Source organism: Lolium rigidum, chromosome 2, assembly GCF_022539505.1.
Source record: "Lolium rigidum isolate FL_2022 chromosome 2, APGP_CSIRO_Lrig_0.1, whole genome shotgun sequence".
NCBI classification, from domain to species: Eukaryota; Viridiplantae; Streptophyta; class Magnoliopsida; order Poales; family Poaceae; genus Lolium; species Lolium rigidum.
The window spans coordinates 173,995,075-174,066,478 of NC_061509.1; the positions used below are offsets into that span (position 1 = coordinate 173,995,075).

General features: G+C 45.6%; 4 protein-coding genes across 5 annotated transcripts; 2 read left to right on the plus strand and 2 right to left on the minus strand.

Moving 5' to 3' along the window:
- Positions 1 to 24,728: 24,728 nt before the first annotated feature.
- On the plus strand, positions 24,729 to 26,951 carry LOC124687716. The gene is made up of 2 exons (XM_047221468.1): positions 24,729 to 25,995; positions 26,088 to 26,951. The coding sequence occupies exons 1-2, from the start codon at positions 24,996 to 24,998 to the stop codon at positions 26,561 to 26,563; spliced, it is 1,476 nt and encodes a 491-aa protein (XP_047077424.1). The 5' UTR covers positions 24,729 to 24,995; the 3' UTR covers positions 26,564 to 26,951.
- Positions 26,952 to 31,751: 4,800 nt separating this feature from the next.
- On the minus strand, positions 31,752 to 38,912 carry LOC124692612 (filament-like plant protein 7). Of its 2 annotated transcripts, none has more exons than XM_047226021.1 (4): positions 38,667 to 38,912; positions 32,819 to 34,674; positions 32,657 to 32,711; positions 31,752 to 32,477 (listed from the first exon to the last, which is right to left on the minus strand). In XM_047226021.1, the coding sequence occupies exons 2-4, from the start codon at positions 34,591 to 34,593 to the stop codon at positions 32,013 to 32,015; spliced, it is 2,295 nt and encodes a 764-aa protein (XP_047081977.1). In that variant the 5' UTR covers positions 34,594 to 34,674; positions 38,667 to 38,912; the 3' UTR covers positions 31,752 to 32,012. The 2 variants fall into 2 exon arrangements, with proteins under 2 accessions (XP_047081977.1, XP_047081976.1); XM_047226020.1 differs by having other exon boundaries at positions 32,657 to 32,714.
- Positions 38,913 to 44,669: 5,757 nt separating this feature from the next.
- LOC124692613 (UDP-rhamnose/UDP-galactose transporter 6-like) lies at positions 44,670 to 50,746 on the plus strand. Its single transcript, XM_047226022.1, has 6 exons — positions 44,670 to 44,734; positions 48,461 to 48,649; positions 48,780 to 48,964; positions 49,045 to 49,245; positions 49,335 to 49,496; positions 50,203 to 50,746. The coding sequence occupies exons 2-6, from the start codon at positions 48,514 to 48,516 to the stop codon at positions 50,530 to 50,532; spliced, it is 1,014 nt and encodes a 337-aa protein (XP_047081978.1). The 5' UTR covers positions 44,670 to 44,734; positions 48,461 to 48,513; the 3' UTR covers positions 50,533 to 50,746.
- A 1,201-nt stretch (positions 50,747 to 51,947) lies between these two features.
- LOC124692614 (protein TIC 20-I, chloroplastic-like) lies at positions 51,948 to 54,590 on the minus strand. Its single transcript, XM_047226023.1, has 3 exons — positions 54,357 to 54,590; positions 53,873 to 54,069; positions 51,948 to 52,712 (listed from the first exon to the last, which is right to left on the minus strand). Exons 2-3 carry the CDS (start codon positions 54,039 to 54,041, stop codon positions 52,066 to 52,068), a joined length of 816 nt encoding a protein of 271 aa, XP_047081979.1. The 5' UTR covers positions 54,042 to 54,069; positions 54,357 to 54,590; the 3' UTR covers positions 51,948 to 52,065.
- Positions 54,591 to 71,404: the final 16,814 nt, after the last annotated feature.

A 71,404-nucleotide genomic window follows, 5' to 3' on the forward strand; every position in this document is an offset into this window, starting at 1 on the left:
CGTCTATCGTCGTCTTGGGGCCGGTCGCGTGGAACGGCCTCCTCTTTGTCTCTGCCACGAGAGTGGCTGCTCTCTGGTTTATCTTTGCCACGGGAGTGGCTGCTCTCCGCTTTATCTTTGTCATGGCGGCCCACGTGCCCAGCCATGTTGACATCGAAAGAGAACCCTGGCTCCCTTATGGAGTGGCTCAGATCCACCATGTTGACGTCCGGAAACGAACGCATGTCTACCTTCATGGCAAACTGTCCGAAAGTTAATCGGCCTGATTCTATCGCCATCTGAATTTGTGCGCGTAATACTTTGCAGTCGTTGGTGGCGTGTGTAAACGTATGATGCCATTTGCAGTATGGCCTCTTGTTCATCTCTTGTGCCGTAGGGATCTTGTGGCCTTCGGGTAGCTTCAACTGTTTCTCTTTCAGTAGCAGATCGAAGATCTGTTCAGTTTTGGTCACGTCAAAGTCCAACCCTCTTGGAGGCCCTGGCGGGTTCACCCATTTGCAGGACACGAGTGCGGCGTCCGAGTCCACTCGGCTACCGCAACTTCCTGATCTTCCGCAGAATCTTCATCCTCATCAGCATTGACCAGGGTTATTGCGCGCTTGAACTTGTCTTGGTACAGCTCTGGATGGCGCTGCTCATATAAGGTCAGCCTACTGACCAGGTGCGTCAACGAGTTGTACTCCACTTGGAACGTCAGATCCTTGAACGACGCTGCAAGGCCTGCCACGGCCAGCTCGACTGCCTCTTTCTCAGTTAAATGAGCCGAATAGCATCGGTTCTTGACAGTTCTGAAACGTTGGATGTACTCAGAGACTGTCTCTCCTCGCTTCTGCCGAACCTGTGCTAGTTCGGCAATACCAGCTTCAGTAGCTTCTGAATGGTATTGGGTGTGGAACAGTTCCTCCAGCTGCTTCCATGATTGCACTGAATTTGGCTGCAACGAGGTGTACCATCCAAACGCTGGACCGGTGAGGGACTGCGAGAAGAACCTCACCCGTAGCTGATCCGATGCTTGAAACCATGCCCAAGCTGGGCCAAGTATCGGCTCACGTGCTCGATGGAGCTTGACCCTTCGACCCATCGAATTTGTTGAAGTCCGGAAGCCGGTACTTAGGCGGTAGTGGGATCAGGTCGAACTCATTGGGATACGGCTTGGAATAGCCGATTATCTTCTTCTTCGGCAAGATGCCGAACTGATCTCTCAGGACTGCGCTGATTTGATCTGCGGTGGAGGTGGTGGCAGCTGAGCTTTCCTGGACTGGTGCAGTGGCATATTTGGCTAGCCACGCCTGTTTCTCAGCTTCTGCTCCTAAACTCCCCGCTGCTGCAGTCGTTCTTCCTGCCGGAACAATTGCTCCTGCTCCGGCAATCCCTCTGGCGGAGCCTGGATCGCTCGCGTCCGGTTGTTGCGGTCCGGCACAAACGTGCACACGTATCCGTGCGGGATTTCCTTGGGCGGGTCATGTAAGAACTGATAGTCGCCCGGATCACCTCCAACTTTGTGGACAACGTATGCCGGTGAACCTTGTTGCTGTGGAGCTGCCATTGCGTACGGCAGCGGTGGCCTGGTGTGGAGTTGCATCTCTCCCTGGTGAGTCCCTAGAACAGGTCCTGAAGGGGAGTACCGACGCTCCATGATCTCTCGCACCACACGGAGCGCAACGCGCTCCAAAGTATTCACCAGGCTCTCCGAGTGCCGATGCAGTGAATGGGCCACCACGTAGTTGATTTCCTGTCGCAGGGCTCTGGTACGTTCATCTGAAGGGAGAGACAGATCTACCCCTTCGAGGACGCCTTGTGGCGTGAATCCTTTGAACCTGATACCGGTGCGAACGGGTCTTCTCAAAGGAGCCGATGAGTTCGGCTTCAACGATGGCCTTCGGCTCATCGTACTTCTTCTTATGATCGGGAGGAAGATCCTCGTATGTGATCTGTTCCTCCGCCATCTCGGATGCCGATGTTGACGTGGATGTTGCAGAAGGTGGTCCCACCGGGCGTGCCAGAATGTGTTACCCTCCAAAACCCACCGACGGGCAATGGCTGAGCAACACGAAGAGCCGGGAAGCTCCCAGGGCCGCTTAGTGGATCCCTGGCACCTCGCGTCGTCCCGCAAATCTTCGGCCAACGTCCCGGCGGTTGCTAGGGCGTGCCACCCGACCTAGACCCGGTCGGGAAGGTGTTAGTGCTTCGATTGTTCCTGCATGGTAGACACGTAAACATTAAATACGAGCCCTATCGGCTCTCGGGTTTCCTCGTGGATTGGCTCAAGGAGCCGATCGCCCCATGTTTCACGTTGGATTTACAATGGCATGGGGATCCTGCTTGATCGGGACAAAGCTAAAACGATCCACGACAGTTTAGGGTTTTCACCGCATAACCGGAACGTCCTACGTGTGATCGGGCCTAGCAGCTACGGAAGACGATGCAAACCACCCCTACGAGAGGCCTAAAAACCAACATAACGTCGATTCCCGGAACATCCCTCGCAGGGACGGTGAACAACATCTAGCGCACTACCGGATCCTCCGACCCCAGCGTAAGCCCTTACGTCTGGATAGACGTAAGGGCAGCTAGGTGTCGAGGGACGGCATCTCCACGCAGATATGCACGTAAAAGCATCGATGCAAGCCCCTAAACACCTAAGGATAAATAGTACTGCTCGCCATCAACAAGGCTTCAGCACGAGCAGTACAAGGTTGACGAATAAACGTATACTGCCTAGATCACTAGATGCGATCTAGGCAGCATGGTGCTTACCCGGGAGAAACCCTCGAAGAAAGGGGTGGCGATGCGCCTGATTTGTGTTGGTTGAACGATGATTGTCTTCTTTTTCCGATAACCCTAGATACATATTTATAGTCCAAGGGACTTTCTAATTGGGGCGTGCACCTAACCGTGCACGGGCCAGACTCTATTTCTTTAATCTAAATTACAATGCGATCTAATATGTTATAGATACATAGGCAGTTAAGCCCAAACTCTTAGCGCAAGGCCGCTTCGATGAAGCTCCACGTGTACGTCCTTCAAGCCCATCTTTACTTACGGCCCATCTCCTGATTTGGCCAAAATCGGGTGGTAACAGGCCACTTCTTTGGTGATACTCTAATCCTTTAAATCTCTCTTTACGGGCTCCTCCTATGTCAAGTGTGGTCTACCCCGTCCTCTCTTGACCTTATTAGCACGCTTTAGCCGTCCACTATGCACTGGAGCTTCTGGAGACCTACGCTAAATATGCCCAAACCATCTTAGACGATGTTGGACAAACTTCTCTGCAACCGGTGCTACCTCGTATATCATCATTCCGGACTCGGTCCTTCCTCGTGTGGCTACACATCCATCTCAACATGCGCATCTCCACCACACCTAATTGTTGAACATGCCGCCTTTTAGTCGGCCAACACTCAGCGCCATACAACATTGCGGGTCGAACCGCCGTCCTATAGAACTTGCCTTTTAGCTTTTATGGCACTCTCTTATCACAAAGAATGCCATAAGCTTGGCGCCACTTCATCCATCCGGCTTTGATCCGGTGGTTCACATCTTCATCAATATCCCCATCCTTGTGCAGGATTGACCCCAAGTATCGAAAGGTGACCTTCTGAGGCACCACCTGCCCATCCAGGCTAACCTCCTCCTCGTGCCTAGTAGTACTAAAACCACACATCATGTACTCAGTTTTAGTTCTACTAAGTCTAAAACCTTTCGATTCCAAGGTTTGTCTCCATAGTTCTAACTTCCTATTGACCCCCGTTCGACTATCATCGATTAGGACCACATCATCCGCAAAGAGCATATACCATGGGATATCTCCTTGTATATCCCTTGTGACCTCATCCATCACCAAATCAAATAGATAAGGGCTCAAAGCTAACCCCTGGTGTAGTCCTATTTTAATGGGGAAGTCACCGGTATCGCCATCTCTTGTTCGAACACTTGTCATAGCATTATCATACATGTCCTTGATGAGGGTAATGTACTTTGCTGGAACTTTGTGTTTCTCTAAGGCACACCACATGACGTGTCGCGGTATCTTATCGTAGGCCTTCTCCAAGTCAATGAACACCATATGCAGGTTCTTCTTTTACTCCTTGTATCTCTCCATGAGTTGTCGTACCAAGAAGATGGCTTCCATGGTCGACCTCCCAGGCATGAAACCAAACTGATTTTTGGTCACGCTTATCATTCGTCTTAAACGGTGCTCAATGACTCTCTTCCATAGCTTCATTGTATGGCTCATAAGCTTAATTCCACGGTAGTTAGTACACCTATGAACATCCCCTTCGTTCTATGTGATAGTTTTATGAAAATAAAAATATGACAACAAATATAAACCAAAATTTGATAGTATGAAACAAAATACAGTACAACAATAATCCTTACTACGAAAATTGTTTAAATACGAATAATTAAAGAAATGGTTTAGAATACAAATAATGGTTCAAATCATACCTCAATGAATATGAAACAAAATGAATTAAATAGAACCGGATCACTACCGTCTGTCGTGCCCCAGCCAATGGTGATGAACCAGATCGAGCTGAAGCTGCTTGTGCGACCCCGTGTTCTCAATGGTGCGGCATGTCTCAAGAAATGCTTGGACTTTGTCCGGATTCCTTGATGGCTTCACCCGGGTACCGACGTTATCAAAGAAGAACTCCAAGTTCAAATCCCTCTCATCATCGATGGTCATGTTGTGAAGAATGACACAAGTGGTCATGATGTCATTGAGGGTTTCTTTATCCCAAAACCGACTAGGGTCTCGAACTATTGCAAACCTAGCTTGTAAAACCCTGAAGGCTCGCTCGATGTCCTTCCGGGATGCCTCTTGTGCCTTTGTAAATTCAGCTTCAGCTCTGCTATCCGGATTCCTGATGGTCTTTAGAAATGTTGCCCACTCCAGGTATATGCCATCAACAAGGTAGTACCCATAATGTAGGCATGGCCATTGACGGTGTAGTTGCAGGCCGAAGCATCACCACTAGCTAGCTGTGCAAGAAGATGAGACCTATGTAGCACATTGGTATCACTGAGAAAACCCGGCAACCCAAAGAAACAATGCCAAATCCATAGATCCTGGGAAGCAACTGCCTCAAGAAAGATCGTTGGGTCGTGGCTTTTGACGCAATACATGCCTTGCCAAGCCTTGCTTTCGATGGTTAACTCTCACCTCTCACCATATGCTTTCTTTTTTGTGAAGATGATCTTGGATTTACTTGAAAACCACCTCCATGAATTATTTCTCAAATATCACTTTCCTTGGACAATTGGTAATCTATCATGAGGTAGATATTTATTGATCATCTTTACATTGGCCTTTGTTCTTATTTGACATTTCTTGCCAAGAAATTGTATTTTTTGACCCTCATGCGTCTTCCTTGCCTTATATGGACCCCTTTGTTTTACTAGAACCTTCTTGTGTTTTAGTAGGTATAAGTGGAGTGATGATCCTACTTTTGTGCATTTTATATTAAAATGTAAAATCCTAAATAATAATGTGATGTCTACGGGTGCTTCTATTCTTGTAGACAGTACGTGTTGGGCCTCCAAGAGCAGAGGTTTATAGAACAGCAGCAAGTTTTCCCTTAAGTGGATCACCCAAGGTTTATCGAACTCAGGGAGGAAGAGGTCAAAGATATCCCTCTCGAGCAACCCTGCAATCACGATACAAGAAGTCTCTTGTGTCCCCAACACACCTAATACACTTGTCATATGTATAGGTGCACTAGTTCGGCGAAGAGATAGTGAAATACAAGTAGTATGGATGTATATGAGTGGTAATAGTAATCTGAATAAAATATGGCAGCGAGTAAACATGCGATAGAACGATAAGTAAGCGGTGTTTGCGTATTGGAAACAAGGCCTAGGGATCATACTTTCACTAGTGGACACTCTCAACATTGATCACATAATAAATAATAACTTCTCTCATTTGTGCTACATACACTCTTTTGTTGGATGACAAACACCATTCGTTGTGTAGGGCTACAAGAGCTCCCTCAAGCCGGAGTTAACAAGCGCCACAACATTCGGCATTCATATTTAAGTAACCTTAGAGCATAATAGATCTTTGCAAAATAAACCGAGTACTAACATAGCATACACACTGTCACCATTACACTATGAAAGGGGGAATAGATCACATCAATACTATCATAGCAATAATCAACTCCATAACCTACAAGAGATTATGATCATAATCTACGACAAGAACCACACGATGCACACACTGTCACCATTACACCATGCAGGAGGAATAGACTACTTTAATAACATCACATGAGTAGCACATAGACTAATAGCGATACAAAGCTCATCATATGGATCTCAATTATGCAAGCAATTCATGAGATCATTGTATTGGAGTACAGAGAGAGAGATTAACCACATAGCTACGGTAGAGCCCTCAGCCCCAGGGGAGAATTACTCCCTCCTCATCATGGGAACAGCGATGGTGGTGAAGATGGCGGTGGAGATGGCTTCCGGGGGCAATTCCCCGTCCCGGCAGGGTGCCGGAATAGAGACTTCTGTCCCCCGAATTGGAGTTTCGCGATGGCGGCGGCGTCCCTGGAGCTTTTCTGGAGTTTCGTCAATCGTTGGCTTATTCGTATCGAAGTTTTAGGTCAGGGACTTTATATAGGCGGAAGGGCGGAGTCGGAGGGGCCAGAGGGCTCCCTCCCCATAGGGGGCGCGACCAGGGGGCCACCCGCGCCGCCTTATGGTGTGGGCCCCCTGCTGCCCGTCTCCGACTCTTCTTTGATGTTCTGGAAGCTCCCGGGGAAAATAAGGTCATGGGCGTTGATTTCGTCCAATTTCGAGAATATTTCCTTACTAGGATTTCTGAAACAAAAAATAGCAGAAAACAGGAACTGGCACTTCGGCATCTCGTCAATAGGTTAGTTCCCGAAAATGCATCAAAACGATATAAAGTGTGAACAAAACATGTAGGTATTGTCATAAAACAAGCATGGAACATCAGAAATTATAGATACGTTGGAGACGTATCAGCATCCCCAAGCTTAGTTCCTACTCGCCCTCGAGTAGGTAAACGATAACACAAATAATTTCTGACGTGACATGCTACAATCATAATCTTGATCAACATTATTGTAAAGCATATGACATGAATGAAGTGATCTGAAGCAAAAGATTGCTAACAAAAGATGATGACTAAACAAATGAATCATATAGCAAAACTTTTCATGAATAGTACTTTCAAGACAAGTATCAATAAGACTTGCATAAGAGTTAACTCATAAAGCAATAAATTCAGAGTAAAGGTATCGAAGCAATAAATAAGTTGCAAGTCTCATGCATAGAGTACTAATAGTGCTCGCACCTTGTCCTAATCAGCTCGGATAACACGGATTATCATCACATGACATATGTTTCAACCAAGTGTCACAAAGGGGTACCTCTATGCCGCCTGTACAAAGGTCTAAGGAGAAAGCACGCATTGGATTTCTCGCTTTTGATTATTCTCAACTTAGACATCCATACCGGGACAACATAGACAACAGATAATGGACTCCTCTTTTAATGCTTAAGCATTCAACAACAAATAATATTCTCATAAGAGATTGAGGTTGTATGTCCAAACTGAAACTTCCACCATGATACATGGCTTTAGTTAGCGGCCCAATGTTCTTCTCTAACATATGCATACTCAAACCATTTGATCATGAAATCTCACTTACTTCAGACAAGACGAACATGCATAGCATCTCACATGATATCCAACAAAGGTAAAAAATTGATGGCGTCCCCAGAAACATGGTTACCGCTCAACAAGCAACTTATAAGAACTAAGACACATAACTACATATTCATCACCACAATAGTTTTTAAGCTATTTGTCCCATGAGCTATATATTGCAAAGATAAAGGAATGAAATTTTAAAGGTAGCACTCAAGTAATTTACTTTGGAATGGCAGAAGAATACCACATGGTAGGTAGATATGGTGGACACAAATGGCATGGGTTTTGGCTCAAGGTGTTTGGATGCACGAGAAGCATTTCCTCTCAGTACAAGGCTTTGGGCTAGCAAGGTTGTTTGAAGCAAACACAAGTATGAATAGGTACATCAAAACTTACACAAGAACATATTGCAAGCATTATAAGGCTCTACATTGTCTTCCTTGTTGTTCAAACACTCTACCAGAAAATATCTAGACTTAGAGAGACCAATCATGCAAACCAAATTTTAACAAGCTCTATGTAGTTCTTCATTAATAGGTTAAACTACATGATGCAAGAGCTTAAACATGATCTAATGAGAGCTCAAAACAATTGCCAAATATCAAGTTATTCAAAACCATATGAAGCATTTTATGGTTCCAACAAAATAACAACAAGTGAAGCGATCAACTTTCGCCCTTGAACATTAAAAGTAAGAATGAAGAACACTAGTGTTCATATGAAAAAGCGGAGCGTGTCTCTCTCCCACATGAGCATGAATTTATTCAGAGAATAAAAATAACAAAACGAAAATAAAAGCACACAGACGCTCCAAGCAAAGTACATAAGATGTGATGGAATAAAAATATAGTTTCACTAGAAGTGACCTGATAAGTTGTCGATGAAGAAGGGGATGCCTTGGGCATCCCCAAGCTTAGATGCTTGAATCTTCTTAAAATATGCAGGGATGAACCACCGGGGCATCCCCAAGCTTAGACCTTTTCACTCTTCTTGATCATAGTATATCATCCTCTTCTCTTGACCCTTGAAAACTTCCTCCACACCAAACTTCAAGCAAACTCATTAGAGGGTTAGTGCATAATCAAAATTCACATTTTCAGAGGTGACACAATCATTCTTAACACTTCTGGACATTGCACAAAGCTTCTGAAAGTTAATGGAACAAAGAAGCTCATTCAACATAGCAAAAGCGGCAATGCGAAATAAAAGGCAGAATCTGTCAAAACAGAACAGTCCGTAAAGACAAATTTTGCAGGGGCACTTAGCTTGCTCAAACGGAAAAACTCAAAACTAATGAAAGTTGCGTACATATCTGAGTATCACACACGTAAATTTGCAGATTTTTCTGAGTTACCTACAGAGAGTTCTGCGCGAATTCGTGACAGACAGCAAATCTGTTTCTGCGCAGTAATCCAAATCTAGCATCAACTTTACCATAGAGACTTTACTTGGCACAAAAACATGATAAGGAGAGGTTGCTACAGTAGTAAGAACTTCCAAGACACAAAAAAACAGTAGCAAAATAAACACATGGTTTATCTCCCAAGAAGTTCTTTCTTTATAGCCATTAAGATGGGCTCGGTGATTTTAATGATGCTCTCGCGAGAAATAAGATTTGAAGCTAAAGAGAACATGAAGAAGCAAATTCAAAACACATTTAAGCCTAACCCACTTCCTATAAAAAGGAATCTTGTACACAAATAAATTCATGAAAACAAAGTGGCAAGCATAGAAAAGCAACACAAGTGCAATTTCAAGATTCTCAACATAAAGAGGGGAAACTTAATATTATTAAGATGCATATAACCATGTTTCCCTCTCTCATAATAACTTTCAGTAGCATCATGAACAAACTGAACAATATAACTATCACATAAAACATTCTTTTCATGAGCCACATGCATAAAATTATTACTCTCCACATAAGCATAATCAATTTTATTAGTTGTAGTGGGAGCAAATTCAACAAAGTAGCTATCATTATTATTCTCATCAAGTGTAGGAGGCATAGTATAATCATAATAAAATTTACTCTCCATAGTAGGCGGCACCAAAAGACAACTATCATTATAATCATCATAAATAGGAGGCAAAGTATCATCAAAGAAAATTTTCTCCTCAATGCTTGGGGGACTAAAAATGGCATGCTCATCAAAACCAGCTTCCCCAAGCTTAGAATTTTCCATATCATTAGCAACAATGGTGTTCAAAGCGTTCATACTAATATCATTGGTACTAGCATGCAAATAAGATTCCATAGGTTTTTTAATTTTCGCAGCAAACAATCCATGTCTTAACTCGGGAAATAGAATAAGAAGCTCACCTGTTGCTTTCCATTATGCCTAACTAGTGTAAACAAGAAACCAAAAGATGCAATTGCAGGATCTAAAGGAAATAGCTTCGAGCACTTACAACGGCAACGAGAAAATAACTTAGTTACACGGGACCGGAGTATGAGTGCCTTTTACCTTTCCTCCCGGCAACGGCGCCGGAAAATAGCTTGATGTCTACGGGTGCTTCTATTCTTGTAGACAATGTTGGGCCTCCAAGAGCGAGAGGTTTGTAGAACAGCAGCAAGTTTTCCCTTAAGTGGATCACCCAAGGTTTATCGAACTCGGGGAGGAAGAGGTCAAAGATATCCCTCTCGAGCAACCCCGCAATCACGATACAAGAAGTCTCTTGTGTCCCCAACACACCTAATACACTTGTCAGATGTATAGGTGCACTAGTTCGGCAAAGAGATAGTGAAATACAAGTAGTATGGATGTATATGAGTGGTAATAGTAATCTGAATAAAATATGACAGCGAGTAAACATGCAGTAGAACAGTAAGTAAGCGGTGTTTGCAGTATTGGAAACAAGGCCTAGGGATCATACTTTCACTAGTGGACACTCTCAACATTGATCGCATAATAAATAATAACTTCTCTCATTTGTGCTACATACACTCTTTTGTTGGATGACAAACACCATTCGTTGTGTAGGGCTACAAGAGCTCCCTCAAGCCGGAGTTAACAAGCGCCACAACATTCGGCATTCATATTTAAATAACCTTAGAGCATAATAGATCTTTGCAAAATAAACCAAGTACTAACATAGCATACACATTGTCACCATTACACTATGAAAGGGGGAATATATCACATCAATACTATCATAGCGATAATCAACTCCATAACCTACAAGAGATTATGATCATAATCTACGACAAGAACCACACGATGCACACACTGTCTCCATTACACCATGCAGGAGGAATAGACTACTTTAATAACATCACATGAGTAGCACATAGACTAATAGCGATACAAAGCTCATCATATGGATCTCAATTATGCAAGCAATTCATGAGATCATTGTATTGGAGTACATAGAGAGAGATTAACCACATAGCTACGGTAGAGCCCTCAGCCCCAGGGGAGAATTACTCCCTCCTCATCATGGGAACAGCGATGGCGGTGAAGATGGCGGTGGAGATGGCTTTCGGGGGCAATTCCCCGTCCCGGCAGGGTGCCGGAACAGAGACTTCTGTCCCCCGAATTGGAGTTTCGCGATGGCGGCGGCGCCCCTGGAGCTTTTCTGGAGTTTCATCAATCGGTGGCTTATTCGTATCGAAGTTTTAGGTCAGGGACTTTATATAGGCGGAAGGGCGGAGTCGGAGGGGCCAGAGGGCTCCCTCCCCATAGGGGGGCGCGGCCAGGGGGCCACCCACGCCGCCTTATGGTGTGGGCCCCCTGCTGCCCGTCTCCGACTCTTCTTTGATGTTCTGGAAGCTCCCGGGGAAAATAAGGTCATGGGCGTTGATTTCGTCCAATTCCGAGAATATTTCCTTACTAGGATTTCTGAAACCAAAAACAGCAAAAAACAGGAACTGGCACTTCGGCATCTCGTCAATAGGTTAGTTCCGGAAAATGCATCAAAACGATATAAAGTGTGAACAAAACATGTAGGTATTGTCATAAAACAAGCATGGAACATCAGAAATTATAGATACGTTGGAGACGTATCATAATGCACTATTTTTTTTTTGGGAGCTCTCCTATATTTGTTATAACACTCTCTTGTTTCAAGTATTCGTTTTGGAATACAAACCTTTTTGTTTCCAGAACTTTGTGCCATCATGAAAAGTATGGAGGGTTTGGTTTATTTGTTGGAACTTCGCTTTCTTTGGAAGTTAGTTATCTCATTACTTGAATTTTGTTTTACTTCTTAAAATGAGAGTGCCCCAGAGGGAGTGCACACGCGATCGCAGACCACCTCCCGTAGGGGAGATGCGTCAGCTAAACCACGCGCAGCCCAAGCGGAAGCGCCATCGAGCACAAGGGCAACATCAACCTACGGGAAGCAACCTGCAGCCGCGACCACCGGGATCGCCCCCAACAGGAGTGGAACAACATGAACACGCCGCCAACAACGCTACCACAGGAGCGCAAGCAAAAGAAACTGGTGATGGAGGACCAGCAGGAGCTCAAGCAGGCCCCAGTGCCACTCGTGGCACGCTGCATCTGGGGGGGCTCGTAGCGCTTTCCACGGGCGGAGGTGCTGCCTCAGATTGAGGATTTCCCCTTTGGTGAGAAGGTTCAAGGAGAATATGGTGCGCCATTGTGGCATTTGGAGTGCCTTGTGCCTCCACAATGCTCCAACAAAGAGTAACGCCCGCAAAGGTGTGAACTTCAGGATACATCGTCGTCTCCGTGTACCTCGATTACTCCTCAACTCTAGCTCCTTTACTTATGCATTTTAATTTGTGATAGCCTTCATGCTTGAAGTTATATCTCTTTCTATCACCTTGTTGCTTGCCTTGCTTAGCATAAGTCATTGGTTCACATAGGTAAACCCTAATATGTAGGCTTTGTGCTTATCAAGTTAAACATTAGTTTTATTCGCACTTTCTCAATCACCTAAAGTAATAAAAATTTGAAATGCCTATTCACCCCTCCTCTAGGCGACATCCTCGGTCTTTCAACTAGGTTTAACTTGACGCGCTAGCATGCTTGTCATGATCTTAGAAAACACAAAACAAGAGAACGAGAGTTGCACATCGTTGCAACTGGCAAGGCCGCCTACTAGTTAAGGTCTTGCCATCAATGATGTCACATCAATGGCAAAGGTATTTTCTCAGATCTTGAATCACTTAGCCTCATTCTTGGGGGTTAATAATCTAAAAGCAAAGGCACACAACGTAGAAATTAAGATTGTTTAATGCTAAGTAGTGGAATTTAATTCTTAACAATGTCCTAATGAAATTTTTTTACATGTTGTCAAAAGTATGACTCTCACATATAGCTTTAGCATGAACTTGTTGAAGCTTAGACATGAAAAGTTAGCATCTGATGACCACGACTTCGGAAATTGACACCAGGAGCTGAGAAATGTACCATGAGCTTGTAAGAAAGAGTAGGCAGTGTATGAACCACTCTCCTATACAACCATCATGGTTGTCGCTTATATTAAACAGTGAATAAAAGTAATGCACCATATGATGTGTCTGTGATATCTAGTGAGGGACGGTTCCATTTATATGGGCCGCAACCCATATAGCAAACAAATCATGACATCTCAAGGGTCATCTAGTATGGCAGATTGGGGATCTTGGGAGACAAAGTGGAAAATCCTATATGATACCCACTGTGGAGCGAAACGGGCACGCCGCATACCCCCTTGGATGGTTGGGCCTGGCCCAACTCGGTGGCACCACGGGTTTTTTTTCCGTCTATTTAGTTTGGTTTGGTTTTGGTGGGCAGTTTTCTACTGTTTTCCATTCGGTTTTCTTTTTTATGTTCAGATTTTGAAAAAACTTCAGATTTTAAATAATATTTGATAATGTTTAGATATTGGAAAATTTCAAATTTCGAAATTTGTTCTAATTTAAAAATTCTAGATTTCAAAAAGTTCAGATTTAAAATAATTCAAATTCAAAATTGTCCATATTTAATTTTTTTCTAATTTAAAAATGCTTAGAGTTCTCAAAAATGAAAAGCCAGAAAGAAAACCAGTCAACTTCTCTGAAAATTGAAAAAACAGTGTTGGTGCCGAAGATTATTCGGGATTTAGCGAGCGAAATAGGCTGGCCCACCATGCGCTCCCTTCAGGCGGCGCGCCTCCCTGCATTGCAATGAGTGGGGGTATAGGACCTCCCAGACAAAGTTTAGTCATATTTGCTAGTTGCAAGAGAGTTAGAGTTACTTATAAGAGCACCTATTCTACCTTCACTAAGTGAATGAGAACAGAATGAGTCCACGGGCACTCCTCCTCCTCCTCCTCCTACTCCCCTGCCACTCGCCTCGCATGCATGCACTCCGCGACGCATTTCATCAGTCGAATTAGAGTCAAAAACTCCGCGGGTCGGATCTCGACGGCAAGAGTTTGATCTGCACGTGCGCCTGGGAGTTCTCCCAATCCGGTGTATCTCCAGGAGTACATGGGTATGGTTCGTGATGGCTTCAGCGGCTAGGACTCCGGTGAAGGGGGCGGCTCATCCAGGACGCCGTCTCGTTCGCCGGTGAAATCTGGCGCGGATGAGTTTGCTGCTGGATTATCAGCAAAGTTGGGTGATCTGCTGGTGACAGACAAGGAGGCTACATGCCTGGTGATCAAGAGCGGAAGTGCGCCACAAGCTCCTTGCGCCAAGTGGGCGATTGATGGCGCGTGATGCACACGTTCGTTGGGAATCCCAAGAGGAAGGTGTGATGCGCACAACAGTAAGTTTTCCCTCAGAAAGAAACCAAGGTTATCGAACCAGTAGGAGATGAAGGCCACGTGAAGGTTGTTGGTGGAGGAGTGTAGTGCGGCGCAACACCAGAGATTCCGGCGCCAACGTGGAACCTGCACAACACAATCAAAATACTTTGCCCCAACTTAATAGTGAGGATGTCAATCTCACCGGCTTGCTGAAAACAAAGGATTAAACGTATGGTGTGGAGAATGATGTTTGTTTGCGAAGAACAACATAGAACAGAGATTGCAGTAGATTGTATTTCAAATGTAAAAGAATGGACCGTGTTCCACAGTTCACTAGTGGTTTCTCTCCAATAAGATAAATAGCATGTTGGGTGAACAAATTACAGTTGGGCAATTGACAGAATAGAGATGCACATACATATCATGATGACTACTATGAGATTTAATTAGGGCATTACGACAAAGAACATAGACCGCCATCCAAGCATGCATCTATGCCTAAAAGTCCACCTTCGAGTTAGCATCCGCACCCCTTCCAGTATTAAGTTGCAAACAACGGACAATTGCATTAAGTATGGTGCGTAATGTAATCAACACAAATATCCTTAGACAAAGCATCGATGTTTTATCCCTAGTGGCAACAAGCACATCCACAACCTTAGAACTTTTCATCACATCGTCCCGGATTCAATGGAGGCATGAACCCACTATCGAGCATAAATACTCCCTCTTGGAGTCACAAGTATCAACTTGGCCAGATCCTCTACTAGCAACGGAGAGCATGCAAGAACATAAACAACACATATATGATAGATCAATTAATCAACTTGACATAGTATTCCATATTCATCGGATCCCAACAAACGCAACATGTAGCATTACAAATAGGTGATCCTGATCATGATAGGCAGCTCACAAGATCTAAACATGATAGCACAAGAGGAGAAGACAACCATCTAGCTACTGCTATGGACCCATAGTCCAAGGATGAACTACTCACGCATCAGTCCGGAGGCGGGCATGGTGATGTAGAGCCCTCCGGTGACGATTCCCCTCTCCGGCAGGGTGCCAAAGGCGATCTCCTGAATCCTCCGAGATGAGATTGGCGGCGGCAGCGTCTCAGTAACTTTTCTCGTATCGTGGCTCTCGGTACTAGGGTTTTCGCGACGGAGGGATTAAGTAGGCGAAGGGGCAGCACATGGGGGTTCCCGAGGGCCCACACCATATGGCGGCGCGGCCAGAGGTGGGGCCGCGCCGCCCTATGGGGTGGCCGCCTCGTGGCCCCTCTCCGTCTCCTCTTCGGTGCTCTAGAACCTTCCATGGAAAATAAGACCGTGGGCTTTTGTTTCGTCCAATTCCGAGAATATTTCCTGTGTAGGATTTCTGAAACCAAAAACAGCAGAAAACAGGAACTGGCGCTTCGGCATCTTGTTAATAGGTTAGTGCCGGAAAATGCATAAAAACATTATAAAGTATGAACAAAACATGTAGCTATTGTCATAAAACTAGCATGGAACATAAGAAATTATAGATACGTTGGAGATGTATCAGCGATCGTTGGCAAGGTATGCTCTCCCCGGAACCTTGTGATAGGAGCGCTGGAACGGGCAATGCAGAAGGCATGGGGCTTGCACTGATCTGCGCAATTCCGTGATATTGGGGATAACCGGTTTGTGGTACGCTTCTCATCGGAGGGTGACTGGAAGCATGTCAAGAAAGGGGGCCCTGACAATTTGATTTCAACGTTGTTTTGGTAAAGGACTATGATGGATCCATCCGCCCGTCTGACATGGTGTTCGATTCTCTGGATATCTGGGTTTTTGCTAGATTTGCCGATGGATATGATGAATACGGCCTACGGTGAACTGATCGGCAACTAGGTTGGGAAATACATTGGCACCGATGTGGATGAAGATGGTATGGCATGGGTAAAAGACTTGAGGATCAGGGCTTCTGTCAAGGTAGACCAGCCGCTGATGCGCGGGGTAAACCTAAAGGAATTGGAGGAGGAAGAGGTTGGTAAATGGTTCGATTTGAAATACGAGGAAGTGCCACACTTCTGCTTCGACTGTGGCTGCTTGGTTCACACGGAGGAGAAGTGTCATGCGGTGGAGGAAGCTGGACAACAATGGGGCGAGTGGCTGCGTGCCTCCCCTGCCAGGAACTACAAGCCACCACCTCCAGCTAGACAGACGGTGTCATCAAGAAGCTACGGGAGCAGGTCTCTTGGATCAGACTCACATCATAGGGAGGGCATCTCTGTTCGTGACATTCCTCCTAGAAGGAGCTGGGTGTAGGATCAAGAGTATTCGAGTTCCCCTCGCACTGGCGAGAGGGAACATCGCTTTGACTCTGCTGAGGTCGTTAGCCCGGAGAAACGCCACATGGCAAGGGTTTATGATCAACAAGGCGGGAAATCTCCCGTTGAACAGCAGAGGAAGACCAGGATGGGCACGTTCACTCGAAGGCCTAGGTTCAGTCAGGTCCAGGAGGAAAGACATGACATATATGAGCCACAGGGCAACAAAAACCGCAAGAGGGGACCGAAACCGGTTTGGATGGTAGTGAATGTGCAGGTGATAGGAGAAGAGGACTCTGGCTCGGTAGGAAAGAGGCAACGAACAAACTCTGTATTTGATAGACTCGAAGACCCATCGGCGGCGCCTGCTGTGCAGGGCCGCCGGGACCAATGATTGCCCTGGGCCTCAACTGCCGCGGTTTGGGATTGGACGCGGCAGTAGGCGAACTAAGGGATCTGATCAAATCCTACAATCCAAGTGTGGTCTTCCTAAGTGAAACAAAAAAGAGATCAAAAGCTATGGATAGACTGAAATGGAGTATGGGGTTAAAACATGGTGTGGCAGTTGACTGTGATGGAAGGAGCCGTGGCCTTGCTCTATGGTGGCGTGATGGGGTTGAGGTTTGGTCAGGTCGTGGTGTAGTGATATATTGATGCTGAAATCAAATATGAAGGAAAGCACTGGCGTTTCACTGGCATCTATGGCGAGCCGAGGACAGAATTGAGGCAAAGGACTTGGGACGCAATCCAGTATCTCCGTGCACAGGATGACCTGCCATGGTTGTGCATGGGAGATTTTAATGAGGTTGTCTCACAGGAGGAACAACTAATAGGGAACCCAAGAAACCAATCTCAAATGACGACATTTAGAGAGTGTTTGCTGGACTGTGGATTGACTGATCTCGGCTACAAGGGCTATCTTTATACGTGGAATAATAGAAGAAGTGGACATGACAATGTTCAAGTGAGACTAGATAGGGGAACGGCGACGGCGTCGTTCCTAGATTTATTCCCCAATACACAGATTGAACACATTATGACGGAGGAGTCAGATCATCTGGCTTTGTTGGCCCCTATTTCTGACCAGGACGTTACCAGGACTAAAGGGGGATATAGAGGCTTTGTTTATGAGGAGATGTGGACCAAACATGAAAAATATGACAATATGGTGAAGGAAGCATGGAAGAATGCAGCAGGTGGAGACTCCAGCATTGCAAGTCTGAGGAGACAGCTCCTAGACGTGTCCAGTACCATGAAAGATGGAGTTTTGAGGACTTTGGGTCGGTAAATGCAGAGCTGAAACTGCTAATAAGCAATCTCGATGAAGCCCGGCTCAATGCCCTATCTTCGGGGTCATCGCAGGAGATCATGGTGATAGAGGACAGGGTGCATCAGGTGTATGAAAGGGACGAGATTATGTACCGTCAGCGTTCTCGGCAAGAATGGTTGAAAGCGGGGGATCGTAACACCAGATTTTTCCAGAACCGTACGTCTCATCGGAAAAGGAAAAATACGGTGCGTGGACTACGCAGAGAAGACGGCTCACTATGTAACACAAACGTTGTGATGAGACAAATGGCACTGGCCTTTTACGAGGAGCTCTATTCATCGGATGGTTCAGGCAACTCGGATAGGGTGCTGCAGCTGATCGAGGCCTCCATGAAAGATGATATGAATCGAGCATTCACGGGAGTGATTTCGGATATGGAGATTGAGGAAGCGCTATTTCAGATGGGGCCTACGAAGGCGTCGGGGCCGGACGGTCTACCGGCTCTCTTTTATCAAAGACACTGGTCTTTGTTGAAGCTCTCGGTATGCAGAGCTGTTCATGACTTTCTGGATGGCAAGGAGTGTCCTGCTGATTTTATTGATACTATTCTTGTGCTAATACCAAAGGTTAATCAACCTGAGTTTTTATCGCATTTCTGTCCTATAAGTTTGTGCAATGTCTTGTACAAGATTGCATCGAAGGTGGTGGCAAATAGGCTGAAAAGAATTCTTCCGATTTTAATCTCAGAGGAGCAGAGTGCCTTCGTTCCAGGCAGGCTCATAACAGACAATGTGCTCATCGTGTATGAGTGTGTCCATGCCATTAGGAAGAGGAAAAGGAATAACCCGCTCTGTGTTGTAAAGCTTGACATGATGAAAGCTTATGACAGGGTAGAGTGGAGTTTTCTGGAGTTGATGTTGTTGAAGTTGGGGTTCTGCACGAGATGGGTACAGATGATCATGTGTTGTGTGCGGTCTGCTCGGTTCTCGGTGAAGCTGAATGGAGGTATCTCGGATTTTTCACCCCATCCAGAGGTTTAAGGCAGGAGATCCTTTGTCTCCCTATCTCTTCATGTTCTGTGTGGAGGGTTTTTCCGCTTTACTTCGTCAAGCTCAGAGGGAGAAACAAGTCTCTGGGGTCGGCTTTGGAGGGGCAGGGCCGACGATTACTCACCTTCTCTTTGCCGATGACAGCATCGTGTTTCTGGAGGCAAGTGTGAGCAACCTTATAGCACTCCGTGGTATTCTGGAAGCGTATGAGGAGTGCTCAGGGCAAAGAGTAAATATGCAAAAGTTATCTATTTTCTTTGGGAAAGGATGCCAGGTTGATAGAAGAGAGGAGCTCAAAAATGTCATTCGTATTTCATGTGAGGCCCTTTTTGAACGATACTTGGGCCTACCAACAGTTGTAGCGCGATCGAAGGATGGGGCTTTCAAGCACATTCCTGATAGATCCTGGAGTAAAGTGCATGGATGGAAAGGGCAGGGACTATTGATGGAAGGGAAAGAAACTCTAATCAAATCTGTACTACAAGAGGTTCCTACTTACCCTATGGGCTGCTTTATGTTGTCCAAGAAGATGTGCAACAAACTTACATCAATATCATCGGGGTTCTGGTGGGGGTCCGCGGAGGGGAAAAGGAAGGTCCCATGGATCAGTTGGGACAGAATGTGCACAGCGAAGAGGAGGGGAGGGATGGGCTTCAGGAACTATTATGCTTTCAACCAGGCGCTCTTGGCGAAACAAGCATGGCGCATGCTCACCAACCCTGACTCCCTGTGTGCCTGGGTCCTCCGTGCTAGATATTTCAAAGAAGGGGGGCTTTTGTCTGCTAAGTGTCCAGGGGCTGCCTCCTATACTTGGAGAAGTATTATACATGGGAGCAGCCTTCTCCAGGAAGGCTTGATATGGAGAATTGGTAATGGTGTCTTAGTCGATGTTTGGAAGGACAAATGGATACCGAGGGAAGGGCTTCAACGTCCACTGGGACATAAACCCCAAACCTCTGTAAGCAAAGTTGCTGAGCTGCTGTTGCCTAATGGGCAAGGATGGGATGAACTGAAGCTGAATGAGCTGTTTTTTGAGTGTGATGTCGAAGACATTCTGAACATTTCAGTGGGAAGAGCTGGAACAGACGACTATATTGCTTGGAACCAAACCAAAAATGGAATTTTCAATGTCAAATCGGCCTATCACCTCCACATGCAGCTAAAAACAAGTCGGGAGAATAGGGCAGGATCGTCGAGCTCGTGCGAGGAACACCGTGGGTGGCTTTCGCTCTTGAGTGCGGATGTACCAGGGAAGGTGCGGATCCATGTCTGGCGCCTGATCAAGAACGGCCTAGCTGTGGGTGCGGAGTTAGAGAGAAGGAAGATTAAGCCCGGGGTTAAATGTATTGCATGCAATAGGGAGGAATCCCTCCTCCACCACTTTTGGTTCTCCCCTCACTCGGTGGCGACCTTGGAGAAAACTAGAGAAATTTCAGGGTTTCAACTGCCTGGTCCTCGTCAAGGAACCCACCGTGCTACTGAGCTCAGGGGATGGCTCCTGGATTGGCTAGGGATATTACCGGACAAGGAGCTGTCGGTAGGGATCATGGAGCTGTACCAGATGTGGCTGGAAAGGAATGATGCGAGGGATGAGGTGAAGTTAGAAGAACCTGAGGCCATTGCTCGGCGATCTTTGGCCCTAGTTGACGAATGGTTGGCGATCAAATCGGGCACGAAGCAAGAGACGCACAGAACAAGGGAGCACTGGCAGTGCTCCCGCCTGAGGAAGGATGGTATAAGGTTAATGCTGATGGAGCTTTCATGTCTTCTCTAGGCAATGGAGGCTGTGGCTCGGTGATCAGAGATCATAAGGGTACGTTTGTGGCAGCTGAATATCATTTTCTGCCCTCCGTCTCTGACCCGGAACGCACTGAGCTCCTTGCATGCAAGCGTGCACTGATCCTTGCCAGGAGGAAGGGTTTGAGGAGAATTTGTTTGGAGACAGATTGTCTCAGTGCTGTGGCAAAACTCAAGGGCAGCGATTTGGACCGGTCCTTTCACGGTCCCCTTGTCGAGGAAATAAAAGAGATGCTCAAGACGTTTGCTGATCACAACGCACGTCGTGATGCGAATCGCGTAGCGCATAAATTAGCTAGTGTAGGCTGCGGAAATAATTTATGTAACACCCGGTTGGTTTCCCCAACGGAGTTCATTGTAAGCTTATTGGCATCTGAGTATGCCGGTTATTTAATATACTAGACCATGATTGCGCGCGTTGCTGCGCCCGTATATTTTTGAAGATAATGACACGAATTTTTGAAAATATAGAGGTACAAAACATAAGCAATTAGTTTTCCAAATATTATACTGCTTATTTCTATGATTGGTTATTTCTCATTGTCGCTGTCAACAAATGCGCGACAGCAACAAGAAAAAGAAGACCTACCAAGCCAATGTATGATTAAAACTGATAGCGGGCAAATCAATCCATCTTCCGAGTGGAAGGGACATTTCATTCTTGATTAGCAAAGACACTCCCTGAAAATGGATAATGTGATCTTGCAGTTACTCAAGAGAAGGTACAGTTGAGAAAAAAAAAAGACGATCAGCCACCCACAAAAAAGATACGTAGATAAAAACTAAGGAGATTTATTAAGAAACTTATCGCTTCATGTAGCATCCAGCTGTGGACATACATAACAAGAATGGATTACTAAACTAAAAGAGTTTTCCATTTTCTTTAAAACAAATTATAAAGAGTTCAGATTCAAGTTGACCCCCTTGATGGAAATGATAGAAAGAAAATTACAAGCCACTTATTCTGTGGTTCAACCCTTAAATATATATGTGAAATAAATACACCTGTGTTCCAAAAGGTTTTAATTTGGAACAGATAAATAGATTGGAATTAAGTAGACTAAGTGTCCTCACCTGTCCAAATATTTTATTTGAGATGTAAATTTTCAGTGAAGAATAACTAAATTGTCAGCACAACTTCTTTCTATCTAGGGCAGGTAGTTATTTGCAAGCCTAACTCTAGTTCTATTCAGATGCGGAACATTGTGCTTCCAAATAAAATGAATTATCATGGATAATAAGTCTATATATCTAACAAACGCCTTTGATAACACACATGCAACAAGTGGGCACCTAAAACCGTCTAGTAACCAAGTGCTGATAAAAAAATTCTGGAATCATTCTACACTACCAAGTCCATAAATATTAAATAAACAGTGCCGATGATACAAGGAAAACTAACCTCTCAACCCCTGAACTCAGATAAGAAATAAAAGAACACCAGATAATTAATACTCCCCCTTTCCTAAAAAAGCTTCGAAACACTTTATAGATACGGATAAATCTATAGCTAAACATGTCTATATATCTTCGTATGTAGACAAAGTTGAGAAGCTTTTTAAAAAACGGCGGAAGTACTAATATGAACACAACAGTAGTAGTTGAAAATAACCTTTTGTAGTAAACATAAAACAACAATTGTTGGACTAATGTTCGGCGAATATCTCAATCAAAGTCATAGGTCAATGAGCGCAAGTACCTCCATGTAAGAGCTCAACGCACTAACATTTCACAAAAATGCAAGTGGTAAGCAACAGTCTGAACATGTAACCATATCGTACAGACTTTATCCATACTGATTCAGAAAACAGTGTATAAACGTTTCAATAACTTGACAAATATTTTGCCAATGGGCGGAGGAAAAAAAAAACTGCAGTTATAACAACACATACAACCTTCAGAAAAGATCTATTCAAGAGTGTACTTGGGACCGTCATAAAATAGTTTTGAATCCTCTTTCCTTTGGTATAGTTTCTGCACAGAAAACAATCATTCATCGATCATGTCATATACCAGGAGCATAATAAGCATATAAGATAGTTGGATCATTGTCAGTAAGCATACAAAAGCTACTGTAGAATTGTCATGAAACTTTTAGAACCAGAAATACATACACCAATTCTATTTGCATAAGAGGAATATAAAGTCTCTTGCCTTCCCTAAAACAATCTCAAAGTTGGCCTCCTGATAGGTGAAAGGCAAATGGAACTAATCAGATCTATGGTAAGTCGGTGGTCTGAATCTGTAGTGATCTGCCTGCCAAAGCACAAATTTATACAATTTTCTAGCAGATACAAACCATGCAGGAGGTAAATTTTGTAACCCTAAGAGAGGAGAATCATAGAACGTCATCGCACAAAGATTAAAAAAAGGTGAGCAACCAGGGCCAGCGACGCAGCGGTGTCTTGCGTTGGTGAGCCACAGCAACGGCTGCATCCTCAAGTCGCTGACAGCGGTGCTTCTGCTCGTCCTCATCTCTCATTGTCGAGAAAAAGGCCGGCGAGTTTCTCTAATTGACATCAAGTTCGCCTCGCTGGAATTTCTACTTAAATTGCATTAAACATGTTGCTCTTTTAGGAAATACCATTTAAATAGTTCTGTCCATGCTATTTTTTTATATCTGCCAAATAATCCATGGATACCATAAACATTTTTGTAACCAGATTAAATGTTTCCAACTTGAACATCAAGATCAAACCATAGGAAGAGATCAGGATGAGAGTTTCAAATCCCCACATTCCACGGACATGGAAGATCTGCACCACCAGCATGAGGGCGGCTACTTAGGCAAAACCCATCGATGTCAGAGAAACTACAGAAGGGGAGGGGGATTGAACCTCAAAATCGAATCCATCGAAGATTTCTGGAGATGGCGAGATGGAAGTCATGGCCGGCTGGCCGCTCTGCAGCCTCCCTGTGATCTTCCACCACCAGGAGCGCCTCACCCTATTGAGGACGGGACGAGCCGCGCACAACATCATGGATGCCTGGAGCTCTCCTCACACGCACCTTCTCGGCTGCCTCACCATCATCTGTTAGTGAGAGCTGGGGTGTTGGGCGTACCATCCTGTTCACCCCGTGAGGGAGAGAGAGGTAGTAGAGGGAAGGAGGGAGGTCCAAATACTGATGAGGAGACGAAGCTACAGAGGCGCATGAAGTAGGAAGCCGATACAGTAACGTACGTCCATTAATTGCCGGCAAGAGGCGTACATCAGTGCTTTGCTTCAATGCTGTTTCAATCGCCTGCGCTGCATCACTCTTCACCTCTCTCCATCGACCTTGACCCACGGCGAGAGCTTCTCTAGTACGGACGAGATTTTTTCCTCTCGCCAACAAATCAAAGTGGATCAGATGGTGAGCATCTAGTACCCATGGTCCGTTTTCGGCCCAGTTAACCTGAGAATGCCCAGGTCTACCCGAGGAGTAGCGGCCCAAACACTGTTGGACTGCTTTTGACGGGAGTTACGGTGGAAGCAGGTTTCTACGACGTTTCGGCCGGACGGGGCCATCTCTGGACCGTTCAAGAAAGTTATCGGACGGCTGTAGACGCAAAATCGTTGTGGTGGCTCCTAACTAGGTGAGTTTTACTGTTAACTAATTGCAGCGGTTGATCTAAAAAAAAAGAGCCCAACAAAACAACAAAGCAAACCAGGCCGAAAGTGGGTGAACCGAATCGGGCTGACGTAGTTAAGCTAACTCTCAGTAGACTGAGGGCTATACAGTAGACACTCCCTTGTTACTTGTATGAATCACCATGCAATCAAATGTTGCAAAACTTGAGCGAGTAGCGAAACCATAAACAAATACTCCGTACTTCCGTAGTAAACTGGTGTGGCGCGACGTGTGTAATTTTCCCGTTGCAGATATGCTCTCCGTGCCTCCGTCGATCTGGTCAGACGATCAAAAACAATCTCTCAAACGATCACCAAATGCACACGCCGCTGTCGCGCAATTTAAAAGCCCCCACCTCCAATTCAACTGTTGGCTTGTTTCCTTCTTCCGTTACGTTGAGCCAGTCACGCAGGTGCAGGTTGCAGTCAGCTCTTCTCCTCCTCCCCGCCGGCGACCCTCCACCAAGGGAAACAATCCCCAAGAACTCGCAACCTTCCGCGACACGCACACAACAGAATCGATCCGACCCGAGCCTCGATGTCCATGTCCTCCTCTGCCCGGCTACGGTTGCCCAAGTAGGGCGACGTATATATGGCGCTGTGGCTCACGCTGCTCCTCGGCGTGGCCCTCCCCGTCGCGGCGCTGGTCGCCGCCGGCCTCTACGTGTACCGGCGTCGACGCTTGCCGCGTAACGCGCCGCCGGAGCTGCCGATCGGTGCCGCTGGCGCGGGTGCCTCGGCCAGCCCCGGCGGGCTGGAGAAGCTCAACGCCAAGTACAACGCCAGCAGCGGCCGCGTGGGCGTCCGGTTCCAGCAGCTGCACCATCACCACCACGCCAAGCACCGGTCAGGCGCGCAGCAGCAGCAGCAGCAGCAGGGCCCGTTCCAGTGGGGCGACCACCCGCGGCTGGTGATCGAGGCGGCCGAGAACGGGTGGGCGCAGTTCGTGTTCGCGGTGGCGCCGCCGCGGGCGAGGTCGGCGGCCTCGTCGCCGCTCTGGGGCCTCTGCCCGGTCTGCGACGCCGGGACCAGCGGCGAGCTGGCCGACGCCGCCTGGGACGCCCCCGTGGGGTCGTCCGAGCGGATGCAGGCCGTGCGGCTCAACCCGGCGACCGCGCCCGCCGCCGCCGCGTCCAGCAAGAAGTGGCTGCCCGGCAGCGTCACCAGCCCCCTCCGCAGCGACCAGGACCTGGCGAGCAGCAACGCGCTGAGCGTCGCCAGGATGAGCATGCCGCTGCCGGGCCCTCCCATGGCCGGCACGCCCTTCTCGCAGGACGCATACTTCGAGATCACCATCATCTATCTCAACACGCGGCGTCCGGAGTGGTCCGCGTCGCGGGCGAGCAGGCGTGGGAAGGACGGCTCGGGCGAGAGCGACCGCTCCAAGCTCATCGATTTTGCACCGGCCGACACCACCAGCAACGTGATCAAGGAGACCAGACCCGCGAAAGATGGCCAGGGAGAAAAACAGAGGCATCAGGTCATGTCGCTGGGCCTCGCCGCCGGCTCCGCCACGCCGCCACGGCCGTCGTTGGCCGGAACGTACACGTCTTCCATCGGCTTCCACTCCAACGGCGCGGTCTACCTCGACGGTAATACAAAGCGCGTTATGTTTCAAGAATTCTCGCCGCGATTGTTCCGTGCAAATCATGAACTTAACAGTTCGTTGACCATATTAATTCAGGGATGAAGCTGGTGTACGAGTCGGAGAAGTCGTCGTGGGCGGCGGTGGACAAGGTGGTCGGCCTCGGCTTCGAGCCGGCGAAGCGGAAGGTGTACTTCACGGTGGACGGCCAGCAGGTCCACAAGGTGAGCTGCAACGCCGACGCCTTCTCCAGCCCGCTCTACCCGGTCCTGGCCTCCAGCTTCGACGTCATGGCGCTGGTCAACCTCGGCCAGAACAAGTTCCGGTACGCGCCGGCCAACGCGCGCCGCACGGCCAACCCGTGCTTCGTGCGGTCCGCCTCGCTGGGCAACGACGGCCGGAGCGGGTCCGTGGGGCTCGACTTCGACGACGAAAGCGGCGAGCTCTTCTCCATGGGCCGCGTAGACTCCGGATGGACGGACACCTCGCGGGTTAGCAAGAGCAGGAAGGACAACGGCGGCGCCGGCGCCGGCGACCTCGATCCCGACTCCGACCTCTTCGAGATCCCGCTGTGAGGCCCTGAAACGGACCGCGACGTCAGGTGGCTCGATGGTCAAGCAGGAGAGCTGGCCGCAGTAATGGCCAACGGTGACCTTGTGAGGCTGATGCTGACACGTGCTTAGAAGATAGGACATCGCAGCTGCAGGTTTTTCTTTCCCATGGCGCCATGGCCGGCCGTCGTTGAATCTTCTCGCGGCTGCCATCTAGATGCTGTGAAAAGTGGTTAGATTCCAAGGATTGAAAGCTTGTCTTATGCAACGAGCTCACCATTCGTTCCTTCTTTTCCACTTTCGTCCCTCGTTCCCGAGACTTCTCATATGAGGATGTAAATATTTGTACAATGGAGATAGATTCTGTAACTATTAATCCGAATAAAGAGGAGCTGGACAAGGTCAAGGGAAATGCTTTCAATTGAAAGTTAATAAATTGGACAACACAAAAAAGCAGAATTCAAGTGTCATGAAACAATTTGACAACATTGGTACAACAAAAACCAGTACTACCATAAAATTTCAATCATACTCTGTCAAGAGGCAAAAACCATTTTTCTCACGATAGTTCTAGTTGTTTTTTTAAACTTAGCAAACATCAATAAAACACAATTGTAACGGACTTTCCCCCATCCCTCCTCTCCGCTCGCTACAGTAGCTAGACACGCTTTCGCGAGATCTGGCCCGATCCCTAGCCCCTTCGGCGGCGATGCCGGTCGGAGGTGGCGGAGGAGAGGCGCCAGCCTTAGTTTTCTAGGTTAGGTTTAGTCTCCCGGCGTTTTGTCGGTTAGGTTAGGAGTAGAAGCTCTGGTTCTTGGCTTCTTCCAGAGCGGGCCGAGCGTTGGCGGCTCTCCTCTCTGCTCCGGTGGCCGGAGTCCACGGGGCCCTCCTCGACCGATCTCTTCAACAAGGCTGGTGTCATCTTCTTCAAGCTCTTCCTCACGCCTCTTCTTCCGCTCCTGGCCGGCCTTGGTGGTGAGGGGGAGGGGTCGACGAGGTTGTCAGAGGCTTGATCTGGAGGTGGCAGGGGCTGTTTGCCTCTCCGGTGCTCTGGCACGGCACCGGGTGGCCCGTCGCTGGTGGCCTCCTTCCAGATCCGTGGTGGATCTGGGTTTGGAGCTCATCGGTGGCACATCCCTTTGATAAGGTGCCTAGGAATCATCAGTCGAAGAAGAAGCTGGCCTCTCTGCTCCCTTGGCCGGCCATGGTGGCGGGGGAGGGGCGTGGAGGTAAGCTGAGGTGTGGCTTTCCGACCTGACCGGCCGTAGTGGTGAGGGGGACGGAGACGCAGATCAGTTCTTGCTCTTTCTTTCTTCCTGATGATGTTGTACTCGTCGCTGCTGGTCCCTCTCTCAATTCCTCATACCCCATGGTGGTGGCGTGAGCTCGGGATTGGTGTGCTGGCGGTGATGGTTTCTCTGTGGAGCTCATCTCTGACGTTTCTAAGGCGGCTTCCGTCTTCACGTCGGACTCAACGGCAGTAGGGCTGCCTCTCCGATGTTGCTTGCTCTGGTTGTCGGTGTTCTCCTCGGCTTCATCTCCAAGTGGCTTGTTCCCCGGAGATGCGGCCGCAGACCGTCGCCGGAGCTGGAACTGGAGGAAGAAGACAACGGAGGACTTGATCGCGTGTCGAGTTTTATCTAGGGTCTTCTTTGCTATTTGTCTTGGATCCCTGTGTAATTCTTTGTAATCATAGGGTCTGCTTGTACTCCAGCTTTTAATATAGCAGCTTTGATCGGGTGTGTTTCACCCGGCGACTTGTTCAAAAAAAAAACACAATTGTTTGATCTAGGATTTTTTTTTTAACACATAACCCTTTTTTTTTGTCACAAAACCATAACTATTGGCGTAAACTGCAAAACCCAAATTTCACGATTTAACCCAAAATAAGCCGATACTGCTATAAAATTTCAATCCTAATCTGTCAAGACACAAAAAACGTTTTTCTTGTGAATAGCTCTCAACGATTTTAACTGATCAAACATCAATAAACCAAAAATATTTGGTCTAAGTTTTTTTAAAGAAAAAATCGCAATCCAAGAAAATTTTGTCAGAAAAACTATAACTATTGGCGTAGTTGTCTTACAAAACCTAAATTTATTTTTTAATCAGAAGGCTTTATAGATTAACTGATATAATTACAATCACTCGCAACAGTGTTACTAAGAAAACCTAAATTATAGTTGATCCAGAGGTATCTCCTCCTATCACTACTAGCTATTTAGTACATACACCCACAGATAGTCTGTTTGACACCATTTGTGACACCTATGCCCACAAGTCACGTTAACGTCGCACAAGCAATTTTGTTTGTTTGTTTGTTCGAGACATGACATGACTTGAACCAAACCATTTCCAGATTTTCACAGTTTTTAAACTCATGACTATAATTAGTTTAAATTTTCAAACATTTTGTTTTTATGTTTTAGTAATTTAAACTTCATGCAGTGAGTAAAATACAAAACTTCGAGCTCAACTCTCCCTGCCATTTTCTATAACTTTTGGCCAAAATGTTCAAAATCCAACTTTTTCAAAAGTTTTGAAAATATTTCAGCAACTCAAACTATGGGTAGCGAGTTAACTAGAAAATTTTATTGTCATTTAGCCCAAGCCGATTAAAGTTTTCTTAGTTTTCAAAACTTTTAGTCAAAAACTGATAGTTTAGAAGAAAATCTGGGAAAATACATTCGCTTAATTCGAGCCACTCACTCCACAAGCTAAGGATTTAAATTAATTTTGACCAAAAGTTGAAAATAAAATGAATACTTCTAATACGGAACAAGTCTAGTCTTGTATTTGGAAGGAAATGAAGAGAAACCGATGTCCGAAACTGTGAGAGATGAAGTAGATCTTTCTATTTGGGTTCTACGAAATAATTTACTCTACAAGAATTGCGGTTTTCATTCGTCAGTGGTTTTGTGAAACTTTCAGCCACAGTATTTGTGGTATTGTAATATTCGATCTTTAAACTACGCAACACATTTTAAGGAGTTGATTTATTAGCCAAGACGCATCCATTTATGCATGGTTTTTTTAATGCATTTATCAAACTGAAAAAGAAAAGTGCTTAAGCATCGTCCACTGAATTCTTGTAGCGATAACATGGACACGTCAAGCGCTACTTTGCATTAAAGGCAGGACGGATGGAATGGAATTTGGTGTCTCGAGCGATAATTCCGCCAAGAAAAGAACTTGGAATTTGGCTAAGAGCAAGTACAATAAGGTACACTCAGCTGGCTATAAGAGATAAAATATTATAAGTTTGCTTAGTTGGAGGAGAGAGATTAGGAGAGAGAAGAGGAGTGAGCTATTATCTTGTAGCCAATTCTAAGACGTGCTTCCTGCGCGACTATGTGAGACTAAAAGGTGGCCATGTATTGTAAAAGTACTACATTTTTATAGCTCACTATTGTATATGTTGGCTCTATATTAGCTATAGATGACATGGCACTTGGCTTATAGCTAGCAGCTGGCTATACTATTGGAATTGCTCTAAGCCGCAGCGCAAGCAAGCAGTATCCCACCAAGAACTCGCGATGTTGTGGCGAAAGATCGAACCATGTGGCAGAGGAACCAGCAGCAGTTCCCCTCACCAAAGCAAACGCAACGCAAAGCATCGGAACAATTGTTCAAGTTGTGCCATTTGGCTCCTCCGTTGTGCGTCAGTTCCGAGATAAGTATTCGAAGAGAACAGAAGCGTGGCTAGGAGATAAGATATGCGTTCTTGCGACGCTAGCTAGCTGCCGATTGACGCTATCCAGGAGAGAAAGTACAAGACAGAGAGTACAGCAGAACCCGAGAAGTGACAATCGGCTGCCGTCAGTCTCTTAAAAATCATAAAGCAAGGACGATACTGTAAAAGACAAGCTCTTGCCGTCCCAGGCGTCACCGGAGCTACGTAGAGTAGTTGAGAAACGGTAGACTTAACCGCCATGGCTGAGGTCTTATGGCTGGACGATAACCTAAATATTACGGGTTTCCATCCATGTGTCTCCCCGTCGGCCTTGAGGCGCAGGCGATATAAAGATTGCGACTTCGAAACTGCACGCGGACGCAGTGCGGCCCCTTTTTGTATTCCACGACACCTAACATTCGGTGATCGTCTCTTGCAACAAGTCAGCGTGTGGAATTCGTGGTGTTGTATTCTGTCCATTCAGCCTAGTACTAGACTATAGCCGTCCACTGTAATGTAACCTGGTCGAAATCTTCTAGAATGCGAGATCTGAGGTCTAGGTCAATTAGGTTCCACTTCTTTTGTGACATCAGCTGGCCGGGGTGGTTAATTATGATATGCTGCATGATTAGTATGTATCACCAACGACATGATCTTGGCATTATGTATGCCACTGCTTTAAGTAATGAAAGTCAGAGAATCACCTGCACGTGACAGCGATCCTTCTTGGGGCAGACACCATGCCGCGCCTAAAGAATCTTGAAATGCATTTGCATCCAAATACCGACGCCGACAGTGATATATCTCAACCATGGCTGAAAAGGCTTCTTTATGGGAAAAGTTGTTAAAGAAGCACATTGTTTGTGTTCCCTGACCTGTATAAAAAACAAAATTTGGTGCTAGAGTAAGGCTTTTCAGAAGGGGAATGTTTTGCCTTCTTTACGAGGGCCAAAATAATGTGGAGATATACTCGAATAATTTTTTAACATTTTAAAATGTGTCTATCTTGTAAAGGGAGCATATGCACCTGGAGCCAAAACTGAACTTCCGGGCAAAATGTCGCAAATTTTCTGAGTGAATTAGTGTTGTCACGATATCACAACTAGAGAGCGAATTATAGAGTATACTCTGAAAATAATTATATTTCGTTTGTTAAACATACATTTACATGACAACGGATTCCATAAATGCCCAAATGGAAAACATGTTCATGTCGAACGAAAACGAGTGCACCAGAATTTCTCTCAACACCAGTCTTCAGATTATGCAATGGAACAGCTGGCCTAGGAGCAGGATCCCACAGCTCCGAAGTGCTGGCCGCATGCTAGTGGTGCTTCCTAGCCAGATCGCACACTCACACGAACACAGTCTAGGAGGAGCTTGCTTCCACTCTCTTCCTGAAGATCATCCTGCCCAGTAAACTCGGACCCCGCTTCTTCTTCCTAGGATCAGCAGGAGTCTCATCATGATTCTTTAAGGGGATAAATGTTATCACGATATCACAACTAGTAGAGAGTAAAATATAGAGTACAGTCTGAAAAAAAAAAACACTTCATTAAATAAACATTTACACGACAACGGATTCCATAAATACACAAAGGCGAAACATGTTCATGTTAAACAAAATGATGCACAAATGTGGCAGAATTTTTCTCAACACCGGTCTTCAGAGTTCAGACTCCGCAATGGAACATGTGGCCAAAAAGGATGCAACCTAGGAGCACGAGCGCAGAGCTCCAAAGTGCTGGTCGCATGCTAGTGATATACTAGCCAGTGTGTTCACCACCAGGTCAAAACAGACTAGGAGGAGCTGCCTTCCACTCTCTTCCTGAAGATCATCCTGCCCAGCAAGCTCGGACCCCGCTTCTTCTTCCTAGGATCAGTTGGAGTATCATCACGGCGCAGCTCCAGGATCACTGGCTGAACAACAGCTTGCGCCGATGCCTCGCCGTCGGCGTCAACAACCTGCTCTTGTGCCATGCTCCTTAGTGCTGCAGTGTCAGGATCGCATTGTTCCTTCTTGGTGTGCACTTGTTTTGGCGTGGGAGGGATGGTACCCTCAGCTGTGCTGGTCGCCTCATCAGCAAGGATGCTTCCAAGTGACTGGGGCTTGTAGTCAGCCGAGCTTGGTCTCGGGCTGAACATTGAGATATCTATAATGCCTGAATTTGGGGGAGTCTGGAGAGCATGCAGCTGTTTACTCAGATTTGTGATGGTTTCCTGGCACTCTGCAAGCTTGTGAGCTGCTGCAGATATCTCTGAGTTCTACATGAAACACAAATACGTTAAATTTCATTCCTGATGGAATGATGGTCATAGAGGTGAACACGGAAAATGGTGGAATAAACATATAAATAAAATTAGAAAATTGTGAAATTGTGAAATGGCCACATCAGGTATAGTTGCTATTTACTGTGAAAAAAAGGAGCAACATGCGAACGTACTGTTGGTAGCTGTTTTCCCTCTTGTGCCAAATTTTCTGTTCCATCGTCAGTGGGACTGCTTTACAGAGAATCAATATCATAATTGAGAATAATTGATTTTAGCTATGCAGAAATTGTTACTCGATACATTTTTAAAATATACAGAAAAAAAAGGTTAGTTACCTTTCTATCTTATAGTATGATGACTTCCTCCCTGGTTCCATATCATAATCTTTATGTAGCACTATAGCAAGTTCTTCATTAAGCTGTCTCTCTTCGATATTTTCAGGTAGCTGGCCTGCCAATTGAATTGGTTCTTGATGTGCTTCTGTTTGGATGTCTAGTGCTGCTGCTGATGTTGCACTCTGCATTCCATGTTCACCATTTGTGTTTACTGTACTTGATGACTCGTCTCCATCAGAATTCTTTATGTTATCATCCTTCGGTCCAACTTGGTTTGAAAAGTACTGGCCCGCTATATAGTCTAGTACCAGGCAAACCTCATCAATGAAAATTTCAAGCTTGGCCTTCTCATGGAGAACATCGTGACAGACATGAACCAGGTACTCGAGGCGAGCAATGAATTCAGGCTTGTCATGCAACGACGACAGCCCACATTTTGCAGCATTGTCTTCTACGGAAAAGCGGATCATGGCGTTTATTTTTTCAGCAAGATTGCTCACCATTTTTTCTATCTTGGCCCGGTCATGCAGTTCATCAGAAGTATTTCCTTTGGTATGATCAGGACTCTGGTCCAATGCACGTCTGATTTCCTCAAGAATGATGCCAATGCTTTCTCCACTTGCTTCCTGCTTTCGTTTTACGAGTTCCCAAACATCCTGAACCCAATCAGGATGACCATTTTGATCAGGAAATTTGGTGACACCGCCATTTTGATCAAGAAATTTGTCGTTCTTCTCTGACACAATCGATCCCGAATCCGCCTTGTTCTGTCCGGACGTTTGATGATCACCTGATGCCATCTCCAGCTTCTCAATCTCAGCGAAATCATCAAGCAAGCTCATCTCAGACACGATGACGGATGAAGCTCCATGTCCCTGCTTCCCAGCCCTGAAGTGATCCAGTTCAGAGACCAAAGCAGAGGCCCATGACTCGGTCTTTACATTTGCATCGGTCAGACGCTTGCTCTCCTCAGTCAGCTCCTTCAGCTGCCTCTGCACCGCCGAGAGCTTGCAGGCCTCGTCCGCGAACTTCATCCGTGCGAACTGCAGCTCCGTGTCCCTCGTTGCCAGCACCCGCTTCAGCGCGTTGTTCTCGTCCTCGATCGCGCGCAGCCTGACGGCGTGGCTCTGGTCAGGCAGATCAGGAGCGCGCCGTGACATCGGCGTCACGGATCGCGGCGACATCGGCGGCGTCGCGGAACGCTGCCTCCTCGGGCTGGCACCGGCCCTGGGTGGCTGCTGCTGCTCGACCTCGTCTCTCATCTTTGCCACGGCTGCTGGACCGGGGAGCCGCTTCCGGACCATGGCGCGCAGCCGCTGGCACTCGGCTTCCAGGTGCGCGATCTTCTTCAGGCTCTCCGCGTGCTGCACGCGGGCGGCGTCCACGGACTTGAGGTCATACTCCCGCTCCTGGCTCCTCACCTCCAGCTCCTTCTGCAGCATGCGTGCCTCGTAATGCAGCGATGCGCTCTGCTTCCGCGCTGCCTCGAGCTTCGCCGTCGCGCCGGTGAGCTGCTCGTCCAAGGCTGCCTTGGACTCCCTGAGCTCCCTGGCCAGCTTGTCCTTGGCGTCGATGGCCTTGCAGAAGTTATTATTTTCGGCGGCCAGCTTCTCGGCCTTCTTGTTCGCAACCTCGAGAGCGCGCTGCAGATCCCACACTTTCTTTTGCTGGGAGGATATCTCGCTGGCTGCTTCCAGGATGATTTGCTCCCGCTCCTCTCTCGCAATGAGCAGCTGCTCCATGCAGGATCTCAGAGCATCTTCCATTTCAGCCATTGTTCTTATATGCCTTGAGATGAATCGCCAACAGTTTTTATGAGAGTAACGGTCCTCTTAGCATATATCACTAGTCTCAGCCTGAAAATAAATAGCAGAGTACCACATTGTTTATTTATAACAAGTGAAACTACTCCTACATGTTTAACAGTTAGAATAACTGAATCAATGGATCAAAGAAATTTCGAAAAAAAAAGGATGATTGCAGTTTAGGAGAAGCTCTCTATTTCTACCATTTGGATCGTAGATTGCACCAAAGGAATTTTCATAGGATGGGATTTATTTTTCCTACAAGTTTTGGCAGAAACAAACATGAGAACTAACCTAATGGAAAAATTCATTTGAAAGTACTCAATGCATTGTGTGTCTCTCTTACTCCCCTCTCCCGCTAATATATAAGCACCCAATTTTATTGCGAAGTTTAAAGGTCATCGTTTACATCCGATATTTAAAATACCGTGCTACAAGAAATAGCGGTGGTATCCAAAAATGCTTCTTTTACAATTTTTGGTACACTCTAAGAAATATAGCACATGATTGGATGTAACAAAAAGTGCATTTGTATCATTGAGTCTTCTAAAAAGCCACATGTTTAATTGCTTCTTCTTGTAATAAAAATGCTTCTTCTCCAACTTTTGTATATCTTTTAAATTTCACGTAGGATTCAGTACCGTGCCATGAAATTCTAATACTGATTTTTTAAATTTCTATATTTCATAATCCTACGTTGAAGAACCATTGACTTATTAAACGCATTTGCTATAAGCGCAAAAAGGACCGAATTGCTTGAATCTCCCCTCCACACGATATACCATTATTTTGAATATTTTTCATGTAATTGCTTAGATAATTCGAGTAGCATGTTGATTTATATAACTCCACTTTATTGGGAGATGTTGCTTCCGAGTATATCATTATGGTCTGAATGTTTTATTTTTCGGTGCAAAAAGCTTTAAAGTATCCAACAGACTAATTTATGAGAAAATTGCACTAGCTTTAAAGTATCCAAAACCAAATCAATGCTGAAACGGAAATGAGCTAGGATACCAATTTGGACGTTTGGTTGCTATAGAATCTGCGGTATACTGTAGAAATGAACCACACTCCAATTCCAAAACTTGTTTGGTAGCGCACAGAATACTTGACGGGGAAATCATACAGTACTGGGCTCACCTTCATCGCTATATCTTCCGGCCTGCTTCCATGGCTCCACCTGTGGTACTGCTACACGCCTCCTTTGTCCGCAGCCACAAATCTTGAGCTCGCCGGAGTGGCGCGCATAGATCGATTCTGCGAGGGAGGTCGCTTTGTCCATGGGGAAGAAGAGATAGAGCTGTGATGGTCTGGCGGTGGTGGCGGGGAACCGGTGGCGGCCGGCGGTTGAGAACTGGAATATGTGACGATAAGGAACCGGCGGCGGCGGCCGACAGAGAGAACTGGAGGATGTGGTGGTGGGGATCCGGCGGCGGCGGTCGGCAAGGAACTAGAGGACGCGGCATCGGGGGTCGGTGGCGGTAGTCGACCGGGATCTCCGGGTGGTGGTGGAGGCCGGCGGCGCCGGCGGCGGTCCTACTCGTGCCGTGCGGTCGTGTACACCGCTCGGTGGAAGACAGAAGGGGAGGCAGGCCAAATCCAAGGGCCAGAGCTCGGAAACGAGAATGGTGGGGGTGCACTGCAGTGTAGGCGAATACCGTTTGGAATCGAAAGATGTTTCCAAATTTCAATTTGCCGGCCATCCAAACGCTGGTATGAGCTGAATACCACTTGCATTGCAGGCATAACCTAGCTCCCCCTCTAACCCTAGCGTTGCCTCCACCTCCGCTGCCTTACTAAAGGCCGGTTACGCCTCTTCTCGCCGGCCTCGCCAGTATCGAGAGGATGGGAAAAACTCATCTATACGTGGAGTTTTTAATAGAAGTAGTGATTTCTAAGTATTTGGTAGCCATCTATTTTTGGCATCCGCTTCGGAGATGGCATCATCTACAATAAGTGATCTTCGATTTTTCGTTCGATGGCAAGATCTTTTTCTAGACGTCAATAATGGTGTTGGAAGATTAGAATTTTCTAGGTATGAACCTTCAGATCTTTGTTCGTCAGGTCGATCTTGGATCTTTTTTTATGGTTGTTGCGATGAGATTTGTCCTTGCAATGTTTATCCCGCTTACTACGTCATCGATAAGGGTGATTCGTATTCTCGGCTTCCCACTGTTTGGTTGTTGTTTCCTAGCATACTGGTGTTGGTACTCCTGCCGATATTGATTGATTACTTTAAGTGTTGTGTCTGCGCCTAGCCCTTTGGCATTGCAGCTTAAATTAAAATTATAGAAAAACCTTTGTTGGTATTTTGAGGTTTTTGATTCAGTATATCTACCTTCGGGGGCTTTCATAAAAGTACCAGATTGTGTCATGGAAAAAGAAGAGTTTAAATACCTCGAAGATTTTCTCCTTTCTTAGACATTATTTTGTAATTGCTAGAGATAACTCATACTATATCTCTAGCATGTCATATTTGCTACTACAAATATATATGGCATTGATTGTTAAAAATAATACCACTTATGTTGCTAAATGTGAAAGGTATCAAGAACAGTCACAAGAGTCCAATCATGTGTAAGTTTATGAAGCTGGAGCCACGACTCCCCTGGGGCAAGTTTACCCCCGTTAGACAAAAATCCATAACGGCATGGACAATGGAAGCTGCTTAGACGGGAGTTTAGAAAAAAAATCGAGTCAATTAAAGAAAAACCGGAGGAAGCATATTTTTCAAAGTTCATTGATGGAGTTATTTACGCTTCCTATGCATATGAAATGGCATAACTAAATTATCACAGCAAGTTTGGCGTGCCTCATTATAGGTGGATTTGCATGCTTTTGCGCTTGATAAATACAAATCAACATTTCAAGAATTATTTTTGACAAAAACAGCAGGACTTTGTTGTATATTTTTATTTATTTCATTATAGGTGGATTTGCATGCTTTTGCGCTTGATAAATACAACACAACATTTCAAGAATTATTTTTGACAAAAACAGCAGGACTTGTTGTATATTTTTATTTATTTCTCAACATTGCAATTGCTTGTAGCTTCAGTTTATTTTCTTAAGCGCTGGAAGTCTGTGTCTTTTCACCACATGTTATGCGAGTGTTTTGCTCCCAAGGTGGTAAACTGAAACATATTTTGTATCATAGAAATCACAACATTGTACCAAAATTGATATTCATTTTGTAAGAAAAAAGTGTCCAATTTTACACGTGTAAACTATTAGTAAACTTTAGCACTCAGTTCCCTCTTCCCCCCACCCACACATGTGCCGCACCCTCGTCCCAAATCAAGAAATATATAATATGATACCAACTATATGCCACATCAATACCACACATGTTAGAAAAGCCTTTTGGTACCATAAACATCGCCGACATTAGTGCACAATTTCTACATTTGTGTGTGTGTGTGCGTGTGTGTTCATATTCAATATTTTGGGTTCATTTTTGTTGTATTGTTCGGAAAGAGAAAAAATGATGTCAATCTATTATGTATGTACTTTAGAATATCAAAAGATGGGTGCACTCAAGCAGAGCACCATGATTTAAAAGAAGTACTAACATAATTACGTTTGTTTTTGCGTGATCTTTTCAACACTATCCCGATTGGATATGATTTGATGTCATTTTTGTATACTGCATTTTACACTCATTTCAATTGTAGTATAATATAAGAAACTTATTGTTGATGGGAGGAAGTACTATTTTGTACTGACTGTTTTTTTTTACATATGTTGTCGACTGTACCAAAAATATGTTCAGATATTGGAAAAACCATATATCCTCTGTGTGTCTTCATCGATCATATATTTTGTTCATTACAGTTACTACATATCAGTGAAAAAAAAGGAAAGGTATAAATCGCGGATTGTATCACCTAGAGTTAATAGTGGGGAGCTAGAAAAAACAATGAAGTCACAGAATTCAAGGACGAACAAGGTAGCAGAAAAATTGCCGGAAGATCAATACAACCAGAGGTAATAGATATTCAGTTCTTTAAAAAAGAGGTGGCAGATATTCCAGCACCAACCTGGATAAGCAGCTTATGGCACTACACCACAGGTGTTCATTGCTCCTCTCTGTAAACAGAACAGCATTTTGCTGGCATGCAGAACAGGAAGACGGAGATAACCAGGTAGCACGATCGATCTCGCTCACCCGCGGCTCTATCTCCAAGCCATGATTTTGTTGGCAATAAGGTGGAGCTGCAGGGAGTTTGGTCGGCGCGTTGAGGCGTCAGAGCGATTGGGGGAAAGAGCGAGTGGCTCTTTCAGCGAGGCGATGGATCGAGCGGAAGAAGGCATGGTGTCGATCTCAAACCCAAATCCTCCCAACTCAAGCGGTTGGGCTGTTAAGTTCTGTCCCGCCGCACGACCCCACCGGAAAGGAAGTATGTGCTTCTTCCGGAGCTTTATTTTCCCTGATACCTCTGTTCTTTGGCTATACTATGAGTAGTAGTACATTCTTGTTGCGGCCTACAACATGACGAGCAATCTGAACTACCTATCCCAATAGCATATTGGCTAGTTCTTTTCATGGCGGATCAAACGTGGAATGCACCTCGTGGATGCTAGGCTGATTGACACAATTTGGTCAAAAGATGCTGTCAGCTTTCGATGTTTAAGAAGAAATCACTGAACCGTACGTACATGGCGTAAGCTATTAGACTGTCAAGAAAGCAAGAAAACTCATAAATCAAGTGTGGGGCACAACGTTCTTTCCAGGAATTAGGTAAGCACATCATATGGACTAGTAAATTGCACCGTAAAAGAACTCTATATATAAATCTACAAACAAAGACAAAAGGTCATGTGTTCGGTATGATGGTACGGAAAGGCAGCCAGAATATGTATAAACCGATCAAGTCCTGTACCCCGTACTATGTTTATAACCACCAACTAACTGTTTGATCATCACTGCTACAATGTTTGTTTGATGCTTGGATGTGGACATTAACATATGCAAAAGATCCTGAAAAAATAAGTACTCTCTCTGGTTCATAAAAGATGTAGTTGCTTTAGTTCATTTTTTGACCAACTAACTGTTTGATCATCACTGGTACAATCTTTGTTTGATGCTTGGATGTGGACATTAACATATGCAAAAGACCCTGAAAAAAAATAAGTACTCCATCCAATCCATAAAAAGTGTTGTGGTTTTAGTTCATTTTTTTAGTCAAAAATAAATTAAGCCTACGACACTTTTTATGGATCGGAATGAGTAATAAAGATTAAATTGTTCTGCATTTATCATCCCATTGGAGGATCGCATCCATCTGCGGGTTAGGATGTAACATCTTGGATCGAAGATAAGCACAATTTTTCTTTTCAGGGAAAGCCAGAAAAGATTAGCATAATGTTGCTACTGTGTGTAGTGCAGAGTGGATGGTGGGTCTTGTGAAGTAATCTCCGCACCAAACCTATCTTGAGCTAGCTCGCTTCAGAAAGCAAAATACGAACCTGTCGTCAGTATCGGTAGTGGATGCAATTAGCTGATCTTTCATTCAGTGTCAAAGCACAGCCAGAATATGTATAAACCGACCAAGTCATGTACTATGTTCATAAGCACCGACTAACTGTATTATCATCACCGCTACAATCTTTGTTTGATGCTTGGATGTGGACCTTAACATATGCAAAAGATCCTGAAAAATGAAGTAAAGATCAAATTGTTCTGCATTTATCATCCAATGGAGGTTGCATCGATCTGTGAGAAAAGGATGTAACATCTTTGATGGAAGATAAGCATATTTTTTTCTTTCGAGGGAAAACAAAGCATAATGTTACTACTCCGTGTAGTGCAGAGTGGATGGTGGGTCTGGTGAAGTAAGCTCCGCACCAAACGTCTCGAGCTCGTTTCAGAAAAAAATCATAGTTTTAAATAGCCGTTTATAGCCTAGTTATAGCCTAGCTATAGTCTTTCGAAAAGGTGCGCCTAGTGAATTAGCCCGCTAAAGGATCGCAATATAGCCCTGCTATTTAAAATTTTGGAAAAATACGAACCTGTTGTCAGTCTAGGTAATAGATGCAATCAGCTGATCTTTCATTCAGTGGCACAACACAGTGGCTGATGAGCGATTGCAATCGAGTTATACTCCGTATTGCCCTAGGGAGGCCCTACCGAGGTAGTAAGCTGTGAGGTGCTTTGCACGTGAAAGATAGTGAGGAGCTAGAATATAACCAGCGCATGCTCCATTAGTTCAGATGTGCACATTTTTGGGAAGAAAGCGGCAGGTGGGGCTATGAGCCGGTGAACAGCTTCTATCACGGCTACCGAGTTATGCTGTATTTTGTCCACAAGAAAAGATCTGCCATGTACTCTGGTGGTTCATGTCATGTGGTTGCCCTGCCAGACAGCTCACGCTTCCTCTGAGATTGTAATGTGAAGAAGGTGATTGGCTTAACTTCAAGAGTCACGGCTCAGTTGTCATCAGCTTGCGCTTCCAAATTGAGTTGATGCCTAATCTTAAGCTCTGCAGACAGATCTATATATGCTACCAAAGCTCGTATTTCTCTGTGGAGTTGTCATTGAAACTGCGGCACAACCTGTTTGAAGTCCAAACTTGCGCTGGCTGGTTGCAGCGTGTTAATTTGAAGTCCAAACTTGCGCTGGCTGGTTGCAGCGTATATCGCAGCGTATTTGACGGTACTCCGGTGAAGGGTAAGTCACAGAGGGGAGAGAGAGGGGGGGGGGGGGGTCATTAGGCGAGGAGTCACCGGAACGGGGACACACGAGTTACCTAGCGTCGAAAACCTCACGACGGCGACGAGGTCCTACGCTTGTCTGAAATTATCAATCAACAAGTGCGCGATTACAACAAGTTGAGTTGTATCTCTTGAACTCATAGGATCCGGCTTATAAAGACGGCCGTATCTGGGGTTACAATTGTAGAGATCCAATCAGATACAACTAGGTCTAAGCTACGCTAAATTATCTTGCCATGCACTTGATCCGACCGATCTTTATCATGGGCCAGATCCGACTACTTCTATCCGTGCTGGAATCCTCCACCTTGGTTTTTCGGCAACTCGGTCATCCGGATGGGTCATTGGCCTCACCATCATCTGTGGACCACCCGGACCTGCTGGAATCGAGATCGTGTTGTGGTATATCTAGTTATCATATCCACAACATGGCGTGTGGTGAAACATTGTTATCTAAGGTGGGTTTTTTTTAAAACAATGTGTTATAAAATATATATTTTCTATGTGATGGAAACATTATTTTTTAAGAATGAGGTAGGGAAGCCCTTTTTAAAAATAACAAGAACTCAACTCTAGGTACTAAGAACTTAAAATGGGTGAGTAGGTTATATATACATCCACTTTCTTAATCGAGCAAGCTCTTCTTGTGATGGAAACGATTATGAAAACTCATCTTGTGAAATTGAACTATATTGCATGTAGGGCATTTTCCTAAATGAAAAGAGAGATGTTGCCAAATTTTGGTTAGAATTTGAAAGATCGAATGGCTATGGTGTATGAGACATATGTATGTGTTTCAGTTAGGTTCGTAGTGCGAATCTATGAAGACAAGCCTAGCGCCGGTGAGGCGTACTTACACATGATGAGTACGTGCCTATGTGCACACGACCTACCACAATGTTCTTAGTTGCGCTTGCACCCATAAATGTATTAGTTCGCCAGGACACTACCTTCTGCTGCCCTATGCCAGGGTTTCAATCTTCTCCTCGGTTCCACGACTATTCCTTTTAAACCGGGCATCACCTCTATCTACATGGTTACATCCGTTCCTACCTTGTCATTTCATCGTTACCATTTATCCTAGTACTATTGTGATCTCTTTCTTTTCTCAAAAAAGAGACTAATCCTAGCCTCTGCATCATTGATGAGGTAATGAAAGAGGGACGCTTCATGGATTGACCGATGACGACACTTGTGTCCTCTGTGACCAAGAATATGAATACATCTTGCACCTATTAATGCAATGTTCTTTCTTCCAACTGATCTGGCATGATGTGTCCAGATCATCATCCTCATGTGTATGCCAACGACAGATGAAGACTTTAAAACTTAGTTTGATGCCACATCTTCCAATGCAGAACCCTCGCTTCAAAAAAACATCAAATCTAACGTTCCACTAACTATTTGGAGGACCTGGAGATCGCGCAACAATATCATCTTCCGAAACATCAAATTTAGCCGGCAAGATTTTGCGCAAAACATCCTCGCCGAAGCCAGGCTTTTGGATGCTCGTGGGTGCCACAACACTTGGTCGGTTGCCTCTCCACGCTCGGCCTCCTGTTGATGATGTTCACTAAGCCTTAAAGATTAACAAATGTTAGCCTTCCATTGTTTTCTTTTTGGTTTCTCTTCTTTTAGCCTCTCCCTTCCCAACCTCTCCTCTCCCCAACCTCTCCTCTCCCGACCCCTCCCCAACCCTAGCCACCGCCGCCGCCGCCACCGGTAGCGCCGCCGGGGCAAAGACCCTCGCGGCGTGGCCCCGACGGGGCCTTTCCTCGCCGGCATGGGGGACGGCGGATGGGCTCTCCCTTCCTCGACGCTCGCGGCGGCGGCCGGTGCGGATGGTGATGGGGCGACGGCGGCTCTTGCGCTGCGATCCCCGCTCCCCTCCCGTAGGCTTCCACCCGCAGCACACCGATAGGGGCTGGTGGTGGGCGGCGGCCAGGCCCTCGGTCTGCGCCATGCCCTCCCCCCCCCCCCACCTCTAGTCGGTGCGTGGAGGCGATCTCGGGCTTCTTCCGCGTCACGAGGGCGCCTGGGGCAGCAGCCTTGGGTTTGACGGAGGAGGTGGCTCTCTTCTGCGCCGGAGAGGGTCGGCCTGCGGTTGGTGGTGGATGATCTTTTGATCTATCACCGCGATCCGGCGGCGAGATGGAGGAGCATGGAAGCCGACGATGGTGTCGCCGGTGGAGGGCTGGATTGGCCAGCCCGGGATGGTCGCCGACGTGGGGGTCCTACTTGTATAAAGGCGGCGGTCCTAGGGCCTCTCTTGCGTGAAGAGGAGGATCTACCGGAGGCTCTGGACTCGTGATCCGGCCGGAGGGTTGAGTTCCGGAAGGCTCCGCCGGCGAATGTAACGGTGCTTTGCACGGAGTTTGCTGGTTCGGAGGTATTCGGTCGTGCGCACCCATGCTTTTATTCCGACCGATTGGTTCGGAGGGAGCGGCGCGAAGCTCTTTTTCCGTGTTGCCATCAAGTGACTATGGATCCATGATGAAAGTCGGAAGAAGAGAATTTCATGAAGGCCAGAGGGGAGGACTAGCTAAGGGAGGTTCAAGTCTCCGCGCTGTTGAGAGACTTGCTTGGTGTTCCGGGCTTCACATCAGCGGTATGAAAGTGGGGGCGACAACACAAGTGAAGCGCAGAGTCCTACCTTTCAGGGTGAAAACCCAATGTCTGGCCTTAACTGGTTGTGCTTGGCAATGGCCTTGGTGGAGGCATTGTTTTGAGAGCGGGGACTATCTTCAGGGTGAAAACCTAAGATCTTTGATCGGGCGACGACGGTGTTTGAGCACTGTTCCCTTCTTGGAGGCGTCGTTTTTGGAGAGTCTGTAATTCAGGTGTTGCCTTGGCGGTGGATGTATTGTTGTTGTTAGGCCCGAGATACTGTAGCGGGACTTTTGTTTCTTAGTTTTCTTTTCCTTTTTTTGGCTGTGTGCATCCGTAGTGTCATTAGGGTGGTGCGTTGTTGCAGAGGCTGGGTGTAATTGGTATCTTCCTGATATTAATATATTCCCTTTATCGAAAAAAAAGTACTTTTTTAGCCTTGCTACACAATGTACTCCGTTTTTAAAATTCTTCTAATACACAAATTCACATTAGACGGATGATTAGCGAAATCGAACTCGTAAAAAGGACCCACAAGTTTTCTCCTTTTGCATCCACGTTCGTACAGGAAAATCCTTCGCTCAGATCCTCACTCCTCCAGCCTTCGTTCTCTTCCTTCGTCCTTTCCCTCTCCCCTAGGCCACCGTCGTGAATTCCTCCCCTGAACACACCGGCCTCCTTCCACCCTAGCGCGCCACTTCCAAGGAATTCTTGTCTCAAAGCCGCCGCTCCTCTACTGGACAGGCGCTGAGGCGGAAATCTACCCGGAAATGGATTGATTTCTTCTGTAGGTGACGAACCCTAACTTTCTTTCTGGAATGGACACTCGGATCCACTATTTCGGTGCGGATTTGTTTGCTGCCTAGTGAATTACTGGCAGTAGTTCATCTTCCATGAGAAACTGGGGTTTCAACTGAACCGCCATGCCGTGTTTTAGGTTCTGATTCCGTGTGTTTGTTGGGCAATGCACCATCGACCTGTTAAACTTAAATGCCATTTATATTAGGAACTTTTGTCATTTGCCACTAACTTCGTATATTTAGAAACCAGTAGCTTTAGACAAACTACATGAATTTGATCAACTCTAACTGAAGGAATTCTTGTCTCTAAGCCGCGGTCGGTCCTCCACCTCTCCTGTACTGGACATGTGTCGAACGGAGATCTGCCCGGAAATGGGTTTATTTCTTTTGTAGATGACGAAACTAGTAGCAGTTCATCTTCCAAGGGAAACTAGGGGTTTGAACTGAACCACCATGCCCTGTTTTAGGTCTTGATTGCGCATGTTCCTTGGGTAATGCACCATTGGCCTGTTAACTTAAAAGTCATTTGTAAAAGGAAGTTTCTTCATTTATCGCTAACTTGTATTTTTAGAAATCAGTAGGTTGTAGAAAAATTACTTAAATTTGATCAACTCTACTAAGGAAAAAAAGGATGATTTTGTATTTATTCCTCTGTGGTCTCGAATTTGTCTGCCTTGCGCATTAATGCCTAGGTTGCAACAGATATTGAATTAAGCTCCCAGATTTATTTGTCCTTTATGCATGCATTTGTGTAGTTCATATTTTTAGCCCTGCTTGAAGTCATGAAGATGCCTTTGAGAACATATCATTTTCAATTCCGATGACAGGCTAAGGAAGGGGGCAGCTCGCGCGAGCATGGCCGCGTCCAGGGTCGGCGCGCCGTCGCCTTGATCTCCTAGCTCCGGCCTCCTCTGCCTCTGCTCCGACCGGATCCGGAGCCTCCTTGGTCTCCTCTGTCCACCCCTCCCAAGGCCGGACGCCGTTGTCGCCCGGGTCGCGCAGTCGTGCCTGCCGCATGGGCGTCGAGCTGTTCGGGCTCAACTCCGTGGCCGTGGCCTCTCCGGCTCCTCCGGCCGCCGCCGTCCAGCTTGCCGCGGCCGCGCTCGCCCACCGCAGGTCTGACCCGTCCAATCGAGGCCGGATGGCTAGGACTCGCGCCCGCCCACCCCCTGGGCCGGCGACGGCGACCCAGCGCCCGGGATCTCGTGTTGCGCCGGCGGCCGTGCTGGCCCCAGCTCCTAGCTCCAGCTGTGATGAAGCTGCAGAGTCAACGCTTCTTCCTCCAGCAGCGCCATCGGCTCCTGCAGAGCAAGCTTTGCAGCCGCGTTGTTGTCCCTCGGCTGCTTCGTCGGTGGAGTTCGTCCTCGTCTCGCCCATGGCCGAGTTGGCGCCGCTTCAGCCTACGACCGAGCTGGCCTCAAGTTCGACATCGCCGACCGTCCCCGTTGCTGCTTCGCTTGAAGACGACGCCAGACTGACGAGGAAAATTTGCTCCGCCACGAAGCCGCTCCTCGCTGGCATGGCCTCGCCTCGTCCTCGCCTCCGCCATAGGTCCGTGTTGGCGGCCGATCCTCCAACTGGTCCTCGCCTTCCCAGCGGGCTGCTATGCGACCCTGCTGTGTTGGTCGAGGGGCTTGGGTCCTTATCGCTGTCGCCGGTTGCCTCGGGTGGCCCTGCTAGTGATGCGCTTCTGGCCCCAAGCTCTTTGAGCTCCGACATGGACGAAGACGAAGACGATGAAGAGTTGGCTGAGCGGTCGCCGTTGGCCTCCACCAAAGGCATTGTTTCTGGCTCGGTTTGTGCCATCGCTAATGTGCGCCATGATGAGGAGGCGCTAGCAGAGCCCTGCGAACGCCTCTCTGATGTTGTTGTTGATGCTCTTGGTGACGAGGAGGATTGGGTACAGGTGGGTCGGGGCGGCCGCCCGGGCCGCGAGCCATCGTCTTTGCATCGGAAGGATGGCCTCGAGCGTAGTCTCGCCTTCAAGCGTTGGGCTCGTGGGAGATGCTTTCGGTGTCTCGAGCGTGACCACCAGGTTAGCGCATGCCGTGCGCCCTTCATGTGCATCCGTTGTCGTCAACCTGGTCATCGGGAGCGATTCTGCCGTGCGCGCTTTCCAGCCGCTCGTTCTCGCTCTCCGGACACTCGTACTCGTTCTTCGGATGCACATGCTCCTTGCCAGAGGAGCCACTCTCCGACCGCTCAGCCTCGTCGTACCTCAGAGTCTCAGAGTTGGGCTGAGGTCGTGTGCCGCTCGTCCTCGCCTGCAACATCACCGCCAATGCCCGCTCCAAGGTGTTGTGAGGAGTTCAATGTCAACGCCAATTTAGACTCGCGCTTTCAGTGTCAGTTTGCTTTGCTGCGCATGGAGCTTACCCAGTTGGTTGCTGACCGCGTTGAGGAGGTGTCTCGCCCCCTTCGTGAAGAGGTGGCAAGTCTCAAGTTGTTGTTGGCACGCGTTGGTAATTGTTTGGAGCCGACAGAGGCATGTTCTTCTGGTGGGCAGGAGCTTGCCACCATGCAGGATTCGCTACCGCTTGATTCCGCTATGCAGAAGTCATTTGTGGTTGATGAAGAACATCTCTACAGTAGTTTCTCTCCTCGTGGCAGCCCCTGTCAGTCACCGCAGCTTGTTGTGTCGGCTCCCTCTAAGAGCAAGGGCATTGATGGGATCTTGGATCCGATGTTGCAGATCACGCCAGAGCTACATGGGTTGTGTGAGGATTCTTCTGTGGTGCTTCCGTTGGTGTTGGGCTCTTTGAAGGCCTTGGCGGTGACTACGACGCCCTCGCCACCGCAGTCGGAGCCTTGCCAGTCCCTCGCCTCTTTGGACAGTGGAGGAGTGTTCGCTGCTAGCTCTGATGCTCTTTTTGCTAAAGAGCTGTGCGGCTTACTCGCTAGTTTAGAAGCGGCTAGCCCTGGATATGGCAAGGATATTGACTGCGTCTTGGCGGGAAAGGCTTCGGAGAATATGATCAGGAAGGTGGAGAAGTCTCTCAAGAGAGTATCTATTAGGGGCAAAAGAAGGAACAGAGCCGTAGCAAGAAAAGCTTCGGCAACTGATTGATCGTTGGACTCTTTTCGAGTTATCATGTTCTTTTAGTGGGTCTTCCTTGCGTTGTTCTTGTGTTGGCTGTGTTGTTCTTGTGTTGGCTAGAGTGGGTGCGACTTTGTTAGGTTTGGTTGTGGGTGTATTGTTTGTGTGGGTTTGATCCTGTCGCTGTAGGTTTTCGCCCAGTTTTCTCCTAAAAACTGGACACCCTCTTCTTAATTAATAGATGAGGCAAAGCTTTTGCCTCCGTTTCAAAAAAAAAAAAAAAAAAAAAAAAAATGAAGATGCCTTTGAGATTATAAAGCTACAAAGTGACAGATCCAGCTACAATAGGATATGGAATCTTGAATGTATTGCTGGCGCTAATTTGTACTGATGCCATGTATTTACCTTATCTAGAATTATTTGATGCTTGAATTTTGTATCTCCAGTCCCGGCTTATGAAACTTAACATCAGAATTAGTGCATCCATTCTTGAACTCCCTTTCATACCCACCAATGTCTGGAACTCTTATATACTAATATTAACAAATCTTCCAATACAAACTTTGTGACCTTAAGATTATTTTGGGATACTGACTAAGATTGTTTTGGAATGCGGACTTGTACTTATACTCATGTAGTAATCTCTCTGATCCATTGATTGTAATTTCTACTCAAGGTGCACTCTCTGATACTTAGAAAATTGGATTAGACCCTACATGACAAGAAAGTATGGGTGTGGCACCAGGAAGCAAGGCAGAGAGAAAAGCAGCATTAGATGCTGGAGCATGGATGTTCAATGTTGTGACATCTGTTGGTATAATCATGGTCAACAAGGCCTTAATGGCCACACACGGCTTTAGTTTTGGTGAGAACATGCTCAAATCTTCAACTTCCTTCACGCGTCTGATCACTTGCTATAATTAAACTATGATTATGCAGCTAGCTTATCAGATTTCTTCTACTAATGTTGTGTGTGCTATGGTTTGCTTGCACAGCTACAACATTAACTGGGCTGCATTTTGCAACCACTACCTTGATGACATCAGTAATGAAATGGTTGGGATATATTCAGCCATCCTACCTACCATTGCCAGAACTAGTAAAATTTGTCGTCTTTGCAAATCTATCAATTGTTGGGATGAATGTTAGCTTGATGTGGAACTCTGTTGGATTTTATCAGGTGAAGAGAGTAACCAAGATCTTTGATGTTCAATGTTAGAATGCAATGCATATACTAAATTGCACATTCTGCTTTTTCAGATTGCCAAGTTGTGTATTATTCCAGTTTTGTGCTTTCTAGAAATTCTGTTTGACAAAGTCCGTTACTCGAGAGATACGAAGCTCAGTATAATGCTCGTCCTAGGCGGTGTTGCTGTATGTACGGTAACTGATGTTAGTGTGAACTCTCAAGGGCTAATAGCTGCAATAGTAGCAGTCTGGAGCACTGCACTACAACAGCATGTGAGTATCATGAATACTTGAATTTTTGCCTTAGGAGTGCACGTCCTAATGTGATGTGTGCTTTAATTGCCCTCCATTTTTTGTCGCAGTATGTTCATCACCTTCAGCGGAAGTACTCGCTTGGCTCATTCAACCTCTTGGGTCATATTGCTCCTGCTCAGGCAGCGTCATTGTTAATATTTGGTCCTTTTGTGGACTTTTGGCTGACAAACAAAAGAGTTGATACTTTTAATTATACCATGGTAGTTACGGTATGTGGTGCTTTATTCTGAATCAGTTCTCTTATGTCTTTAGAAATTTGTTGCATTCAGAAACTTATTTTTATCATTCCTAGTTATTTTAGCTTTTAATACATTTGTTATATTGTTTGTTCCATTTGAGCTCTACATTGATGATCATCAGGGGATCAGTATAACCTGTTACTATGAGCATTTATCTGCTGGGTTTATTCCAAGAACTTTGATTTAGTGTGGAATGTGATACAGATAATAGACCTTAGAAGTGGCTTATGGGGTATTGCTTTATGTTTTTCTGGTCTTGTATCATCTCAACTACAATCTTGTGTCTAGTACCAAAAATGACTCTTTCAATATGCATACCCTCTGTGCATATTATTTTTTCTTAGTTGTTGTGAAGTCAAGAGATCATAAGGAAAAAAGCTTAAGCATATATCAACACAGATCGACCAACTTAAATCTGTAAGCTACCATGAAATGCCCTTTGAAACTTCTAGATGTCTCACTACAGTATGGCAAAATGCAGAAGCATGTAGGTCCAATATGTCTGTTTCATGGAGATGCTTCTTACACATATGAGGTTCTCTGGTTACTTGAAATTCTATGGTATACACATGCTATACATCGTTTGGGTCTGTAACAGTTGAAATTTGTTTGATCTAAAGTATTTTTACCTGGATAAACTGGAGCTAATGATTCTTTTTCCACTTGTTTTTTTCAGTTCTTCATTGTATTGTCGTGCATAATTGCTGTCGGTACCAATCTAAGCCAGTTCATATGCATCGGAAGATTCACAGCTGTGTCGTTTCAAGTTCTAGGTCACATGAAGACTATTCTTGTGTTGACACTGGGCTTTTTCTTATTCGGAAAAGAGGGACTTAATTTCCATGTCGCGGTTGGCATGACCCTGGCTGTGATTGGCATGATTTGGTATGGGAATGCGTCATCCAAACCAGGAGGTAAAGAGCGGCAGGTTTACATACCAATCAGTGAGAAAATACAGAAGCACAGCATGCTGTTGTCTCAGTCTGAGCTTGGCCAGAAAGTCTAAGGACTGAGACTAGGAATGCGAAGTTGTTGAAATGTTATTAGGGTTAGTACTTATTGGAGAGTTACCACAATCAGATTTATTCTTTGCATACATATTTTTTAGATGTTTTCTTAAAATTGTAGCCATAGCAGGACGAGAGTATCTAGGCAAAATGAAATTGACTTTACTGTTCCAGCACATTGCAGCCGCCAAGTGGGAAGATGATTTTGCAATATTGCATCCTGTACTTGCGGGTATTTGCTCTTCAGAGTTGTATTAACACTGCTATCGAAGGATGTTATATGGTGAGGTGCCCTAAGCTTCGTAAGTGGATCGGCTAAAAGAAAAGGAAAAAAAAACATCGTATGCGTATTGTTGTGGATTATGAGATCTCGTTTGGTTGAGCTGAATTTCTCAACAAAGTAGTATATTGTTACATTCCTGAATATGAGATGCCACGTGAGGAAACCCATCAGATAACTCAATTTATTCAATCTCCTGATTTATGGGCCAGATTAATGGACTATTCTGTACCTCATATCTGTTCCACTTCAAAATAACATCAACATATCCCGTGTCCTACAAAACTTGCATCAGGTGAGGAAGACACTAGTCTGTTTCTCAGCATCTACATCTTCACCTGTACTTTACTCTATTAAGTGCAGGCAGGTCATTTACCAAGGTATTCAAACAAACGCATTAGTCATCAACATAACATGCTAATGATGAAAAGTGGAACTTTCTCCCTCCGTCTCATGAAGGTTGTCTGAGATTTTTTTCAATTTAGAAACCCATCAGATAACTCAATTTATTCAATCTCCTGATTTATGGTCCAGATTAATGGACTATTCTGTACCTCATATCTGTTCCACTTCAAAATAACATCAACATATCCCGTGTCCTACAAAAGTTGCATCAGATGAGGAAGACACTAGTCTGTTTCTCAGCATCTACATCTTCACCTGTACTTTACTAAGTGCAGGCAGGTCATTTACCAAGGTATTCAAACAAACGCATTAGTCATCAACATAACATGCTAATGATGAAAAGTGAAACTTTCCCCCTCCGTCCCATGAAGGCTGTCTGAGATTTTTTTTAAAATTTAGATGTATCAAGACACTAAGTAGCATTAGGTACATCCAAATTTTAACAAAACTTAGACAACCTTCGTGGGATGGAGGGAGTAGTTCAAATGTCTCCAACACTGAAACAAAACACGATAAGACACAGAATAGCCTTTCGGAGAGACAGCGTTAATTGTCAAATTAAACATCCTCTCAAACTGCTTGCCATTTTCAAACAAGCCAACAAAATTCAAGTCAGGTGTTCCCTGAAACTTTAGAAAATATGCAGTTATTGCACTGCCAACATCACTGCACAGTGCTCAGAAGCTACTGTGATTACCCATGTTGGCATATCCTTGCCTTCCTGTTTTCTGTCCCAAAATGCATTTCCCAACCATTTTACACCCTCAACTAAGTTCTGACTCACGCACACACACACACACACAGTTCCTTAGGCCCTCTTACATTTTCAACACACTGCACTAGTCGATTACCTGAACAGGTTCAGATCAGAATGGATGAATGCCGTGTGGGATATGAATGGAACATTAGGATACACTCCTGCAAGCGCACACCTCATACACTCGAGGACCGTGAATATCTGAATGAAGGCCAGTGTCATCCAGAAATATGCCATTGGTTTACCCTGAAAAACAATGCTCGGATTCCAGTTGCACATGGTCGCCAAAGCTTGAGAGCCAGTGTCGAGAAGAATAGCCAATATGATGTGATACCGCAGAAAGTGTGGAGACCACTTCCGTCGCACCACAAAGAAGTAGACAGTCATGAAGATCATCAGAAATAGCCATCCAGGGACTAGTGCCATTGTGTCAATGAAGGCATAAAACAGACTAAACTGTTGCAAGTATGGATGAAGCTGGTACACAGCATCTGCGTGCGACCACATATTGTGCAGTGGCAGAAGATAAGGTACACATGCCAGGGTCCTCCACCACCATTTTGGTTTAGAAGTTAACTCAGGGTAGCTGAATGACGCTAAAGATGCTTGACAGCGAAATTGAGTTCCTGGGTGCAAGTTGCGGCTTGATGTCAATGGCTTGATGGGATTGGTGCCCTTTACAGAATCATACTTCAGGAAGGAGGAAGATACGGCACGAGCAGAAATATCAACACATGCTGAAAGTAAGAAATGCCTTGTAAGGTCACATATTAAAGCTTAAATTGAGTACCAACTATCCAAGAACATTTTGGCATAATACAGATTATGGCTTGATATAATTCAGTTTCGTAAATTAATAAAGTAACAAGTAACATTAGCACATATCATGTACTGTTCAGGAAAGCGCGAACGCTCTATCGTTTGGAAGTTGCATTCACAATAACTAACATTTGTATAATTGAACTACAACTTAAATTTCAGAATATTCATTAGAACAAAGTTATTATGAAATATTCTGCTTATAGTTTCATGATATAACGACAATCGACGTGACATGATCAGCAACCTAGATATTGTCAATGCATGTATTATGTAGAATTTTGTTCACTATACTGCATGATATAACTGTACTAGGCTAGAAACTTTTCTTGCTTTCAAGTCTAATGGTTTTTTACCCGAACCGTAGGAGAAACTCCGATGGAAGGAATTTATATAAATAACTAAAAAGGTTATTTACAAGGGATATGTAAAAAAAGACTGAGGATAAGGTGTAGTGCCAACGCTACATTGACAAACTGTAAATTGTGCAAACATTGTAGTAAGCATTTGCTCTCACTAACAAATTAATGCTCCCAAATCTATAATCCTCCTTATCGATAGAGAAACATCAACACAGGGACTATGAAGCACATTGGATATTAGGAAGTAACATAACAATAAAGCTATGGCCTGATATACTCTATCAATAACATCTAATCCGGTGAGCCTATTGGATCACACAATCCTTATTGTGCCATAAAAATCATAAGAACTTGAAAATTAACTTAGAGCTTCCATCACAAACTTGCTACTTCTAACAAGCGTTCAAGAGCTTCAGTAAAACCTAAATTAGAAAAAGAAATACTGCAGAATGATATTTCGAAATATCTCGAAGCCTATGTTTACTCATGAAAGCCTAGAAATCTTGACCAACCAAGTGAAAGGTACAATTAATCAGTTAAGCACAATATGTTTACATCCAATCATATCCAGAGTTCCAGACATTTATGCAACTGACAAATATAAATAGTGCATTATGTTGTGGATAAGAGAAACCCCTTCACAAATCGCTCAGGAACTAAGGGTACTGCCACAGCGTTATGCTTGAGTAAAGTATACGTAAGAACGAATTCAGTACCTCTCAGAGGGAGGATTTTCTTGTCATGAAGTGCAGGCGGCTGTAGTTTCAGAAAGCCTGGTTTAGAACGAACTGATGATCTTGAAGGATAACCATAGCGGCTCGCGGCAGGGAAACCGAATAGCTGAGAATTTGCAGCCCCGGTAGCTACTCCTTGACAGGACAGCATCGTGTGCAAAGAGAACCTTGGACACAATCTGCATGGATAAAAAAATTCTATTAGCCTAGCCTAGAGCAGTTGCAACTAACAGTAGGCAAAATCACATCTCACTGGGGTTATGAGGTAGTAGGAGAAACAGCGGAGGGTAGCCGTAAACCTTTAACCAAAGTATGCCCAACTAATTCAGCAAACCCTTATAACATGGAAGAACCCAGTGGTGGACGGATGACTAAATCTTAGAGTATTGGTGGCAGTCACGCGCCGGCGTGATGCCGGAGGTCGGTAGGGTTTAACTAAGTACTGGTGGAAAAAGGGTGCTCATACCTCAGAACCGATGGCGAAAGTCGCGGATGGGGTTGAGACGGCGGGGACGCGACGAGGTACAACGGGAGCGGTGACGGCGAAGCGACGCCGCGTGAGAGGCGGTGGGAGGTAGTAGGGGGGCGGCGGAGGGGTTGGGGGAGGCGCCGGCGGAGACGCTGAGGTAGGGCACGGCGGCAGCTCAGAGCCGCATTGGTCCGGATTGGGGGTAGGTCAGGACTCGCGAGAGGAAGAGGATAGGGCGGACTCACCGGTTTCACGAAACTCCTCGGATCCGGCTTCTCACAGCTTCCGAATGGAGCCAGGAAAGTTCGGAACCGAGAGCCCAATTTCTCCAGGCCGGCCTGCTAAAGGCGTGGACTTCCAGCCTGGTAAACCGGGTGGCTATTGACCCGTTTTGAAGCAACGGGACGACGTAAATCGGACACCAAAATCGACCCACTGCGTTTTTTTTTTTTTTTTTGAGAAAATTATCCGCCTTTATTAATCCGTAACAGATACAGGAATACCACAACCATCAGGCGGATTGAAAGACCAAACACTACGACCTTGGTCGGCATATACTACGCTTCTAGCCAAATTATGAGCCTCCTTATTTGTTCTTCTTCCTTCATAGCGAAACACGAGTTCAGCAAACTCCCTCCTCGACTCGGTGATCTCCCGCACGATGTGGGCGTAGCTACCCACTGCGTTTGTTAGCGTCGGCTCACGGACGCTGAAATGGTCGCCAGGCCAAGATTGTACGTTTGCATCGGGGGCAACCCCAGCGGGCCGACGCATTTCGTGTGGCGAGATGGCATGTTCTCTATTTCTAGGTAGAGAGAAAAAATCTTCACCATGGTATTTCTAGGTAGAAATGGATTTTTAAACTAGTTAGTGCAACATGTTAAAACAAATTAAACATATAAACTGTGAAAAAATATATCCAAATTAACTTTTAAACTAGCTACTTTTTCTTCACGGAGGCGCTTCATGCGTCTTCTTCTTCTTCATGGAGGCGCTTCCTGTTGGTCACCTCTTCGAAAGAGCTAGTGCCAGTCGACGTGTCTGACGAGCATGTGTCCCCCTCCGACAAGTAGTCATTGCTGTCTTCGTCATCGTCAGTGAACGCATGCTACACCGGCACCTTCGCTCTCGCCCGGGCCCTTGCCTCCTTCTTTGCGCCGCAGCCTCCTCGGTCGCCTCCTCCGCCTCCAGCCATCTCCACCTTGCATCTTCACCCTCTTCCTTTTCCTCCTCCTTGTCTTGGTCGTTGTCGGCAACGGCGTCCCCCCTCATCCTGGTCGTCGTCGGCAATAGCGTCCCCCTCCTCATCCTGGCCATCGTCTGCGACGGTCTCTCCCTCCTCCTCATGGTCGTCCGTCGGCGGGGAGCTAGAGCCTCTCGGCGTGGCAGCTCTATCCCACCAATGGCGCCATCCCGGCAGCTTCCCCTCGCTATCAGCGCCCGATGGCAAAGAAAGTTTGCTCATGGCTCAGTCGTAGAGATCAATGGCGCGCGCCGGTTGGAGATTTAGTGCAGACACGGGGGTCTTATTGAGTGGGAATTAATGGTGGCGCAGATACCTAAGAGGGTTGCGGTTGCTCTTCCGCGGCGGTTCGCGCTCCATTCCGGCGGTTCGCGTATCGATCGACGCGGTTGCCACTCCGGTGATTGCACTTCCCGACAATTGTTGTGCTAACATTCGCGTCGGCTCGAGCCAGGGTCACTGCCAGGCGGTCCCGTGGGAGAAGCGAGCGGACGCTCGGCGCTACCGTGCAGCGTCCGCGGAGACGCAAACGTGCCGCATATTTGGGCCATGTTTGCGTCTCCGCGGACGGCCCGGTTGAAAGGATCGTATGCCACACCTAGAGAGGGGGTGATTAGGTGCTACCCAATTTTTAGTTCTTTTTCAATTTAGGCTTGACACAAAGGTAAATTCTCTAGATATGCAACTATGTGAATTTCCCTAGATAACAAGGTACACAACTAAGCAAGATATAGCTAGACAAGATATAATAGTGCAATCAAGGATAGAGGTAACCGAGAGTGGAGCACTCGGAGACACATGGATGATTCCTGTAGTTCGTTCCTTTTGAGAGGAAGTACATCTACGTTTGGAGGTGTGTGGTCACTACAAAGGCCTAACCAACGCCACGAAGGCCTCACCCTATTCTCCAGTGAGCAACGCCACAAAGGCCTAGCTCAATTGTCCACTAAGGGATTTCCCCGAGGAGGAAATCGGGCCTTTACAAGGTTCTTGGGGCACACATCCACAACCAAATTGGAGGCTCCCAATATCTTTAATAACACAACAACAAGAAGAACAATCAACCACAAACAACTAGGGTTTCCAAATGGAACACTAGCAAAGGGGTCCTCAAGCAAATGAGGGGGAAATGAAAATCGATTTGGTGAAGATGTAGATCGGGGTCTTCTCCTTTGATTCTCCAAAGCTCAAGAGATTTGGGTGGTTGAGGGAGGAGATCTGAAGATTTTCGTGTTTCTTGTGGCTCAACAATGGTGGATGAACTCTTGGGGTATGAGCAACTTGCCAAGGTAGGAGAAGGGTTCCTTAAATACCCCTCAACCATTTCTGCCCGTTGGGGATGATTCAGCGGCAGTGCCGGCCTCCAGACACCGGCAGTGCCGCCCTATAGAAAACCTAGGGTAGCTGGTCAAAAGAGTCCAGTCGGCAGTGCCGGAGTGCAGCCACCAGCAGTGACGGGGTGCAACCACCGGCAGTGTCGGCCTCCTGTTACCGGCAGTGCCGACCTGGTGTAATTTCAGCTCAACCCTTTTCTTCCTTTTTGGGCGATCGATTTTATCAGCGGTGACCATTTACTTATTTGTCACACATTTAGCAACATGTTAGATCATCACCGGTGTTGTTATCAAACACACAAAACCCTAGAGATCATAAAATGTTCTTTCAATCTCCCTCTTTTTTGTGTTTGATGACAATACCGGGATTTAGCAATAGACATCATATAGCATATTGTTTGAAGAAATAGAGAAGCTCCCCCTAAATGTGTGCATATAGGTAATTTGTGTTTGGATACAAATGAATACATTAGTACAAGGTACTCTCAACATAAACATATAGGAAACAATTTGCAAATATATCACATATGACAAATATGAGACAAAGAGATATACAAGTTGAGATATAGTGACCATACCTTTCCATAATGATAAAGTCAACCATGTATAATTTTGAAAGCCATATGTCTCATGATCATACCATGCATCAATGTGAGATATAGCAATTGTCAAGTTGAGATATATAAAGATCATACCATCCATAATGACAATCTTAGCCATATAGAATTCCGAAATCCATAATAATATGTCTCACAATATTATGTCTCGCCACCACACATAGAACAAAGTTTTAAACATCAAGGAAAAACAACAAATTGTTCAAACATAAGCACAAATGATAATAAAGAGGACACAAGCTCTTAAAGAATGGTAAACGCACATGCTTGTGCCCCAGCCCTTGCAAATCTCGTGCAAGTCCTAATAGACCTTCTTCTCCCCCTTTGGCATTGAAATACCAAAAAGGAGAAAAGAAGCGATGCTACAACGTCCCATGGAGGCTTAAGGATCACCGGATTCCTCACCACTGGAGGACGCTTCCGTCTCATCATCGTCTCCGGACTCGGCGGGCTCAGGCTCACTTTCCTCATCATCACTATCAACATGCTGTCGACGAGAAGGGTCGGGTAGCCCAAGCTGCTAAAATTATGTCACATTGCCATGCTTGGACAACCACTGTTCCTCAGGAGTAATGACCTCTTCTGACCCGCTCTCAACAGGAATCTCCAATTTGCGCATAATGAGTTTGGTGTTCCTTCTATCCATTTTTCTTGCCCTCTGAGCTTGATATTGACGCTTGTTCATGTCAGCCTTGAGACAAAAAATCTTGGCAAGCTTGGCCTCAATGCGAGCAAACCAACCACTGTCAGATCCAGGAGGGATATACTCCTCATCAGAGTCTTCTTCGTCCTCTTCAACAGGGGGCTCAGCAGTGGGAGCACCAGGAAGAGAGGGATGGGGCTTGACCTTGAGATCCTTGGGTTTGTGAGGCAATGTGAGAGCATCTTCCAGTAGATCGCCAAACCTCGCATTTTCCCAGCGGGAACAAATGAACCTCATAAAGTATGGTGCAAAGACAGGAGACTTGCGAGAGATGGTGCAAGTGCAAAACTCCTCCCACAGATAATCCATCACATCAAGCTGAAGGTGGGTGCCACGGTGCTGGTGAGTGAGATATAGAAGATTCACCAGATATCCATAAATGTGATCAACACACCCAATGACGTGGGCATTACCTTTCGGGTAACTGATATTGCCCTATCCTGTGCGGCCCAGCTGGAGGCCCATGAAGATACCCGACGGCAATGTGGGCCACTAGGACGGTGCTGAAGGAGATTCCTTGGAGTACAAGACAAAGAGTCGAACAAGGAAAGTTTAGAGATAGGTCTCTTGTAAACCTAGTCGTACTCGTGCAGATCTCTTGAGACCTGGCCTCCTATATAAGGGCCAGGAGAGGGGCTGCCGAGGGACACACAGTCAATCTTAGCAACTTTAGCCACCAAAAGTCTAGAGCTAGGTCGCCGTAGCACTTAGCCTCTCGACGAGATCGTAGCCGAAGCTTTCGGCACCCCATTGTAACCCAATATCTTCATAATCAAGATCGGACAGCGGGACATAGGGGTGTTACCTCATCGAGGGCCCTGAACCTGGGTAAATCTCTTTCCCCGCTTGTCTGTTAACCGATGTCTCGTGTCAGCCTACAGGATTCCATCAACCCTAAGCCCCAAACGGAGGGCATTGTCGAGGAGTACCCTCGTCAATTGGCGCCGTCTGTGGGAAACCTGTTGGCCCAAGACCCGTCATCGGCAGATCCAACCATGTCGTCGACAGCTTCATCGACGCCATCATCATCACCGATCTTGGGGAGCCCGATTCGATTCGGCTCCTACGAGTTCACCCCGCACAGCGACTCTTCTCGCTCGACTTTTTCGAGTCTGCAAGGAAACAAGGAGATGGCGTTCGGAAGCGTTCACTACAACGTCAATGTAGAAGGAATCCTTCGGCTTCTCGAGCCGCGCGCTCCCAAGTCGACTAGGAAGCCTCTCTTATCGGTCGCAGGGACGGTCATGTCAACATCAATCGATCTTTCCGCTGGGCTGACAGATTCGAGCGGCCCGTCCGCGCCCTCGACTCCTCGATCAACGTCTTCAATGTCATTCGGATCCGACAACCCCGCGCCATCAGAGATGACCTCGTACTACTGTTTGAACTGCGACACGAGGCACGGGCTAGGGTCGAGTGACACGCCGTTCATCTGTAGCGCCCAGTATTCATCAGGAGAAGACAACGTCGACAACATCGCCAGGGAAGTCACTTGGAAAGCGGCGCGCCACCAAGTTTACGCTGCTAATAACACAGGAAGGAACGGGGGAGAAGGAGATCGCACCCCACGTTCCAGCAGACGACGAAGCTTCGGAAACAGTGCCAGTAATCATGATAGCGATTACACCATCGCAGAAGAAGAATGGGCGGCTGCCCGCGCGGCCGTGCAAAACAATACACCACTCCTCGTTGGATCCTCGGTCGGAACCCTCAACGCTTTTCGTGAAATACTCGACAAGAATCGAGAGCGGTTGTCTCTCGAGCAGACCACCCTCGAGAGACGCCTGCGTGCGGCAGAACGATCCAGCGAGCAACAAAGAGGAAGCGCTTCTCAAAGCAGTCAAGGTACGGGGAAAGACCGATCGAGGTTATCCAGGCTTTCGGAAGACGATGCTCGGGAGATAACATCAAACTTGTCCAGGTCATTCATGACCACGGATACCGCGGGAATGCTGAGGCCAAAAACCGTCGAAGCAGCTGATGCGCGTAGATGTACACGTCCGTTGGGAACCCCAAGAGGAAGGTATGATGCGCACAGCGGCAAGTTTTCCCTCAGTAAGAAACCAAGGTTTAATCGAACCAGGAGGAGCCAAGAAGCACGTTGAAGGTTGATGGTGGCGAAATGTGATGCGGCGCAACACCGGGGATTCCGGCGCCAACGTGGAACCTGCACAACACAACCAAAGTACTTTGCCCCAACGAAACAAGTGAGGTTGTCAATCTCACCGGCTTGCTCGTAACAAAAGATTAACCGTATTGTGTGGAAGATGATTGTTTGCGAAGAAAACAAGTAAAGAACAATTGCGATGAGATTGTATGCGATGTAAAGAATAGGACCGGGGTCCACAGCTCACTAGAGGTGTCTCTCCCATAAGATTAAAGCATGTTGGGTGAACAAATTACAGTCGGGCAATTGACAAATAGAGAGGGCATAACAATGCACATACATGATATGATAAATATAGTGAGATTTAATCGGGGCATTACGACAAAGTACATAGACCGCCATCCCAGCATGCATCTATGCCTAAAAAGTCCACCTTCAGGTTATCATCCGAACCCCTTCCAGTATTAAGTTGCAAGCAACATACAATTGCATTAAGTATGGTGTGTAATGTAATCAACAACTACATCCTTGGACATAGCATCGATGTTTTATCCCTAGTGGCAACATCACATCCACAACCTTAGAACTTTCCGTCACTCGTCCCGCATTTAATGGAGGCATGAACCCACTATCGAGCATAAATACTCCCTCTTGGAGTTAAGAGCAAAAACTTGGCCGGAGCCTCTACTAATAACGGAGAGCATGCAAGATCATAAACAACACATAGGTAATAGATTGATAATCACCATAACATAGTATTCTCTATCCATCGGATCCCGACAAACACAACATATAGTATTACGGATAGATGATCTTGATCATGTTAGGCAGCTCACAAGATCCAACAATGAAGCACAATTAGGAGAAGACGACCATCTAGCTACCGCTATGGACCCATAGTCCAGGGGTGAACTACTCACTCATCACTCCGGAGGCGATCATGGCAATGAAGAGTCCTCCGGGAGATGATTCCCCTCTCCGGCAGGGTGCCGGAGGCGATCTCCTGAATCCCCCGAGATGGGATTGGAGGCGGCGGCGTCTCTGGAAGGTTTTCCGTATCGTGGCTCTCGGTACAGAGGGTTTCGCGACGAAGACTTTAAGTAGGCGGAAGGGCAACGCGGGGGGCCACACGAGGCCCCCACACGCTAGGGCCGCGCCGCCCTAGTGTGGCGGCGCCTCGTGGCCCCACTTCCTTTCCCCCTCGGTCTTCTGGAAGCTTCGTGCAAAAATAGGACCCTGGGCGTTGATTTCGTCCAATTCCGAGAATATTTCCTTACTAGGATTTCTGAAACCAAAAACAGCAGAAAACAAAGAATCGGCTCTTCGGCATCTTGTTAATAGGTTAGTGCCGGAAAATGCGTAAATACGACATATAATGTGTATAAAACATGTAGATATCATAAATTATGTAGCATGGAACATAAGAATTTATCGATACGTCGGAGACGTATCAGCATCCCCAAGCTTAGTTCTGCTCGTCCCGAGCAGGTAAACGATAACAAGGATAATTTCTGGAGTGACATGCCATCATAACCTTGATCATACTATTGTAAGCATATGTAATGAATGCAGCGATCAAAACAATGGTAATGACATGAGTAAACAAATGAATCATAAAGCAAAGACTTTTCATGAATAGTACTTCAAGACAAGCATCAATAAGTCTTGCATAAGAGTTAACTCATAAAGCAATAAATCAAAGTAAAGGTATTGAAGCAACACAAAGGAAGATTAAGTTTCAGCGGTTGCTTTCAACTTATAACATGTATATCTCATGGATAGTGTCAATGTAAAGTAATATAACAAGTGCAATATGCAAGTATGTAGGAATCAATGCACAGTTCACACAAGTGTTTGCTTCTTAAGGTGGAGAGAGATAGGTAAACTGACTCAACAATAAAAGTAAAAGAAAGGTCCTTCAAAGAGGAAAGCATCGATTGCTATATTTGTGCTAGAGCTTTTTATTTTGAAAACATGAAACAATTTTGTCAACGGTAGTAATAATTCATATGTGTTATGCATAATACTTCCTACAAGTTGCATGTCTCATGCATAGAGTACCAATAGTGCTCGCACCTTGTCCTACTATCTCGGAAAACACGGATTCTCATCACATAACATATGCTTCAACCAAGTGTCACAAAGGGGTACCTCTATGCCGCCTGTACAAGTGTCTAAGGAGAAAGCACACATTGGATTTCTCGCTTTTGATTATTCTCAACTTAGACATCCATACCGGGACAACATAGACAACAGATAATGGACTCCTCTTTTTCATGCTTAAGCATTCAACAATAGTTAATATTCTCATAAGAGATTGAGGTTGTATGTCCAAACTGAAACTTCCACCATGATACATGGCTTTAGTTAGCGGCCCAATGTTCTTCTCTAACATATGCATACTCAAACCATTTGATCGTGAAGTCCACTACTTCGGACAAGACGAACATGCATAGCATCTCACATGATATCCAACAAAGGTAAAGTTGATGGCGTCCCCAGAAAACATGGTTACCGCTCAACAAGCAACTTATAAGAATTAAGACACATAACTACATATTCATTACCACAATAGTTTTTAAGGGTATTTGTCCCATGAGCTATATATTGCAAGGGTGAATGATGGAATTTTAAAGGTAGCACTCAAGCAATTTACTTTGGAATGGCGGAGAAATACCATGTAGTAGGTAGGTATGGTGGACACGAATGGCATAGTGGTTGGCTCAAGGATTTTGGATTCATGAGAAGTATTCCCTCTCGATACAAGGTTTAGGCTAGCAAGGTTATTTGAAGCAAACTCAAGGATGAACCGGTGCAGCAAAACTCACATAAAAGACATATTGTAAACATTATAAGACTCTACACCGTCTTCCTTGTTGTTCAAAACTCAATACTAGAAATTATCTAGACCTTAGAGAGACCAAATATGCAAACCAAATTTTAGCAAGCTCTATGTATTTCTTCATTAATGGGTGCAAAGTATATGATGCAAGAGCTTAAACATGAGCACAAAAATTGCCAAGTATCACATTATCCAAGACATTTTAGAATTACTACATGTAGCATTTCCCGATTCCAACCATATAACAATTTAACGAAGAAATTTCAACCTTCGCCTTGAACATTATGAGTAAAGCCTAAGGACATATTTGTCCATATGCAACAGCGGAGCGTGTCTCTCTCCCATACATTGAATGCTAGGATCCATTTTATTCAAACAAAAACAAAAACAAAAACAAAACAAACCGACGCTCCAAGCAAAGTACATAAGATGTGACTGAATAAAAATATAGTTCCAGGGGAGGAACCTGATGATGTTGTCGATGAAGAAGGGGATGCCTTGGGCATCCCCAAGCTTAGACGCTTGAGTCTTCTTAAAATATGCAGGGATGAACCACGGGGGCATCCCCAAGCTTAGAGCTTTCACTCCTCTTGATCATAGTATATCATACTCCTCTCTTGACCCTTGAAAACTTCCTTCACACCAAACTTCAAGCAAACTCATTAGAGGGTTAGTGCACAATTAAAAATTCACATATTCAGAGGTGACACAATCATTCTTAACACTTCTGGACATTGCACAAAGCTACTGGACATTAATGGATCAAAGGAATTCATCCAACATAGCAAATACGACAATGCGAAATAAAAAGCAGAATCTGTCAAAAACAGAACAGTCCGTAAAGACGAACCTGAAAGGGGCACTAGACTTGCTCAAATGGAAAAACTCAAAACTAATGAAAGTTTCGTAAATATCTGAGGATCACGCTCGAAAATTTGCAGATTTTTTAGAATTTTTTACAGAGACTTATGCCAGAATTCGTGACAGACATCAATGCTGTTTCTGCGCAGCGATCCCAAATATAACATCAACTTTAGCATAGAAACTTTACTTGGCACAAAAACATGATAAGGAGAGGTTGCTACAGTAGTAAACAACTTCCAAGACTCAACAAAACAAAAATTGCTGTAGTAAAATAAACACATGGGTTATCTCCCAAGAAGTGCTTTTTTTTAACGCCTTTCAGCTAGGCGCAGAAAGTGCAAATCAAGTAACATCAAGAGTAGAAGCATCAACATCATAACTTGTTCTAATAATAGAATCAAAAGGCAACTTCATTCTCTTTCTAGGGAAGTGTTCCATACCTTTCTTGAGAGGAAATTGATATCTAATATTACCTTCCTTCATATCAATAACAGCACCAACGATTCGAAGAAAAGGTCTTCCCAACACAATAGGACAAGATGCATTGCATTCGATATCCAAGACAACAAAATCAACGGGGACAAGGTTATTGTTAACCGTAATGCGCACATTATCAATCCTCCCCAAAGGTTTCTTTTTAACATTATCGGCAAGATTAACATCCAAATAACAATTCTTCAATGGTGGCAAGTCAAGCATATCATAAATCTTTTTAGGCATAACAGAAATACTTGCACCAAGATCACATAAAGCATTACATTCAAAGTCATTGAATTTCATTTTAATGATGGGCTCCCAACCATCTTCTAACTTCCTAGGAATAGAAGCTTCAAGTTTCAATTTCTCTTCCCGATCTTTAATGAGAGCATTTGTAATGTGTTTTGTAAAGGCTAAATTTATAGCACTAGCATTGGGACTTCTAGCAAGTTTTTGTAAGAACTTTATAACTTCAGTAATATGACAATCATCAAAGTCTAAACCATTATGTTCTACAGCAATAGAATCATTGTCACCAATATTTTGAAAAATTTCAGCAGTTTTATCACAAACAGCAGTTTCAGCAGTTTCGGGCAGTTTTGTGCGCTTTGCACTAGGAGTAGAAACATTGCCAACACCAATTATTCTACCATTGATAGTAGGAGGTGCAGCAACATGTGAAGAATCAACATTACTAGTGGTGGTAATAGTCCATACTTTAGCTACATTATTTTCTTTAGCAAGTTTTTCTTTTTCTTCTCTATCCCATCTAGCATGCAATTCAGCCAATAATCTAATATTATCATTAATTCTAACTTGGATGGCATTTGTTTTAGCAAACCTAGCATCTTCAACTTTCTCAGGCATAACTTTCAATTTTAAAAGATCAACATCAAGAGCAAGACTATCAACCTTAGAAGCAAGAATATCAATTTTACCAAGCTTTTCTTCAACAGCTTTATTGAAAGCAGCTTTGTGTACTAATAAATTCTTTAAGCATCACTTCAAGACCAGAGGGTACACTCTTATTATTATTGTAAGAATTACCATAAGAATTACCATAACCATTACCATTATTAGAAGGATATGGCCTATAGTTGTTACCATAATTATTCCTATAAGCATTGTTGTTGAAATTATTGTTCTTAATGAAATTCACATCAACATTTTCTTCTTGAGCAACCAATGAAGCTAAAGGAACATTATTAGGATCAATATGAGATCTATCATTTGCAAGCATAGACATAATAGCATCAATCTTATCACCCAAAGAAGAGGTTTCTTCAACAGAATTTACCTTCTTACCTTGAGGAGTTCTTTCAGTGTGCCATTCAGAGTAATTGATCATCATATCATCAAGTAATTTAGTTGCGGCACCCAGAGTGATGGACATAAAAGTACCTCCAGCAGCTGAATCCAATAGGTTCCTTGAGGAAAAATTCAATCCTGCATAAAAGGTTTGGATGATCATCCAAGTAGTCAGTCCATGGGTTGGGCAATTCTTTACCAAAGATTTCATTCTCTCCCATGCTTGAGCAACATGTTCATTATCAAATTGTTTAAAATTGATTATGCTACTTCTCAAAAATATAATCTTAGCAGGAGGATAATATTTACTAATAAAAGCATCTTTGCATTTAGTCCATGAATCAATACTATTCTTAGGCAAAGATAGCAACCAATCTTTAGCTCTTCCTCTTAATGAGAAAGGAAACAATTTTAGTTTTATAATATCACCATGTATATCCTTATACTTTTGCATTTCACAAAGTTCAACAAAATTATTAAGATGGGCAGCAAGCATCATCAGTACTAACACCAGTAAAATTGCTCTCTCATAACAAGATTCAATAAAGCAGGTTTAATTTCATAGAATTCTGCTGTAGTAGCAGGTGGAGCAATAGGAGTACATATAAAATCATTATTATTTGTGCTAGTGAAATCACACAACTTAGTATTTTCAGGAGTACCCATTATAACAGTAGTAAAGTAAACTAGGCAAACAAAGTAAAGACAAGTAACTATTTTTTTTGTGTTTTTGATATAGAGAACAAGACAATAAATAAAGTAAAGCTAGCAACTAATTTTTTTGTGTTTTGTTTAAGTGCAGCAAACAAAGTAGTAAATAAAATAAAGCAAGACAAAAACAAAGTAAAGAGATTGGAAGTGGAGACTCCCCTTGCAGCGTGTCTTGATCTCCCCGGCAACGGCGCCAGAAAACATGTTGTTGCCGTGGGAGGCAATTCTCTGTGGTGTAACTTTTCTTCAGTTCCCCGGCAACGGCGCCAGAAAACAGGCTTGATGCGCGTAGATGTACACGTCCGTTGGGAACCCCAAGAGGAAGGTATGATGCGCACAGCGGCAAATTTTCCCTCAGTAAGAAACCAAGGTTTAATCGAACCAGGAGGAGCCAAGAAGCACGTTGAAGGTTGATGGTGGCGAAATGTGATGCGGCGCAACACCAGGGATTCTGGCGCCAACGTGGAACCTGCACAACACAACCAAAGTACTTTGCCCCAACGAAACAGTGAGGTTGTCAATCTCACCGGCTTGCTCGTAACAAAAGATTAACCGTATTGTGTGGAAGATGATTGTTTGCGAAGAAAACAGTAAAGAACAATTGCAGTAGATTGTATGCGATGTAAAGAATAGGACCGGGGTCCACAGTTCACTAGAGGTGTCTCTCCCATAAGATTAAAGCATGTTGGGTGAACAAATTACAGTCGGGCAATTGACAAATAGAGAGGGCATAACAATGCACATACATGATATGATAAATATAGTGAGATTTAATCAGGGCATTACGACAAAGTACATAGACCGCCATCCAGCATGCATCTATGCCTAAAAAGTCCACCTTCAGGTTATCATCCGAACCCCTTCCAGTATTAAGTTGCAAGCAACAGACAATTGCATTAAGTATGGTGTGTAATGTAATCAACAACTACATCCTTAGACATAGCATCAATGTTTTATCCCTAGTGGCAACATCACATCCACAACCTTAGAACTTTCTGTCACTGTCCCAGATTTAATGGAGGCATGAACCCACTATCGAGCATAAATACTCCCTCTTGGAGTTAAGAGCAAAAACTTGGCCAGAGCCTCTACTAATAACGGAGAGCATGCAAGATCATAAACAACACATAGGTAATAGATTGATAATCACCATAACATAGTATTCTCTATCCATCGGATCCCGACAAACACAACATATAGTATTACAGATAGATGATCTTGATCATGTTAGGCAGCTCACAAGATCCAACAATGAAGCACAATTAGGAGAAGACGGCCATCTAGCTACTGCTATGGACCCATAGTCCAGGGGTGAACTACTCACTCATCACTCCGGAGGCGATCATGGCAATGAAGAGTCCTCCGGGAGATGATTCCCCTCTCCGGCAGGGTGCCGGAGGCGATCTCCTGAATCCCCCGAGATGGGATTGGCGGCGGCGGCGTCTCTGGAAGGTTTTCCGTATCGTGGCTCTCGGTACGGAGGGTTTATCGACGAAGACTTTAAGTAGGCGGAAGGGCAACGCGGGGGCCACACGAGGGCCCCACACGCTAGGGCCGCCGCCGCCCTAGTGTGGCGGCGCCTCGTGGCCCCACTTCCTTTCCCCTCGGTCTTCCGGAAGCTTCGTGCAAAAATAGGACCCCGGGCGTTGATTTCGTCCAATTCCGAGAATATTTCCTTACTAGGATTTCTGAAACCAAAAACAGCAGAAAACAAGCAATCGGCTCTTCGGCATCTTGTTAATAGGTTAGTGCCGGAAAATGCGTAAATACGACATATAATGTGTATAAAACATGTAGATATCATCAATAATGTAGCATGGAACATAAGAAATTATCGATACGTCGGAGACATATCAGCAGCAACTGCTAATCTCGCAGCGTACCTTGTCAACCAGCAACCCGAAGGTTCTATTGTTCAGGCTCATCAAGGTGCTCTAGAAAGCCTTGCAATCCTGGGAGACAAGCTGGTCCCACGAAAAGAAAAAGGCTCGCCACAAGCCGGAGGTTCAAAACACCGATCGCGAGATGCCCGAGACGAGATTACCCAGAGTAGAATCGATAAATCCAGACGGCGACGAGCGGCAAGGGGGGATTACGACAGTGATTCCTCAGAAGAAAGCGAGGAATATGATGGTGAGCTGAGGGGAGCTGACTGCTTGAGTTACAAGATTCGAGAAACGATGCCGCCCAAAAAGTTCAAACCTACCCCCACCGACGCTGCCAAGTATGATGGGCAACAGGAGCCGAGATCATGGATAGATGACTACCTGCAGACTGTGATCCTGCATAAAGGAAACCAGATTGCAGCAATGCGGTGTTTGCAACTCTACCTGAAAGATTCGGCACGGGCCTGGCTGAGGGGCCTGCCGAAGGGATCTATCAAATCCTGGGACGACCTGGTGGATGCTTTTGTCGCCAACTTTCAAGCAACATACAAGAGGCCTGTCGGGATCGAAGATCTGCGGCATTGCCAGCAGAAGCCAAAAGAGTCTATGCGTGCGTACATCGGGAGATTCACAAAGCTCCTGAACGCTGCCGAAGACGTTTTCGTCGACAGGGCAATCGACGCTTTTAGCAATGGCATCCGACGTGAATCTTATATAGAAGAACTTGGGCGCAAGAAGCCAAAGACTATAACCAAATTAATGGAAATCGCCAACAGCTGGGTTGATGGCGCGGTCAACGTGCGAAGACCACGACAGCGCAGCGACGACGAAGACGATGATCAGCCGAAGAATGATTCGGGTGGTCGTAGAGATCGACGCAAGAGGAGGAAAGACCGCGGTTACGATGACAACAACTTAGTAGCTGCTGGCTACTCTGATCGGCAGGATGATCGGTACGATGATAGGCAAAACGATCGGCAGGATGACAACCGGAACAACTCTGGGAACCGTAGAAATTACAAGCCACGACCCCAAAGGACACCTGAACTGCCCTTTGCCGAACAGATAAACGCACCCTGCTACCTGCATGCATACATCGACTCCAAAGACAACAAGAAGAAGTCAAGCCACCTGCTCAGAGATTGTCGACAGTTTATTGAAATGCAGAAGCTCATCCTGCAGAAGCAGCAACAACCGCCACCACCACCACCACCACTGCCCCAGCACCAAGTTCAGCAAGTTCAGCCTCACAATTCCAACGAGTCCTTCCCGCCACCTCGCGGGCAGATGAGCATGATCCACAGAACAGGCATCTCGAGAAGAAAGATGAAGAAGCTCACTCAAGAAATCAACCTGGCAGAAAGCATCATGGCCAATATCCCCGACTACATCGACTGGTCCTCTCAGAGTATCATGTTCAGCAGGGCGGATCAGCCGATGACAATACCAAAACCAGGACATGCCGCGCAAGTGGTTGAAGCGCAAATTGGAGGGTTTAATATGAGCAAAGTTTTTATGGATGGTGGAAGTGGGCTCAACTTGATATTCCTCGACACAATCAAAACAATGGGAATTATGATGAGGATGCTAGACGAGACAGACACTTGTTTTCATGGGATCCTCCCCACGTCACCAGCCTACTCTATTGGCAAGGTCTTCTTGAACGTTGTCTTTGGCAAACCCGACAATTTTAGGAAGGAAAAGATCGAATTCGAAGTAGTAAATTGGGAATCGTAGTACCACGCTATACTCGGAAGATCAGCTTATGCCAAGTTCATGGCCGTACCACATTATGCATACCTCAAGCTAAAAATTCCTGGGAACAATGGGACAAACATCACAGTCCCTGGAAGTTTCTCACGCTCAGACAATTGTGATCATGAGTTTCAGAAGATTGCTGCAAAGTTCGGGCTCAAGCAGGAAGCTGCCGACCTTCCTTCAAAATTTTTGGCACACGACGACGGGGAAGATGAACACGCCAGGAGGACGAAAAAGAAGCCAGCTGATTTGGTTACAAAGGTCACTACAGCCAAAACTTCGGCAGCCGATGGCACTGCAGTCACTGAAGAAAACAAATCCCTGGTAATCACCCAAAATCCTGATGAGACCGGTGAGGCTTCCAAAACTGCGGGCGCGGTGGACAAGCTTGAAGACAAGGAGAATCCTCCTCTCGTTTAAAAGACGGCTAGTATTTTGTTTTTCTCGTTTTTAGGAAGGGTGCTTTCTCATCCCTTAGTTATTCGCTTATGATATTAATAAAAACTTGAGTTTCGTTTCTCTGAAGCATTGCAGTAACTCGAGTTACCCGAACCACATCATCTGAACCCCGTTTTGCATATTACGGCAAATGGAGGTGCGCTGGAAACACACGTCTGGTAATTGCACTCTAAAGCCTCTGAAACTACGAGTGCTATGAGGCAAAACTGACGAGAATCGTACCCTTTCGCTATAGAAGCCTCAACGAGTGCCGAAAATAGCAGGGAACGTGGAACAAATAAATTAAACGACCCACGCTTGGCACTTTACTTATGGAAGTGCCAAAAAGCGACGAAGTCATTGATGCGCGTAGATGTACACGTCCGTTGGGAACCCCAAGAGGAAGGTATGATGCGCACAGCAGCAAGTTTCCCTCAGTATGAAACCAAGGTTATCGAACCAGTAGGAGCCAAGAAGCACGTGAAGGTTGTTGGTGGAGGAGTGTAGTGCGGCGCAACACCAGTGAAACCGGCGCCAACGTGGAACCTGCACAACACAATCAAAGTACTTTGCCCCAACGTAACAGTGAGGTTGTCAATCTCACCGGCTTGCTGGAAACAAAGGATTAAGCGTATCGAGTGGAAGATGGTGTTTGTTTGCAAAGAACAGTAAGAACAGTAGAATGTATTCAGATGTAAAAGAATGGACCGGGGTCCACAGTTCACTAGAGGTGTCTCTCCAATAAGATAACTAACAT

Bases quoted from the DNA above. Each gene is read 5' to 3' on its own strand.
- LOC124692612 (XM_047226020.1), bottom strand. From the start codon at position 34,593: ATGGCTGAAATGGAAGATGCTCTGAGATCCTGCATGGAGCAGCTGCTC. The intron at 32,715-32,818 runs GTAACTAACCTT...TTCTCTGTAAAG, and splicing joins TCATACTATAAGATAGAAAG to CAGTCCCACTGACGATGGAA. The intron at 32,478-32,656 runs GTACGTTCGCAT...TGTTTCATGTAG, and splicing joins AGGGAAAACAGCTACCAACA to AACTCAGAGATATCTGCAGC.
- LOC124687716 (XM_047221468.1), top strand. From the start codon at position 24,996: ATGGCGCTGTGGCTCACGCTGCTCCTCGGCGTGGCCCTCCCCGTCGCG. The intron at 25,996-26,087 runs GTAATACAAAGC...ATATTAATTCAG, and splicing joins CGGCGCGGTCTACCTCGACG to GGATGAAGCTGGTGTACGAG.
- LOC124692614 (XM_047226023.1), bottom strand. From the start codon at position 54,041: ATGCTGTCCTGTCAAGGAGTAGCTACCGGGGCTGCAAATTCTCAGCTA. The intron at 52,713-53,872 runs GTACTGAATTCG...TCTTACTTTCAG, and splicing joins GAAAATCCTCCCTCTGAGAG to CATGTGTTGATATTTCTGCT.
- LOC124692613 (XM_047226022.1), top strand. From the start codon at position 48,514: ATGGGTGTGGCACCAGGAAGCAAGGCAGAGAGAAAAGCAGCATTAGAT. The intron at 49,246-49,334 runs GTGAGTATCATG...TTTTTGTCGCAG, and splicing joins GCACTGCACTACAACAGCAT to TATGTTCATCACCTTCAGCG. The intron at 49,497-50,202 runs GTATGTGGTGCT...TGTTTTTTTCAG, and splicing joins ATTATACCATGGTAGTTACG to TTCTTCATTGTATTGTCGTG.